At 47.9% G+C, this 54,676-nt stretch overlaps 1 protein-coding gene across 1 annotated transcript; it reads left to right on the top strand.

Annotated features, from left to right (window-relative positions):
- Positions 1-6,265: 6,265 nt before the first annotated feature.
- On the top strand, positions 6,266-49,783 carry LOC149433113 (arf-GAP with Rho-GAP domain, ANK repeat and PH domain-containing protein 1-like; the record flags this gene model as incomplete). Its single annotated transcript, XM_089664641.1, has 9 exons — positions 6,266-6,370; positions 17,645-17,803; positions 26,624-26,693; positions 27,475-27,595; positions 27,944-28,131; positions 39,969-40,075; positions 44,455-44,654; positions 44,741-44,826; positions 49,601-49,783. Coding segments are annotated over exons 1-9 (1,131 nt in total), but the record flags the coding sequence as incomplete, so codon positions are not given.
- Positions 49,784-54,676: the final 4,893 nt, after the last annotated feature.

Here is a 54,676-nt window from a genome sequence, read left to right as displayed (position 1 = left end):
AAAGCAAAAAAAAAAAAATATATATAAATAAATATCAAAGTCATAATATTAACTATAAAAATACATAAATTAACAATACATAATTAATAATTAAATAATATACAAATAATGATCAAACAATGCTACTTCTAAAATAAAATTAATAGACATAATAATATAATTAATAAATAAATACATTTACAAATAATAATAATAATAAAATGTTAACAATATAATAATAATTGAAATAATAATAAATATACAAATAATAAAAATGAAATCATGATAATCTAAAAATAGTAAAGAGAGGGAGAGAAAGAGAGGAGAGAGAGGGATAAAGAGAATGAGAGAGAAGGAGAGAGGGGAGGGAGAAAGAGAAGGAGAGAAAGGGTGGGAGAGAGAGAATGGAGAGGGAGGGAGAGAGAGATAATTGAGAGAGGGAGGGGGGGGGAGAATGGAGAGTGAGCGAAGGGGGGAATGGAGAGAGAGAGAATGGGGAGGGAGAGGGAGAAAGAGAGAGAAGGAGAGAGAGAGATGAGAGAGAAGGGGGGGAGAGAGAGAATAGAGAGAGAGGTGGGGTGGAGAGGGAGATAATGGAGAGGGGGTGAGAGAGAGAGAGGAGGGAGAGAGAGGGAAGGGGAGAGAGAAGGGGGGAGAGAGAGAGGGGGAGAAAGAGAGATGAGAGAGAAGGGGGTGGAGAGAGAGAGAAGGGGATAGAGAGAGACAAGGAGAGGGAGAGAGGGAAGGGGAAGAGAGAGAAGGAGAGGGAGAAAGAAAGATGAGAGAGAAGGGGGGGAGGTGGAGAGAGAGAGAGTATGGAGAGGGAGGGAGAGAGAGAATGGATGAGAGAAGGAGAGAGATGAGAGAGATTGAGAATTGAAAGAGGAGACAGAGGGAAGGGAGGGAGAGAATGAATACCAATGATACAACATAATAATAATACATTTTCACTCAGCTTTCACCCAAGATTCTCATCTTTTTCCCAAATAATATAAATAATAATAATGACAGTAATATAAAGATAATACAAATAGTAATGATATAGAATGTCAACAGAAATGTTTTCACACCGCTTTCACCCAGGATTCATACCTTTTTCCTCTTTGGATTGAAAGGTATGTGTTAATCCTGGGTGAAAGTTGTGTGAAAACATTTATAAATGGGCCCCTAGGGGTTAATGAGAGGGAAGCTCCCGCCCCTGGCCATAGGCTGCCAAGTTCTTGTGTATTAGAGCTCCGGGTACGATGAGGAAGTTCATGGTGAAGGGGAATGGAGATCGTGTTCTGTACATACACCTGCTCTGGATTCGGATGAGGATATTGCCAAGCTCCTCCCTGATCCAGTGTGTAGATTTCAGCGCTGTGGGCGGAGTTCTGCCGTGAAGGTGATTTCTGGAACGCTGTGCTGTGGCGGTCCTCCTTCGTCGTCTTACCGTTTTGTTGTATAATTCCAATATTGGTAACCCCGAGGGGGGGGGGCGCACTGAGCGGACCTTTGGAGGTCTTTCCTTCTCTGTATCTGCAGGACTTCTCCACCCTCATAGGTAACGTGCGCTTTTTCTCGAATATATTTGTTATGAAACAAAGAGATTAGTGGCTTGGCCAGTAGAGGGAGCTCTCAGTACTCAGGACGATCACTCAACCTTCCTTTGTAACAATAGTCAGGATGGGGTAGGGGCCACACCGGGTGAGCATTGCTTTCAGTAGGGTGGTTAACACATAGACTTGGCACCACAGCCAATCAGGAGAGGAGAGCATACCTAAGCTGTGCCCCCAGCTGCCGTGGCCCCTGTGCTCCTCATTCCTCCAGTGACCCCAGCATATTCCTGTGCTTCCAGTGACTCTGTGTTCGGGGGGGGGGGGGGGGGTGGCAGTCCAATGACCCTTTTGTCTTCTGTGACCCCAGTGCTCATGCGCCTTCACTTACTCTGTGTCCCCAGGGCACACCAATGACCCCATTGTCTTCTGTGACCCCAGTGCTCATGCTCCTTCACTCACTCTGTGTCCCCAGGGCACTCCAATGACCCCATTGTCTTCTGTGGCCCCAGTGCTCATGCACCTTCACTCACTCTGTGTCCCCAGGGCACTCCAATGACCCCATTGTCTTCTGTGACCCCAGTGCTCATGCGCCTTCAGCCACTCTGTGTCCCCAGGGCACTCCAATGACCCCATTGTCTTCTGTGACCCCAGTGCTCATGCACCTTCACTCACTCAGTGTCCCCAGGGCACTCCAATGACCCCATTGTCTTCTGTGACCCCAGTGCTCATGTGTCTTTACTCACTCTGTGACCCTAGGGTCCTCCAGTGACCCAATTGTCTTCTGTGACCCCAGTGCTCCTTGGTTTCAGTGACTCTGTGTCCTCAGGGCATTCCAATGACCTCATTGTCTTCTGTGACCCCAGTGCTCATGCGCCTTCAGCTACTCTGTGTCCCCAGGGCACTCTAGTGACCCCATTGTCTTCTGTGACCCCAGTGCTCATTTGTTTTCAGTAACTCTGTGCCCCTAGGACCCTCCAGTGACTCTAGGTCTTCCAGTGACTCCAGCACTCCGGTGCGTTAAGTGACTCTGTGTCCCCTGTGCACTCCAGTTACCCCAAGTCTCCTGTACCTTCAGTGACTCTGTGACCCTAGGGTCCTCCAGTGACCCCAGCACACGGGTGTCTTAGGTGACTCTGTATCTCCAGGGCCCGCCAATGTCCCCAGTGACACCAGTGCTCATGTGAATTCAATTATACTGTGTCTCCAGGGTACTTCAATGACCCCAGTGTCTCATTGATTCCAGTGCGCCTGTACCTTCAGTGACTCTGTGTCCCCTGGGCACTCCAATGACCTCGGTGTCTTCTGTGACCCCAGTGCTCCTTTTCTTTCACTGACTCTGTGCCCCTTGGGTCCTCCAATGACTCTAATTTCTCCACTGACTCCATTACTCCGGTGCCTTAAGTGACTCTGTGTCCCCAGGGCACTCTAATGACCCCAGTGTTTCATTGACCCCAGCCCTTTTGTGTTTTCAGTGATTCTGTGTCCCAGAGACACTCCAATGACCCCATGGTCTCAGTGACTCCAGTGCTCCGGTGCCTTAGGTGACTGTATCCCCAGGGCCCGCCAATGACCCCAGTGTCTACTTTGACTCCACTGCTTCTGTACCCTAAGTGACTCTGTGTCCCCATGATACTCCAATGATCCCAATGTCTCAAGTGACTGCAGCATTCTCCTGTGCTTTAAGTGACTCTGTGTCCCCTGGGGGACACAGGATATGTAGGGGGTTCAGATGACATAGGGGGAAGAAGGGCAGGAGATGTAGGAGGTGCAGAGGACATAGGGGGAAGAAGGACAGGAGATGTAGGAGGTGCAGGGGACATAGGGGGAAGAAGGGCAGGAGATGTAGGAGGTGCAGAGGACATAGGGGGAAGAAGGGCAGGAGATGTAGGAGGTGCAGAGGACATGGGGGAGGGCAGGAGATGTAGGAGGTGCAGAGGACATGGGGAGAAGAAGGACAGGAGATGTAGGAGGTGCAGAGGACATGGGGAGAAGAAGGACAGGAGATGTAGGAGGTGCAGAGGACATGGGGGAGGGCAGGAGATGTAGGAGGTGCAGAGGACATAGGAGGAAAAAGGACAGGAGATGTAGGAGGTGCAGAGGACATAGGGGGAAGAAGGACAGGAGATGTAGGGGGTTCAGAGGACATGGGGGAAGAAGGACAGGAGATGTAGGGGGTTCAGAGGACATGGGGGAAGAAGGACAGGAGATGTAGAAGGTGCAGAGGACATAGGGGGAAGAAGGACAGGGGATGTAGGAGGTGCAGAGGACATAGGGGGAAGAAGGACAGGAGATGTAGGAGGTGCAGAAGACATAGGGGGAAGAAGGACAGGAGATGTAGGAGGTGCAGAGGACATAGGGGGGGAGAAGGACTGGAGATATAGGGGGTGCAGAGGACATAGGGGAACGAAGGACAGGAGATATAGGGGGTGCAGAGGACATAGGGGGAAGAAGGACAGGAGATGTAGGAGGTGCAGAGGACATAGGGGGAAGAAGGACTGGAGATATAGGGGGTGCAGAGGACATAGGGGGAAGAAGGACAGGAGATATAGGGGGTGCAGAGGACATAGGGGAAAGAAGGACAGGAGATATAGGGGGTGCAGAGGACATAGGGGGAAGACGGACACTGGTACAGAAATCAATGTTGGGGGAAGGGGGTACAGGGGATTCAGGAGATGTAGGGGGAAGGGGGAGTAGGGAATCAATGTTGGGGGAAGGTGGTACAAGGGATGCAGGAGATGTAGGGGGATGGGGATGTAGGGAATCAATGTTGGGGGAAGGGGATGCAGGAGATGTAGGGGGATGGGGATGTAGGGAATCAATGTTGGGGGAAGGGGATGCTTGACATGTAGGGGGATGGGGGTGTAGGGAATCAATGTTGGGGGAAGGGGGTACAGGGGATGCATGAGATGTAGGGGGATGGGGATGTAGGGAATCAATGTTGGGGGAAGGGGATGCTTGACATGTAGGGGGATGGGGGTGTAGGGAATCAATGTTGGGGGAAGGGGGTACAGGGGATGCATGAGATGTAGGGGGACGGGGGTGTAGGGAATCAATGTTGGGGGAAGGGGGTACAAGGGATGCAGGAGATGTAGGGGGACGGGGGTGTAGGGAATCAATGTTGGGGGAAGGGGGTACAAGGGATGCAGGAGATGTAGGGGGATGGGGGAGTAGGGAATCAATGTTGGGGGAAAGGGGTACATGGGGTGCAGGTGATGTAGGGGGATGGGGGTGTAGGGAATCAATGTTGGGGGAAGGGGGTACAGGGGATGTAGGGGGACGGGGGAGTAGGGAATCAATGTTGGGGGAAAGGGGTACATGGGGTGCAGGAGATGTAGGGGATGGGGGTGTAGGGAATCAATGTTGGGGGAAGGGGGTACAGGAGATGTAGGGGGACTGGGGTGAAGGGAATCAATGTTGGGGGAAGGGGGTACATGGAATGCAGGAGATGTAGGGGAAGGGGGTGTAGGGAATCAGTGTTGGTGGAAGGGGGTACATGGGGTGCAGGAGATGTAGGGGGATGGGGGTGTAGGGAATCAATGTTGAGGGAAGGGGGTACAGGGGATGTAGGGGGACGGGGGAGTAGGGAATCAATGTTGGGGGAAAGGGGTACATGGGGTGCAGGAGATGTAGGGGGATGGGGGTGTAGGGAATCAATGTTGGGGGAAGGGAGTACAGGAGATGTAGGGGGACGGGGGTGAAGGGAATCAATGTTGGGGGAAGGGGGTACAGGGAATGCTGGAGATGTAGGGGAAGGGGGTGTAGGGAATCAGTGTTGGTGGAAGGGGGTACATGGGGTGCAGGAGATGTAGGGGAAGAGGGAGTAGGGAATCAATGTTGGGGGAAAGGGGTACATGGGGTGCAGGAGATGTAGGGGGATGGGGGTGTAGGGAATCAATGTAGGGGGAAGGGGGTGTAGGGAATCAGTGTTTGGGGAAGGGGGTACATGGGGTGCAGGTGATGTAGGGGAAGGGGGTGTAGGGAATCAATGTTGGGGAAAGGGAGTACAGGGGATGCAGGAGATGTAGGGGGAGTATGGAATCAATGTTGGGGGAAGGGGGTACAAGGGATGCAGGAGATGTGGGGGAAAGGGGGTGTAGGGAATTAATGTTGGGAGAAGGGGGTTCAGGAGATGTAGGGGGAAGGTGGTACAGGGGGTTCAGGAGATGTAGGGGGACGGGGGTGTAAGGAATCAATGTTGGGGGAAGGGGGTACAGGGGGTTCAGGAGATGTAGGGGGATGGGGGTGTAGGTAATCAATGTTGGGGGAAGGGGGTACAGGGGACGCAATGATGAAATAATGACATGGTGTAAGGGGCGGAGCTTGTACAGCCAGCTGTCATTGTCCATGTCCGCCCAGCACGGCGTGGTGTCCATGTACAGTCCTGACCTAGGCCCCATAGGACCGATATAACCCATATGGCTGGTGAATCTGAGGATTATCTGTAGGGATGGGTTGTGGAGGAGAGGAGGAACGGCCGGTTTCTGGTCTAGAAGAGGTGCACACGGGTCCTCGGACCATACCTGTAAATCCAGGACCGGAATACACACGTGCCTGTCCCTGACACCGGTGTCATCTGGCCATTGTGTACTTTATGTTTTATTAATCATTAGCCGGCCAGGTAAGAAGAGGAAGGAATGTTCTTCTCGGAACCTCGGGCCCTGTCTTGAGCCTGGAAGGGTTAATCATTCCTGGCTATGGTCTGGTGCAGACAGAAGATGCTGAGAAACTGGACAAACTGGTTTTTAGGACTTTATTTGTCTGTACAGGAAGTTGGGGATGAAATGTCGCTCTAGGGGAGCAATGTGAGGTCTCCGGAGCAGTAAGCTGCAGCTGTGGATGTCCCTATGTATCGGGTAGGTTGGCCGGCATGAAAGGGGGGCGTCTACACTGCTCAGTGCGTCTTCACCTCCTGATCGCACATAGGGCCTGAGCAACGGGGGGGGGGCTTAGTCGGAACATTACAGAGACTGGTGTTACTGGTACAGAGACTGATGTGACTGTGGGGGAGAGGACATTAGAGTGTAAGCTCCTCTGGTACAGAGACTGTTGTGACTGCGGGGGAGGGGGCATTAGAGTGTAAGCTCCTCTGGTACAGAGACTGATGGGACTGTGGGGGGAGGGAACATTAGAGTGTAAGCTCCTCTGGTGCAGAGACTGATGTGACTGTGGTGGGAGGGGACATTAGAGTGTAAGCTCCTCTGGTACAGAGATGATGTGACTGTGGGGGGAGGGGACATTAGAGCGTAAGTTCCTCTGTACAGAGACTGATGTGACTGTGGGGGAGGGGACATTAGAGTGTAAGCTCCTCTGGTACAGAGACTGATGTGACTGTGGGGGAGGGGACATTAGAGCGTAAGTTCCTCTGTACAGAGACTGATGTGACTGTGGGGGAGGGGACATTAGAGTGTAAGCTCCTCTGGTACAGAGACTGATGTGACTGCGGGGGAGGGGACATTAGAGCGTAAGCTCCTCTGGTACAGAGACTGATGTGACTGTGGGGGAGGGGACATTAGAGTGTAAGCTCCTCTGGTGCAGAGACTGATGTGACTGTGGAGGAGGGGACATTAGAGTGTAAGCTCCTCTGGTACAGAGACTGATGTGACTGTGGGGGGAGGGGACATTAGAGCGTAAGCTCCTCTGGTACAGAGACTGATGTGACTGTGGGGGAGGGGACATTAGAGCGTAAGCTCCTCTGGTACAGAGACTGATGTGACTGTGGAGGAGGTGACATTAGAGCGTAAGCTCCTCTGGTACAGAGACTGATGTGACTGTGGGGGAGGGGACATTAGAGCGTAAGCTCCTCTGGTACAGAGACTGATGTGACTGTGGGGGAGGGGACATTAGAGCGTAAGCTCCTCTGGTACAGAGACTGATGTGACTGTGGGGGAGGGGACATTAGAGTGTAAGCTCCTCTGGTACAGAGACTGATGTGACTGCGGGGGAGGGGACATTAGAGCGTAAGCTCCTCTGGTACAGAGACTGATGTGACTGTGGAGGAGGTGACATTAGAGTGTAAGCTCCTCTGGTACAGAGACTGATGTGACTGTGGGGGAGGGGACATTAGAGTGTAAGCTCCTCTGGTACAGAGACTGATGTGACTGGCTCAGTGTTCTCTGTACAGCGCTGCGGTATATGTCAGAGCTATATAAATGTATAATAATAGTGTGACTGGAGGGGGGTCCTCCAGACAGGAGGACTGATCATGATTGCTCATCTCCTCATTTTATAATGGGAGTTTAGATCTGACTGTGCGAGTTTCTTTAGATCGACCAATAGGAGGAGGGCCTGTCTGATCGAATACAATCCTAGAAGAAACCTTTACATCACTTTGGTTAAAAAAAGAAAGGGTGTGGATATATACGAGTCCTTTTAACCACTTGTCTACCGGGGCAATTTTGAACATTTTTTTGCACACAGTGAAACTTGCATTGTTTGCTGAAAATTACTGTAACAACAAAGCAAAGCAAAAAAAAAAAAAAAAAAATATATATATATATATATATATTTTTTTTTTTTTGTGTGTGTGTGTGTGTATATATATAGATATATAAATTTTATATATAAAAATATATTTTCTAAAATCCGGGGCCCTGGAGAATAAAATTGGTGGCAGTTGCAATTTTTTAAAGGATATTTGCGCAGCTATTTATCAGAAAATAAATGTTCAAATGAATATTATTGCACATTTCAGCACAAAAAGATAACCAATTTTTTTGGTAAAATATCAAATATGGGGGTTGTGTCGAGTAAATTGTAAAATAGTAAATAGTGAAATTGCGCACGCCCGTGAAAGCGCAAAAAAAAAAAATTCTCTATAGGTGGCGCTTTAAAAGCCTTTACAGGCCATCGGTGACCCTGAATGATGACCCCGGAATTATCGATCTCACTGCGAAACTGACAAAAAATGACAACTTCAAAAAACTCGCCGTGCCTCTTACTAGATGCCTCGGAATGTCCAAAAAGGGGTAATGTGGGGGGGATTTGTACCGTCCTGACATTTGGGGGGATATCTGTACTGTTCTGACATTTGGGGGATATCTGTACCGTCCTGACATTTGGGGGGATTTGTACCCTCCTGACATTTGGGGGGATTTGTACCGTCCTGACATTTGGGGGGATTTGTACCGTCCTGACATTTGGGGGGGATTTGTACCATCCTGACATTTGGGGGGGTTTGTACCGTCATGACATTTGGGGGGATTTGTGCCATCTTGACATTTGGGGGGATTTGTGCCGTCTTGACATTTGGGGGGATTTGTACCGTCCTGACATTTGGGGGGATTTGTACCGTCCTGACATTTGGGGGGATTTGTACCATCCTGACATTTGGGGGAGATTTGTACCGTCCTGACATTTGGGGGGATTTGTACCGTCCTGACATTTGGGGGGATATCTGTACTGTTCTGACATTTGGGGGATATCTGTACCGTCCTGACATTTGGGGGGATTTGTACCCTCCTGACATTTGGGGGGATTTGTACCGTCCTGACATTTGGGGGGATTTGTACCGTCCTGACATTTGGGGGGGATTTGTACCATCCTGACATTTGGGGGGGTTTGTACCGTCATGACATTTGGGGGGATTTGTGCCATCTTGACATTTGGGGGGATTTGTGCCGTCTTGACATTTGGGGGGATTTGTACCGTCCTGACATTTGGGGGGATTTGTACCGTCCTGACATTTGGGGGGATTTGTACCATCCTGACATTTGGGGGAGATTTGTACCGTCCTGACATTTGGGGGGATTTGTACCATCCTGACATTTGGGGGGATTTGTACCGTCCTGACATTTGGGGGGATTTGTACCATCCTGACATTTGGGGGAGATTTGTACCGTCCTGACATTTGGGGGGATTTGTACCGTCCTGACATTTGGGAGGATTTGTACCGTTCTGATATTTGGGGGGATTTGTACCGTCCTGACATTTGGGGGGGATTTGTACCATCCTGACATTTGGGGGGGTTTGTACCGTCATGACATTTGGGGGGATTTGTGCCGTCTTGACATTTGGGGGGATTTGTGCCGTCTTGACATTTGGGGGGGTTTGTACTGTCATGACATTTGGGGGGATTTGTACCGTCCTGACATTTGGGGGGATTTGTACCGTCCTGACATTTGGGGGGGATTTGTACCGTCCTGACATTTGGGGGGATTTGTACCGTCCTGACATTTGGGGGGATTTGTACCGTCCTGACATTTGGGGGGATTTGTACTGTCCTGACATTTGGGGGGATATCTGTACCGTCCTGACATTTGGGGGGATTTGTACTGTCCTGACATTTGGGGGGATTTGTACCGTCCTGACATTTGGGGGGGGGGGATTTGTACCGTCCTGACATTTGGGGGGATTTGTACCGCCCTGACATTTGGGGGGATTTGTACCGTCCTGACATTTGGGGGGATTTGTACCGTCCTGACATTTGGGGGGGATTTGTACCGTCCTGACATTTGGGGGGGATTTGTGCCGTCCTGACATTTGGGGGGGATTTGTACCGTCCTGACATTTGGGGGGGATTTGTGCCGTTCTGACATTTGGGGGGGATTTGTACCGTCCTGACATTTGGGGGTGATTTGTACCGTCCTGACATTTGGGGGGATTTGTACCGTCCTGACATTTGGGAGGATTTGTACCGTTCTGATATTTGGGGGGGATTTGTACCATCCTGACATTTGGGGGGGTTTGTACTGTCATGACATTTGGGGGGATTTGTGCCATCTTGACATTTGGGGGGATTTGTGCCGTCTTGACATTTGGGGGGGTTTGTACTGTCATGACATTTGGGGGGATTTGTACCGTCCTGACATTTGGGGGGATTTGTACCGTCCTGACATTTGGGGGGGATTTGTACCGTCCTGACATTTGGGGGGATTTGTACCGTCCTGACATTTGGGGGGATTTGTACTGTCCTGACATTTGGGGGGATTTGTACTGTCCTGACATTTGGGGGGATATCTGTAACGTCCTGACATTTGGGGGGATTTGTACTGTCCTGACATTTGGGGGGATTTGTACCGTCCTGACATTTGGGGGGGGGGGGGGATTTGTACCGTCCTGACATTTGGGGGGATTTGTACTGCCCTGACATTTGGGGGGATTTGTACCGTCCTGACATTTGGGGGGATTTGTACCGTCCTGACATTTGGGGGGGATTTGTGCCGTCCTGACATTTGGGGGGGATTTGTACCGTCCTGACATTTGGGGGGGATTTGTGCCGTCCTGACATTTGGGGGGGATTTGTGCCGTCCTGACATTTGGGGGGGATTTGTACCGTCCTGACATTTGGGGGGATTTGTACCGTCCTGACATTTGGGGGGATTTGTACTGTCCTGATATCTGGGGAGACTTGTAATGTCCTGATATTTGGGGGGGATTTGTACTGTCCTGATATTTGGGGGGATTTGTACCGTCCTGATATTTGGGGGGATTTGTACCGTCCTGATATTTGGGGGGATTTGTACCGTCCTGATAGCTGGGGAGACTTGTAATGTCCTGATATTTGGGGGGGATTTGTACTGTCCTGACATTTGGGGGGACTTGTAATGTCCTAATATTTGGGGGGGATTTGTACCATCCTGATATTTGGGGGGGATTTGTACTGTTTTGACATTTGGGGGGGATTTATACCATCCTGACATTTGGGGGGATTTGTAGCGTTTCGACATTTGGGGGGGATTTGTAACGTTTTGACATTTGGGGGGATTTGTACCATCCTGACATTTGGGGGGATTTGTACCGTTTTGACATTTGGGGGGGATTTGTACCGTTTTGACATTTGGGGGGGATTTGTACCGTTTTGACATTTGGGGGGATTTGTACCGTTTTGACATTTGGGGGGGATTTGTACCGTCCTGACATTTGGGGGGATTTGTACCGTTTTGACATTTGGGGGGGATTTGTACCGTCCTGACATTTGGGGGGGATTTGTACCGTCCTGACATTTGGGGGGATTTGTACCGTCCTGACATTTGGGGGGATTTGTACCGTCCTGACATTTGGGGGGGAGTTGTGGATGTGAAGGGCAGCAGATTGTAGTCGCTGACCGCTGCAGGGATGGAGCAATGGGCTCCCTATGGTGTCACCTACACACGCAGCCGTGACAGTTGGACGCGGATGGATCCTGTGCGGATATTCGCCGCCACTTTCCGGTCTCTCGGCTCCGTGACGCGCCACACGGGATAAACATGTTATTTACCGCATTCCAATCATTCCACCTACCTGACAGCTGGAACCCCATCACCTTCCTCTTTGTTTTCTCTAGCGAAGCTGAAGAATTTGTCCTCGATTTCCATAACGAGGAAGAAAAAAATCTTTGAGAATTGTAACAGATTCTGAAAAAAAAAAAAGTAAACAAAGATTTTAATGCATGGAATTGAGTGCTGCTTGATTCAGGACCCAGAGCTCCGGGGAGGAGCAGAGAGGCGGGGTGCTGCCGTGTTTTCAGGAAGCTATGTACAGCTGCCTGCTGGCTCCTCCCACCAGCCACGATCTGCCTGCATTTCATAGAGAAGCACAGAGACCCAGTGATGACATCGCCAGCGAGATGAAAATTCTCAGGCCGAAAGTGAAAATTCCGGATGCATTTGGCCAAAAACCAAAATGGACAGCTAAAAAAATATATATATATATAATTGTATTATATTCGACTTTTTAATTAGTATCAGGTGATTGTAGCCGTATTAGTGCATTTGCGACAGAAACAATTGAGTACTGTCCGTGATACTTTTTTTATTTGCACTAACATACAATTTTGAGGACAAGCTTTCGGGGTATGTCCCCTTCTTCAAGGTCTAAGCAGTACTATTAAAAATCACAAAGTTTAAGCAGGATGTTAGAATGGATTGAGAGAAAAAAAAAAAAAAAAAAAAAGGGCTACAGATAAGATACATCAAAAGTGAGGGGGGGAGGGGGGATACAACACTCACACAGAGGGGGTCAAGTTTTAGCTAATAGATAGTCATAAAGCTGTGGATAATGGTTGAGGAATCCCAGGTCCAAATTAAGACCGTTATCTTTAGTGTCAAATAGAATTATCATTCTTAGTTCAAATGTTTTTCTTTCTTGGATGGATTTAAATTTTCCTTTCAGAACTAAAATATTGAGATCTTCCATAGTGTGGTCTGGTTGTGAGAAATGGTGTCCTACAGGTGTGCAGAGGTCATCTTCTTTATGTTCCTTGATGGTATGTCTGTGTAAATTCATCCTTGTTTGCACCTTCTGTCCTGTTTCACCAACATAGGATCCTTTGCTGCATTTTCTGCACTGGATGAGGTACACAACATTACTGGAGGTGCAGCTGTATGATCCGGAGATATTGAAGATCCCTTTTGAGTGTCGGACACTTTTTGATGGATTGATTTGGTTGCACAGTTTGCAGTGTTTCTTATTGCAGGGTTTGCTTCCATTATTTGTGACATCAGAAGGAAGTTTCCTACTGATTAGTTTATTTCTGAGGTTGGGGGGTTGTCTGAAGGCCAGTATTGGGGGGTTGTCTGAAGGCCAGTATTGGGGGGTTGTCTGAAGGCCAGTATTGGGGGGTTGTCTGAAAGCCAGTATTGGGGGTTGTCTGAAGGCCAGTATTGGGGGGGGTTGTCTGAAAGCCAGTATTGGGGGTTGCTGGAATATTTCTTTCAGAGTTCCATCCTCTGTTATGATGGGTTGTAAATCTTTGATTATTTTTCTTATCCCTTCTAGTGCCGGGTTGTATGTGGTTACTAGAGGTACACGGTTGTTTGTTTTTTTCTCTTTGTACTGAAGCAGATTTTCCCTTCGGGTTCTCAAGGCTGTGTTTATGCCGGTGTTGATAGTTTTGTCCTTGTAACCTTTCTTATGGAAGGCGTCTGCTAGTGTCCCAAGATGTTTATCTCTGTCTCTTGGGTCAGAACATACTCGGTGGTATCTGATGTCCTGACTGTGTATGATGGCACGTTTCCTGTGTTGGGGGTGGAAGCTGGAACTGTGGAGGTAGTGGCATCTGTCGGTGGGTTTCCTGTATATTGAGGTGTGAAGCGTATCATCCCTGATGTATACTGTGGTGTCTAGGAAGTTGACCTGTGTGTTTGAGTATTCCATTTTTAGTTTGATTGATGGATGAAAAGTGTTCATCAATGAGTAAAATTGTTTTAGATTTTCTTCACCTTCCGTCCATATGATGAAAATATCATCAATATAGCGGTAGTATCTGTATGGTTTTTGTTCCATGCTGTTCAGGAATTGTTCCTCCATGTCAGCCATAAATAAATTTGCATATTGGGGGCCATTTCACTTCCCATCGCAGTGCCCATACATTGAAGATAGATGTCCTTATTGAAAGCAAAGTAGTTGTGTGTAAGTATGAATTCAATGAGCCGTGTAACATCCTCAGCCGTGTATTTGTTGTTTGGTGAGGATGATAAGGATCTGTGACATGCAGCTAATCCATCCTTGTGAGGGATATTACTATACAGGGATACTACATCCATATATTACTATACAGGGATACTACATCCATATATTACTATACAGGGATACTACATCCATAGTCACTAGAAGTGTATTAGATGGTAATTGCTGGATGTTGTTGATCTTGTTCAGAAAGTCAGTTGTGTCTTGCAGGAAACTAGCAGTATTCATGACTAACGGTTTTAAAAATTTTTCTACAAAGCCTGAGATTTGTTCGGTGAGTGTATTCATACCTGTTATGATGGGTCTGCCTGGATTTCCTGGCTTGTGGACTTTGGGCAGCATGTAGAAGTCCCCGATTTCTGGATGATCCGGAATCGCATTTATAAGTTCTGAATGTAGGTGGGCTGGAAGTGTTTTAATGAGACCTTTTAATTGCTTTGTAAAGTTCTGGGTTGGATCATGATCCAGTTTTTTATAGTAGATGGCATTTTCCAGCTGCCTCTGGCCTTCTTGTATGTATTTGTTTGTATCCATCACAACTGCTCCCCCTTTGTCCGCTGGTTTGATGGTGATGGCCTGATTGTTGCGCAAATTGTGTATAGCCCTTCGCTCTAGTGGTGAAAGATTGTACAGAATTTTCTTTTGCTGGGTGGATATCAGGGATGTAGCTCGCAATCTGAAGCTATCAATATAGGTGTCCAGTTTGGGGTTGGGTCCTTGTGGAGGTGTGAAGCAGCTGTTCTTTTTCTTTGTGTAGCACTCCATTGTCCTAGGATTCCTTTCATTATTGTGGAAATATTCTTTGAGCCTTAGTCTCCTGAAGAAATCCTCCATATCTGACAATACTTGTAAATGATCCAATTTGGTGGTTGGGCAGAATGTAAGGCCTTTGGAGAGGATAGTTAATTCTGGTTCAGAAAGTTTATGATTTGACAAGTTGATGATTCCAAGTTCCTCTGTAATATCCACATTTTCAGTCGGGTCAGCATTTACACAAGGGATACCTTGGGATTCCCGATTAGATTCCAGGTCACTGATGGTAAGAGGTATAGATGTTGGGTTGCTTTTATGTTTAGGTTGTATCCAAAAGGTCTGCAAATTTATTTATGGCTGACATGGAGGAACAATTCCTGAACAGCATGGAACAAAAACCATACAGATACTTTCGCTATATTGATGATATTTTCATCATATGGACGGAAGGTGAAGAAAATCTAAAACAATTTTACTCATTGATGAACACTTTTCATCCATCAATCAAACTAAAAATGGAATACTCAAACACACACGTCACCTTCCTAGACACCACAGTATACATCAGGGATGATACGCTTCACACCTCAATATACAGGAAACCCACTGACCAATGCAACTACCTCCACAGTTCCAGCTTCCACCCCCAACACACGAAACGTGCCATCATACACAGTCAGGCCATCAGATACCACCGAGTATGTTCTGACCCAAGAGACAGAGATAAACATCTTGGGACACTAGCAGACGCCTTCCATAAGAAAGGTTACAAGGACAGAACCATCAACACCGGCATAAACACAGCCTTGAGAACCCGAAGGGAAAATCTGCTTCAGTACAAAGAGAAAAAAACAAACAACCGTGTACCTCTAGTAACCACATACAACCCGGCACTAGAAGGGAGAAGAATAATAATCAAAGATTTACAATCCATCATAACAGAGGATGGAACTCTGAAAGAAATATTCCAGCAACCCCCAATACTGGCTTTCAGACAACCCCCCAACCTCAGAAATAAACTAATCAGTAGGAAACTTCCTTCTGATGTCACAAATAATGGAAGCAAACCCTGCAATAAGAAACGCTGCAAGCTGTGCAACCAAATCAATCCATCAAAAAGTGTCCGACACTCAAAAGGGATCTTCAATATCTCCGGATCATACAGCTGCACCTCCAGTAATGTTGTGTACCTCATCCAGTGCAGAAAATGCAGCAAAGGATCCTATGTTGGTGAAACAGGACAGAAGGTGCAAACAAGGATGAATTTACACAGACATACCATCAAGGAACATAAAGAAGATGACCTCTGCACACCTGTAGGACACCATTTCTCACAACCAGACCACACTATGGGAGACCTCAATATTTTAGTTCTGAAAGGAAAATTTAAATCCATCCAGGAAAGAAAAACATTTGAACTAAGAATGATAATTCTATTTGACACTAAAGATAACGGTCTTAATTTGGACCTGGGATTCCTCAACCATTATCCACAGCTTTATGACTATCTATTAGCTAAAACTTGACCCCCTCTGTGTGAGTGTTGTATCCCCCCTCCCCCCCTCACTTTTGATGTATCTTATCTGTAGCCCTTTTTTTTTTTTTTTTTTTTTTTCTCTCAATCCATTCTAACATTCTGCTTAAACTTTGTGATTTTTAATAGTACTGCTTAGACCTTGAAGAAGGGGACATACCCCGAAAGCTTGTCCTCAAAATTGTATGTTAGTGCAAATAAAAAAAGTATCACGGACAGGACTCAATTGTAATTAGTATCAGAAATTTAAACGAATATGAATTTCCAGCCAATAGGCTGCTTCCAAACCGAGCAATCTTTAAAGTGCTTTTGTGTAAAAAGAAATATATATATTTCTTTGAAAGTAGGTTGTATGTAATATTTCATTAGCATTTTTATCTGTGGGGGGGGGGGAACCAGGGAAGGCAAAATATGGCTCCGAGGGCCACAGGTTGCACACCCCTGGACTGAGGCTCACAGGTTGCGCACCCCTTGACTGAGGGCCACAGGTTGAGCACTCCTGGACCGAGGCTCACAGGTTGCGCACCCCTGGACCGAGGGCCACAGGTTGCGCACCCCTGGACCGAGGGCCATAGGTATAGTACTCTTGGACCGAGGGCCATAGGTATAGCACTCTTGGACCGAGGGCCACAGGTTGAGCACCCTTGGACCCAGGTGCACAGGTTGCGCACCCCTGGACCGAGGGCCCCAGGTTGAGCACTCTTGGACCGAGGGCCACAGGTTGAGCACCCCTGCACCGAGGCTCACAGGTTGCTCACCCCTGGACCGAGGGCCACAGGTTGCGCACCCCTGGACCGAGGGCCACAGGTTGCGCACCCCTGGACCGAGGCTCATAGGTTGCGCACCCCTGGACCGAGGCTCACAGGTTGCGCACCCCTGGACCGAGGTTCACAGGTTGCGCACCCCTGGACCGAGGCTCACAGGTTGCGCACCCCTGGACCGAGGCTCACAGGTTGCGCACCCCTGGACCGAGGCTCACAGGTTGCGCACCCCTGGACCGAGGCTCACAGGTTGCGCACCCCTGGACCGAGGCTCACAGGTTGCGCACCCCTGGACCGAGGCTCATAGGTTGCGCACCCCTGCACCGAGGCTTATAGGTTGCGCACCCCTGGACCGAGGCTCACAGGTTGCGCACCCCTGGACCGAGGCTCACAGGTTGCGCACCCCTGGACCGAGGCTCACAGGTTGCGCACCCCTGGACCGAGGCTCACAGGTTGGGCACCCCTGGACCGAGGGCCACAGGTTGCGCACCCCTGGACCGAGGCTCATAGGTTGCGCACCCCTGGACCGAGGCTCACAGGTTGCACACCCCTGGACCGAGGCTCACAGGTTGAGCACCCTTGGGCGGGCTGCCAGCAAATTGAATTTGACAGGATGTCTTCTCCCGCCCCCTGCCAGTTTAACGAGTCACTATTTTGGAATTCTCCTGCGCTGACCGCGTTGTCTTCTCTTCCAGCAGGCGCAGTGACAGTGACATCAGCATGCGGCGCTCCACCAGCTCCCTCTCCTCTGGGATCTCCAGCTCACACAGCGGCAACATGGAGGACGGCGATCCGTCCACGCAACATGCAGCCGTCATCAAGGCGGGATGGCTGGACAAGAACCCGCCGCAGGGGTGAGTGCCCTCCTGCTGACATTATCTCCATGACACTGGCCAACCTGTCATCAGGTATCTTCATGTGCTGAGCAATGTGTTCATGTGACACTCCTGTCAGCAGATCTGTGCGTATATACTAGGTAAGTCAGTGAGACACTCCTGTCAGCAGATCTGTGCGTATATACTAGGTAGGTCAGTGTGACACTCCTGTCAGCAGATCTGTGCGTATATACTAGGTAAGTCAGCGTGGCACTCCCGTCATCAGATCTGTGCGTATATACTAGGTAAGTCAGTGTGACACTCCTGTCATCAGATCGCTGCGTATATACTAGGTAAGTCAGTGTGACACTCCTGTCATCAGATCTGTGCATATATACTAGGTAAGTCAGTGTGACACTCCCGTCATCAGATCTGTGCGTATATACTAGGTAAGTCAGTGTGACACTCCCGTCATCAGATCTGTGCGTATATACTAGGCAAGTCAGTGTGACACTCCCATCAGCAGATCTGTGCGTATATACTAGATAAGTCAGTGTGGCACTCCTGTCATCAGATCTGTGCGTATATACTAGGTAAGTCAATGTGACACTCCTGTCAGCAGATCGCTGCGTATATACTAGGTAAGTCAGTGTGGCATTCCTGTCATCAGATCTGTGCGTATATACTAGGTAAGTCAGTGTGGCATTCCTGTCATCAGATCTGTGCGTATATACTAGGTAAGTCAGTGTGACACTCCTGTCAGCAGATCTGTGCATATATACTAGGTAAGTCAGTGTGACACTCCCGTCATCAGATCTGTGCGTATATACTAGGTAAGTCAGTGTGACACTCCCGTCATCAGATCTGTGCGTATATACTAGGCAAGTCAGTGTGACACTCCTGTCATCAGATCTGTGCGTATATACTAGGTAAGTCAATGTGACACTCCTGTCAGCAGATCGCTGCGTATATACTAGGTAAGTCAGTGTGACACTCCTGTCATCAGATCTGTGCGTATATACTAGGTAAGTCAGTGTGACACTCCCATCAGCAGATCTGTGCGTATATACTAGATAAGTCAGTGTGGCACTCCTGTCATCAGATCTGTGCGTATATACTAGGTAAGTCAATGTGACACTCCTGTCAGCAGATCGCTGCGTATATACTAGGTAAGTCAGTGTGGCATTCCTGTCATCAGATCTGTGCGTATATACTAGGTAAGTCAGTGTGACACTCCTGTCAGCAGATCGCTGCGTATATACTAGGCAAGTCAGTGTGACACTCCTGTCATCAGACACTCCCGGGTATTTATTACCTCTTGCAGGTCTCCCCTGACAACAAATGCAATAAAGGGCAAAAATATCATAACTAAAAACAAGGATCAATAACATAAAAACACTTCGATAAAATTAATAAATTCAGTGTCCATAAATAAATTAATTCAGTTTCTTTTATTAAATAAATAAATTCAGTTTCCACAAATAAATAAATTAAAGAGATAATTCAGTGTCCATTAGAAAGTAAATAAATTTCCACCAATAAATAAATACATTCAGTGCCCATAAGTAAATAAATTCAGTTTGTGTCGTTTAAATAAATAAATTCAGTTTCCACAAATAAATAAATTAGTTCAGTGTCCACAAATTAAATAAATTCAGTTTAAAAAAATAAATAAATGAGTTAATTCAGTGTCCATAGAAAGTAAATTAATTTCCATCAATCAATAAATAAATACATTCAGTGTCCATAAATAAATAAATTTAGTTTCTGTTAGTTAAATAAATAAATTCAGTTTTCACAAATAAATAAATTAGTTCTGTGTCCATTAGAAAGTAAATTAATTTCCATCCATAAATAAATAAATACATACATTCAGTGTTCATAAATAAAAAAAATTCAGTTTGTGTTGTTTAAATAAATAAATTCAGTTTCCACAACTAAATAATTGAGTTAATTCAGTGTCCATTAGAAAGTAAATTAATTTACATCAATCAATAAATTAATAAATACAGTGGGGATCGAAAGTTTGGGCACCCCAGCTAAAAATTTGTATTAATGTGCATAAAGAAGCCAAGGAAAGATGTAAAAATCTCCAAAAGGCATCAAATTACAGATTAAACATTCTTATAATATGTCAACAAAAGTTAGATTTTATTTCCATCATTTACACTTTCAAAATAACCGAAAACAAAAAAATGTCGTCTGCAAAAGTTTGGGCCCCCTGCAGAATTTATAGCATGCACTGCCCCCTTTGCCAAGCTGAGACCTGCCAGTGTCATGGATTGTTCTAAATCATCATCTGGGAAGACCAGGTGATGTCAATCTCAAAGGTTTTAAATGCCCAGACTCATCTGACCTTGCCCCAACAATCAGCACCATGGGTTCTTCTAAGCAGTTGTCTAGAAAACTGAAACTGAAAATAGTTGACGCTCACAAAGCTGGAGAAGGCTATAAGAAGATAGCAAAGCGTTTTCAGATGTCAATATCCTCTGTTCGGAATGTCATTAAGAAATGGCAGTCATCAGGAACAGTGGAAGTTAAAGCAAGATCTGGAAGACCAAGAAAAATATCAGACGGAACAGCTCGCAGGATTGTGAGAAAAACAATTCAAAACCCACGTTTGACTGCACGATCCCTCCAGAAAGATCTGGCAGACACTGGAGTTGTGGTCACTATTCCACTATAAAGAGATACTTGTACAAATATGGTCTTCATGGAAGAGTCATCAGAAGAAAACCTCTTCTACGTCCTCACCACAAAAATCATCGTTTGAACTTTGCAAATGAACATATAGACAAGCCTGATGCATTTTGGAAACAAGTTCTGTGGACCGATGAGGTTAAAATTGAACTTTTTGGCCGGAATGAGCAAAGGTACGTTTGGAGAAGAAGGGGCACAGAATTTAATGAAAAGAACCTTTGTCCACCTGTGAAGCATGGGGTTGGATCAATCATGCTTTGGGGTTGTGTTGCAGCCAGTGGCACAGGGAACATCTCACGAGTAGAAGGAAAAATGGATTCAATAAAATTTCAGCAAATTTTGGATGGTAACTTGATGCCATCTGTGAAAAAGCTGAAGTTAAAGAGAGGATGGCTTCTACAAATGGATAATGATCCTAAACACACCTCGAAATCCACGGGGGATTACATCAAGAGGCGTAAACTGAAGGTTTTGCCATGGCCTTCACAATCTCCTGACCTCAACATCATTGAAAATCTATGGATAGACCTTAAAAGAGCCGTGCGTGACAGACAGCCCAGAAATCTCAAAGAACTGGAAGACTTTTGTAAGGAAGAATGGGCAAAGATACCTCAAACAAGAATTGAAAGACTCTTGGCTGGCTACAAAAAGCGTTTACAAGCTGTGATACTTGCCAAAGGGGGCAGTACAAGATATTAACTCTGCAGGGGGCCCAAACTTTTGCAGACGCCATTTTTTTGTTTTCTGTTATTATGAAAGTGTAAATGATGGAAATAAAATCTAACTTTTGTTGACATATTATAAGAATGTCTAATCTGTAATTTGATGCCTTTTGGAGATTTTTCCATCTTTCCTTGGCTTTTTTATGCACATTAATACAAATTTTTAGCTGGGGTGCCCAAACTTTCGATCCCCACTGTACATTGTGTCCATAAATAAATACATTCAGTTTCTGTTGTTTAAATAAATAAATTCAGTTTCCACAAATAAATAAATGAGTTAATTCAGCGTCCATTAGAAAGTAAATTAATTTCCATCCATAAATAAATAAATACATACATTCAGTGTCCATAAATAAATAAATAAAATACATTCAGTGTGCATAAATAAATATATTCAGTTTCTGTTATTTAAATAAATAAATTCAGGTTCCACAAATAAATAAATGAGTTAATTCAGCGGACATTAGATAGTAAATTAATTTCCATCAATTAATCAATAAATAAATACATACATTCAGTGTCCATAAATAAATAAATAAAATACATTCAGTGTCCATAAATAAATAAATAAATAAATTATAGTTTATTCAGTGTCCATTAGAAAGTAAATTAATTTACATCAATCAATAAATAAATAAATACATTCAGTGTCCATAAATAAATAAATTCCGTTTCTGTTATCTAAATAAATAAATTCAGTTTCCACAAATAAATAAATTATAGTTAATTCAGTGTCCATTAGAAAGTAAATTAATTTGCAACTATAAATAAATAAATACAATACATTCCGTGTCCATAAATAAATAAATTCAGTGTCTATAAATAAATACAATTTCTTTCAGTGTCCATAAATAAATATATAAATTCAGTGTCCATAAATAAATACAATTTCTTTCAGTGTCCATAAATAAATAAATATATAAATTCAGTGTCCATAAATAAATACAATTTCTTTCAGTGTCTATAAATAAATAAATATATAAATTCAGTGCCTATAAATAAATATAATTTATTTCAGTGTCCATAATAAATAGATACATTCAGTGTAATCAAGAAATTGGGATTTATGAATTTTTTTATTAGTGAACACTAAATGCATTTATTAATTATCATTATCAATTTATAATATTATTTATTAATAAACACTGAATTTATTTTTTGATGAGTTGATATTTTTTTATGTTTTTTTCCCCTTGTTATTTATTTAATCCATTTTAGCTATTTATTGCATTTGTTATGAAGTCTCCGTACTTAGACAAGGTGGTAAATATCAGATGATATCTCAGGATCGGAGTTCCTCCTTATTCCTCTGGCGTTCCTCTCCATGGACATCTGCCGGAGGTTTTTCGGATCTCCGCACATCTGCTCGCTGGTCTCCTCCCACATCTACTTTGAGGCAGAGATTCTTCAATGCTCCGGGGACTTCTGTCTGACCACCACACCCAGCATCCTCCTCCGATGGTGAGACGGTGCAGCTGGGGTCCTGTCCTCCAGCCAGGCTTTCCTCCCGATATCTCCTCTGGAGATGGGAATATTCTGAGACGTTGGAAGATCTCTGTATGGAGAAGAGGCCGTGTTTACTGATAGCGGGTGCAAATTAAAAGAACACGGAGCAGAATGTTCGTCTTGTTGTTCGTCCTATGGCAGGGACACTCACACTTAGTCAAGACCAGAGCATGACGGGGTGACTGGCAACTTTTGGCCCAGGGGGGCAAGTGCAACCCAGAGGCCCATGGTGCTCTCCTCCCAACTCCTGTCCCAGGCTGAAGCCCTGCTCAGGGTGCTCATGGGCTGGACCACGCCTGCTGCACCGACTCTGGGTTCCTGAACTTGCCGTCAGGGTTGGCAGGGAGGAGCCAAAGCGGCTCGGTCTGGGCTGACCAGGGGAGGAGAGCCTCCAGTGGGTCAAGGAGACAATCTCTTCTCAGACATGGCCTACACCATCCATGCTTCAGCCGGTGCTCTATCCTAGGCTGAAGCTCTGCTCCAGGTACTCTCTACTCATAAGCTGGACAGCGCCTGCCGGGTCGACTCTGGGTTCCAGAACTTGCCGTCAGGACTGGCAGGGGGGAGCCGAGGGAGCTCGGTCTGGGCTGGCCAGGAGGAGAGTCTCCAGTGGGGCACGGAGCCGATCTTTTCTCGGACATGGCCTACACAATCCATGCTTTCACCATCCCGCACTCAGTAGGACACCGGCGGGGACTTTTTACTCCTCTTCACCAGGAAGCAGTATGGCCTTTTTATGGGGCATCAGAGTGGCCCGGGGATGGGGGGGGGCAGTTGTCCACTCCTGGACCATGACCACTACCAGAAATGCACTCAGTTCCTAATTTCCTGCTCTCCACCCAACTCCTGTCCCAGGTGGAAGCCCTGCTCCAGGTATTGTCTACGCATGCACTGGACAGTGCCTGCCGCACCGACTCTGGGTTCCTGAACTTGCCGTCAGGCTTGACGGGGGGAGCCAAAGCGGCTCGGTCTGGGCTAACCAGGGGAGGAGAGCCTCCAGTGTGGCACGGAGCCGATCTCTTCTCAGACATGGCCTACACCATCCATGCTTCAGCCTCTGCTCTGTCCTCATCCCGCACTCGGTAGGACACCGGAGGGGTCTTTTTACTACTCTTCACCAGGAAGCAGTATGGCCTTTTTATGGGGCATCAGAGTGGACCGGGGAGGGGGGGAGGGGGCAACTGTCCGCTCCTGGACCATGACCACTACCAGAAATGCATTCAGCTCCTAATCTTCTGTACAGGAAGCTCTCCTACTGGGCTACAGATCAATGCCCATCCTCGCCTCTCTCCGTCCCCATGCATACCTTAATAACATTCCCATCACATGAATGCTCCTGACCTGAACCTGGACTGACTACATGGTGCTTTTTCTGGCCTGAAATCACAAGAAATGGTGTCAGCCCTGCCTGGTTGTTTCTTGGTAAACTGCTAAATGCCTCACCACCACCATTCCTGATCTCCACAACATAGGAGGTGAGAACTGAGAAGACCTTGTCCCGGCACCGGCCATAACGGACCACAAAATGTTGAAGGGGGCTGGATTACATGACAGCAGATGGTTCTTGTTCATGGCTATTGTCTACTGGCAGTGGGGTAATCAAGAGCATTTCATACTGAAAAAAGTGGCAAATAATGTGATGTCAGCTCGTGGTGACCACGTGGATGGTGTTCCTCCAGATCCATCTTTTGGTCCTAAGTCTTCGCATCGGCATGCTCGTAATTTCCGTGACTGTATCCATCCACCTTATTACTGGTAATCCTCTTCTTCGCCCTTCGCTCTTTCCAAACACAATTGTCTTTCATGAGATGGTTCTTCTCATATCATGTCCAAAATAAACTAGTCCTCCGGACTTGGGTCACTTGGTTGGTTTGTTAAAAGATCGATCTGTATGTCCCTCTTGTGTAGGGACCATGCTTTTGGCTGGATCGTGCCTGTCCATAATGCCTCTGAAGCAGATTTCCTCTACCGTTTTACCCTTGAAAAACTCTTGAAATCATTTTCAGGTCTTCTGGGAACCCTTGCTAAAATCAATACATTGGGGGTCAGTGGAAACAATGGTCTCTTACATTGTTGGCCAGTGTGAAGAAGGCTCCTGGTGGTCAGAATGTCACCCTTACACAAAGCTAAAGTGATTATTGGTGTCATGCAACATGGATATGACATGTGGTGCCTAGAACTATGTAGGCACCATCAAATGGGAGACCACTCAAACATGGCTCAAGGAAGCCCTTGCAACCTCTGGAGGAACCCTGGTTGAGTGGCTGCCATGGCGTGTCCCTGTAGCAAGCCTTTTTTTCCCCTAAGCCCAGGTCAATAATTTCTTCTGGCTGCATTTGTTGAACGTTCTCCAATACCTAGAGTGAAAAGATACAATGTATGGGGTTATGGATATTTTTTTACTTCGACCAGTTACTTAGAGGTTTATTCCAGTGAGGTGGGCTGGAAGAGTGGATAAATATCTGGGGCGATCTTCTAGAAGGGTCCTTACATCTCAGTTTTTGCCTGGAGAGGAAATTATTGTCCTTGGCTCCTAGGTTAATGCCAGGAAGGAGGTAGTGCTGAGAGGTTCCTTGGCTCCAAGGCCCGTGCTTTGGAGAGGAAACCCGAACAAGGGTTTTTCTTCCTAGCTGCCCATCTGGGCCTACAGAATCTACACTGGTCTGTGGCAAAGGCCTAAGGAGTCCAACAGATGACCTGTGGCAAAGGCCTAAACAGTCCAATAGATGACCTGTGACAAAGGCCTAAATAGTCCAACAGATGACTTGTGGCAAAGGCCTAAAGAATCCACCAGATGACCTGTGGCAAAGGCTTAAAGAGTCCCACAGATGACCTGTAGCAAAGGCCTAAAGAGTCCTACAGATGACCTGTGGCGCAGGCCTAAAGAGTCCAACAGATGACCTGTGGCAAAGGCCTAAAGAGTCCAACAGATGACCTGTGGCAAAGGCCTAAAGAGTCCAACAGATGACCTGTGGCAAAGGCCTAAAGAGTCCAACAGATGACCTGTGGCAAAGGCCTAAAGAGTCCAACAGATGACCTGTGGCAAAGGCCTAAAGAGTCCAACAGATGACCTGTGGCAAAGGCCTAAAGAGTCCAACAGATGACCTGTGACAAAGGCCTAAGGAGTCAAACAGATGACCTGTGGCAAAGGCCTAAAGAGTCCAACAGATGACCTGTGGCAAAGGCCTAAAGAGTCCTGCAGATGACCTGTGGCGCAGGTCAAAAGATACGCAAATATAGTAGCCCATCTGGGTCTACAGAGTTTTGTAAGAAGTCTACTGGGTGGAAGGAATTTTTGACTAGGAGAGCCCATAAACATCCAGAAGCTCTTTCAGGGGTCATTCCTATTTGCTGTCCATGATATTTATAGAATCGTTTGCTAGGTCCAAAATTCAAAGCATCTAGTTACACCAGCTTTGGTGTCATAGGTATCATTTCCTAGGAGTCCCATGGCTGAAGGTGCGAAGATTTTTCAGATCTTCGGGGTAGAGACGTTATGATGTTTTTATATGTTGAAGGCCCTCCACCCCGTTCTGGGATGGTTGCTCCAGTTTGACGTAGATGGCCTTTTTCACACCTCTTTTGAACCAGTTCTCCTCTCAATCCAAAATGTGCTCCTCAGTGTCCTCAAAAGACGGTCCCTTTTCCTCAAGATGTAGGAAGACTGCTCTGTAGAAATTTGCTATGTTGGGCCATTGGTTTGTTGAGGTTATTTTTCCTCCACTGTGCATTCCCCACAACTCCAGCTGACTGTGACTAACTGCCACTTGCTAGGTAAACGAGGTTGTTATTACCGGAATTAGTTTCTAATCCAGGCCTCTCCCTAAGATTTAGGCCACGTTTGTTTCCTTTTATTCTTTGCATTGGATCTGAAATCATTTGTTGTGAAATATTTCCTTCTCTGTTTTCATTCTTTTTTTCTTCTCCCCAGCTCATACATATTCCAGAGACGATGGGTGAAGTTGGACACTGACTACCTCCGGTACTATGACAGCGACAAGGTACGTGGATGATAGTTTGCACTCTTTAGACATTCTGATATTCCACGGATATTTCATGGCTTTGACATGGTCAGCTGTTGTCTTGAGTTTCCTTACGTGATTCAACTGATCTACTGCCAGTAGATTCCCTGAGAGACAAAAGAAACGATCAGGGGGTTCAAATCTGACCTCCGGCCTTGCACATTTGTACAGGCCCATTTCCTGGACTGAAATGGCTTACTCTGATTTCACTGCATGGACATAGGGTCTTATGGGGCCCAACATCTCCTTACCATCAGTCCTTTAAGGTCCTTCCTGAGCTGTAGCTCAATGGGGTAAATCCCCAAAAATTAGAACTGAAATAAGGTGGTCAGCAGCAAACCAAAAGCCGTTATTTCATGGCTTTGACATTGTCAACTGTTGTCTTGAGTTTCCTTATGTGATTCAACTGATCTACTGCCAATAGAGTCCCTGAGAGACAGAAGAAACGATCGGGGGTTCAAATCTGACCTCCGCCCATGCACAGTTGTACGGGTCCATTTACTGGACTGAAATGGCTTGCTCTGATTTCACTGCACACTACGACACAGACATGGGGTCTTATGAGGCCCAACAACTCCGTACCATCAGTCCTTTTAAAGTCCTTCATGAGCTGTAGCTCAATGGGGTAAATCTCAAAAAAATTAGAACTAAAATAAGGTGGCCAGCAGCAAACCAAAAGCTGTTATTTTACATAGGCCCCGATAGAGGGCGAATTGTTGATCTCCCAGGTAGCCAATGGATGTGTTTGCCTCTTCTGCAGGACATGTACTCCAAGCGTATGATCAAGACAAGCGCCATAACCAGGGTGGCTTCCATGGGAGACCAGAAATTCGAGGTGGCAACGTCCAATAGGAACTTCATGTTCCGAGCCGAGAGTGACGGTAAGTCGGCTTCCATTGTTCCTCCACCCTCCGTGATGTTGCAGCTTTACGTTGTATCAGTTTCTTGGGTTGAAGGATTCTTCTGAGGAATCCACGGAAGGGGCTGAGTGTCAAAATAAGGCCTCATGATGGTATTTCAAGGGGCGCATTTTTTGAGAAAAGAAACATGGAGGGCGATCGCTCATTTTGAGGATGCTGGTTGCCTGGCTATTATGCTAGTCTCCTTGCTTTGATATTTTGCGTCACTGGGAACCCATAGGCCGATGAGGACTTCCGACCGTTTTGTTTTACTGACTGTTCCAGACCAACGTCACGTTGACCATCATTTTTCTTTTCTATTTGTTCCAGCGGAAAGGAACGACTGGGTGAAAGCCTTCCAGCAGATCCTGGATGAGCGAAAGACGAAGGTGCTCAGTGCCTCCACCTCGACCCAAGAGAACCCAGACAAATTCGGCCCCCTGGAGATGAAAGGGTGTAAGCCCAAGCTGTTTGTGGTGGTGGCGGCGGACAAGGTCTATCTGTACAAAAATGGAGAGGTCAGTACAGGGCGTTGGGTGCCGTCACGTGCACGTTCTTACATGTTTGTTTTCATTTTGGTAAAATTCATGAAATGTACAAACACTAATAATTTGATGATCAATGAGTTTTCCCCATCCAGAGCAGTGACTCCTCCCCATCCAGAGCAATAACTCCTCCCCGTCCAGAGCAATAATTCCTCCCCATCCAGAGCAGTATCTCCTCCCCAGCCATAAAGTTAGCTCCTCCCTTTCCAGAACAGAAACACCTCCTTGCCCAGAGCAGTGGCATCTCCCTGTTCAGAGCAGTAACTCCTCTCCGTCCAGAGCATTAACTCCTCCCCATCCAGAGCATGAATTCCTACCTGTCCAGAGTAGTAATTCCTCCCTGTCCATAGCAGTGACTCCTCCCTCTCCAGAGTAGTAACTCCACATCCATAGCAGTGACTCCTCCCTGTTGTGTGCAGTGTCTCTTCCCCATCCAGAAAATTAGCTCCTCCCTGTACAGAGAAGAAAATCCTCTGTCGACAGTATAATATTTTGGGGTTCTAAGACATTTTCTAGCAAAAACTACTCCTGTGTAGAAGAATGAATCCATGCAGAGAAGACAAGGTTTGTGCCCCATAGACAGTCTATAGACCACATCCATTGGGCTACCCAACTCTGTTCTTTAGCACAAAAAGGCAATTGGAAACCATCATCCTTCAAACGTTTTTGACTCTTTGTTGTGACCCAGCCTCTTCCAAAACCTTCAACATTGGGGCTTCTGAGATCCATTCTCATTTTGGATTCAAGCCCTTTATGACAAACCAACAGCATGCCTAAAATACAGCGGCTTTATTAGCGGCTGCTCTGGCCTTAGCACACACTTCCATACATGGTGGGGTTGCCCTGTAGCCCAATCTTTCTGGACCGAAGTCTTCCAAATCCTCTCTACCATGTTTTCCTGGCCCCTGACCTGGCCACAGCCCTCCTACACAAACAACCACCAGACCAGTCCCGCCGTCACTTCAAACTTCTCTTGCAGGTTACGACTGCACCAAACCGTAGCCAAGGCCTGGAAATCAACTTATCTTATTGTCCTAGAAATGAAAAACAGAATTACCAGAGACATGATCCACGCCAAGGTCAAAGCAGTCCTTCTAGGCAGGGTGTGTAAATATGAATTACTGTGGAAGTCCTGGGTAGAGCACTACCTCCTGGCCGATTTTGACGAATCCTCCCTGCTTCTGCCATGCTAGTGCCTGTACAAGCCTTTGGGCTCATCTCGGCACCTAGGTTGTTTCTCCACCCCCTCAGGATCCCCCCTACCATACTCCCTATGACCCCCGTTTCCTCTCCTCACTATGGCCTGATATGGCTCTTCTATACTCTTTCTCTTCTCTCCCTCCCTCCCTCTTTTCTTGTTCGGCCTACGTGCTCTGTTGGTTACTGGTAGGCCACCCCTACGGGTGACTCCCGAGGTGGGGGATGGAGTGGTAGGAAGAGTGGAGGAGATTGGCAATTAGCTGAGGGCGGGGTAGGCTTCCTTGAAGAGATGGGTTTTCAGGGTGCGCCTAAAGGAGAGGAGAGTAGGTGATAGTCTGATGTATTGGGGTAGGGAGTTCCAGAGGATGGGGAAAGCTCTGGAGAAGTCCTGAAGACGGGCATGGGGGGAGTTGACCAGGGAACTAGAGAGTAGGAGGTCTTGTGAGGAGCGGAGAGTACGTTTTGGGTGGTATTTGGAGACAAGGTCGGTGATGTAGTTCGGGGCAGTATTATGGACAGCTGTGTACGTCAGTGTTAGCATTTTGAATTTGATCCGTTGGGCAATCGGAAGCCAGTGGAGGGATTGGCAGAGGGGGGAGGCGGATACGGAGCGCTTAGTAAGGTGGATGAGTCTGGCCGCAGTATTCAGGATAGACTGAAGCGGGGATAGCCTGCGGTGAGGTAGGCCGGTGAGGAGGGAGTTACAGTAGTCAAGTCGTGATATAATAAGGGAGTGAATGAGTTGCTTAGTGGTTTCCGGGGTTAGGAACGGATGTATTTTGGAGATGTTGCGGAGGTGAAGTCTACATGAGTTTGTCAGTGATTGGACTTGGGGCTGGAAGGACAGATTGGAGTCTAGGATGACACCTAGTACTCTGGCTTGCGGGATGGGATTATATATTTCTACACATCAAGCCCGGAATTGCGCCGGCAATTACTAGCCTCCTAGCCAGGGAGGACGCCCTGAGAAATCATGGTTTAATGTCTTGATGCACTTCTTATATCATTTAGTACTTCAACATTGTTCTATGGCACCTTATCTCTGTAGGGACTGCGTCCCCATAGCTTAGAAATGCTTACCAGGCACCCACTAAGCCATTGTTGATGTTATTTCCTGCAAAGTTTGTCTACCATTGTTACTTCACAATCAAAATATTTGAACGAGAAAATACAGTGGCTTTGAATTGGGGTAATACTGCAACAAAAGAGGAGCAAGGCAGGGGTGTCCGTCACCACCCATTTAGACTGTTCCAACATCCAGATATCCAAGGTAGAGAAATAGCTGGGGTTAACCAAATATCAATGCTATTTGCCAGTAGCTTACTGTTCTGAGTCACATATGCCTTTACCCAACCTCTCCCAGTTTCTGCAACAATTGGGTAGGCTATTAGGTCTACAGGTAAATAAATCAAAGTCTGGTTCCTTGAAAATTTTGTCAAACCCTAGCTAAAGCCCAATTTTACCTTCCAATTGGTCGCCAACCTCCCATACCCTGGTATATACTCCTCACCTCTGCATACGACTCTCTTTAACAGGCCAACTTTACCTTCCAATTGGTCACCAACCTTCCATACCCTGGTATACGCCTCTCCCCTATATACTACGCTCTTTAACAGGCCAACTTTACCTTCCAATTGGTCACCAACCTCCCATGCTCTGGTATACACCTCACCCCTACATACGACTCTATAACAGGCGAACTTTACCTTCCAATTGGCCACCAACCACCCATGCACTGGTATACGCCTCACCCCTACATACGACTCTCTTTAACAGGCCAACTTTACCTTCCAATTGGTCACCAACCTCCCATGCTCTGGTATACACCTCACCCCTACATATGACTCTCTTTAGCAGGCCAACTTTACCTTCCAATTGGTCACCAACCTTCCATACCCTGGTATACGCCTTACCCCTACATACGACTCTCTTTAACAGGCCAACTTTACCTTCCAGTTGGTCACCAACCTTCCATACCCTGGTATACGCCTTACCCCTACATACGACCCTCTTTAACAGGCCAACTTTACCTTCCAGTTGGTCACCAACCTTCCATACCCTGGTATACGCCTTACCCCTACATACGACCCTCTTTAACAGGCCAACTTTACCTTCTGATTGGTCACCAAACTCTTATACCCTGGTACACCTCACCTCTACATGCCACTCCCCTTATCAGGCCTACCCACCTCCATCACATCACATCACATCACAAAGTGTATCTGGAGCTTGGTTAGAGCCGTATTAACAAACAAACTGTTAGGTGCACACCCCAAGGAGACCTGGAGGTTCCACACCTTGATACATACTCCTTTGTGGACTCTAATGGATATGTCGGTCTGTCACCCAACGCCTTTAGTCTCTTCACTATAGATGCCTCCCTCTGGTCCAAAAACCTGAATCCTATACATTCATTCCGCATTTGGGACTCAGTGAGATACTTCGGTACTCTCAAGTCCCCTTATCCTCCATTTTGCAGGAATTGTTGGCTGCCCACTTTTTCCACCCAGGATGGAGGAGCTGTCCCCATTTTATTGGTGGCTACACAAAGGATACAGTATTGTCAATTTCCTGCTCAACTTCAGTTGTATTATTACTTTCTTCTGACAACAAGATGCGCACCCCAAGGAGACCTGGGGGTTCAACACCGTGATACATACTCCTTTGTGGACTCTGATGCATATTCTGGTCTGTCACCCAATGCCTTTAGTCTCTTCACTATGGATGCCTCCCTCTGGTCCAAGAACCTGAATCCTATACTAAACATTCATTCCACATTTTGGACTCGCTGAGATACTTCGGTAAATCTCAAGTTCTCTCATCCTCCATTTTGTAGGAATTGTTGGCTGCCCACTTTTTCCACCCAGGAAGGAGAAGCCCTCCCCATTCTCTTGGTGGCTACACAAAGGATACAGTATTGTCCATTTCCTGCTCAACCTCAATTGTATTATTACTTTCTAATGACAGCAGGAGAAAAAACTGAACAAAGAACTTTCTGCAATATCCCACGTCTGCAAATTTGACATAATGCTGAATCGTGAACACATGGGAAGACCTCTCTTCTAACCGTTACAGGCTTTGAATGTTGTTGCCAGGATCACCCATTTATCCCAGGGATAGTTTTTTTTCCTCGATGTATCACTCCTCCCTCATATTTCCATGACAGAATTGTCCTAAAGTCGAGCCTGGGAGAGAAAAGTTGGATCTTTTTGTCCAAAATACAAAATGAAGAATGGTGGCCTATTGCTGTAAAAAGCTCAATCAATAAAACCTCTTTAGAAAACTCATATAAAGTATTGCTTCAATGATATGTAACCCCCTGCTAGAAGATCTAAATACTGTACATACCATTCTATTCCCATTGTACTTTAGAGGGGGCCAACCATATTCCTTACGTATATGGTGGACTTGCCCAAGAGTCCAATGCCTATGGCTAAGATTATATCACTACATCAGCTCCATCTTGCACCTCAATATTCTGAAAAACCCCCTGGGAATCGCTCTACTTCAAAACTCCAACTAAAGTCCCTAAAAAAACACAAATATATATTTAAAGTGACCAAACTATTGCCAGAGCTTGGGAGTCTCCTACTGTTACAGTGCTTGCAGGATCCATGATGGGTCTTCTGGGATTCCTCACAGGATTCCAACTTGGACCTTCACTTCCTCTAGGCCAAAAACGATCCTGGGCATGTCTTCTGACCAGAAGGGTCGTTTGTGCTTCAGCCTTCAAAGGGTCTTATTGCCAGATATCAGTGAGCTAAAGGCACTATAATACTTACCTGTCAGCTTGTTGCATGCACATATTGACCTGACTACTCTCTTTTGCTTGTTGTCTGCCTCAACCCATACCTGGACCTGACTATTCTCTCGCTTCTGCCATCCTTGACCCCTTCTTGGACCTGAATGCTCTCTCCCCTATCACCTGCCTTGACCATGACTGGACCAGACCACTTTCTCACCTGCTGCCTGCCTCAACCTCAGTCTGGAGTTGATTGCTCCCTCCCCTGCCACCTTCCGCAAACCCTGCCTGGACCTGACAACTTTCTCTCCTCTCGCCTGCCTCAACCCCTGTCTGGACCTAACTACTTTCTACCATGTCCTCTGCCACAACCCCTGCCTGGACTTGATTACTTTCTCCCCTCTCGCCTGCCACAACCCCTGCCTGGAACTGACCACTCTCTCCCCTGCCGCCTTCCACAACCCCTGCCTGGATCAGACTACTGTATCGCTACTCGCCTGCCTCAACCCCTGTCAGGACCTAACTACTTTCTATCCTGTTGCCTGCCACAACCCCTGCCTGGACTTGATTACTTTCTCTCCTCTCACCTGCCTCAATCCCTGCCTGGACCTGACTACTGTCTCCCCTCTCGCTTGTCTCAACCCCTGCCTGGACCTGACTACTGTCTCCCCTCTCGCCTGCGCTAACCCCTGCCTGGATCTGACTACTGTCTCCCCTCCCGCCTGCCTCAACCCCTGCCTGGATCTGACTACTGTCTTCCCTCTCGCCTGCCCTAACCCCTGCCTGGACCTGACTACAGTCTTCCCTCTCGCCTGCCCTAACCCCTGCCTGGACCTGACTACAGTCTTCCCTCTCGCCTGCCCTAACCTCTGCCTGGATCTGACTACTGTCTTCCCTCTCGCCTGCCCTAACCCCTGCCTGGAACTGACCACTCTCTCCCCTGCCGCCTTCCACAACCCCTGCCTGGACCTGACCACTCTCTCCCCTGCCACCTTCCACAACCCCTGCCTGGATCTGACTACTGTCTCGCTTCTCGCCTGCCCTAACCCCTGCCTGGACCTGACTACTGTCTCCCCTCTTGCTTGCGTTAACCCCTGCCTGGATCTGACTACTGTCTCCCCTCTCGCCTGCCCTAACCCCTGCCTGGACCTGACCACTCTCTCCCCTGCCGCCTTCCACAACCCCTGCCTGGACCTGACTACTGTCTCCCCTCTCGCCTGCCTCAACCCCTGCCTAGACCTGACCATTCTCTCCCCTGCCACCTTTCACAACCCCTGCCTGGACCTGACCACTCTTTCCCCTGCCACCTTTCACAACCCCTGCCTGGACCTGACCACTCTTTCCCCTGCCACCTTTCACAACCCCTGCCTGGACCTGACCACTCTTTCCCCTGCCACCTTTCACAACCCCTGCCTGGACCTGACCACTCTCTCCCCTACCGCCTTCCACAACCCCTGCCTGGACCTGACCACTCTCTCCCCTGCTGCCTTCCACAGCCCCTGCCTGGACCTGACCACTCTCTCCCCTGCCACCTTTCACAACCCCTGCCTGGACCTGACCACTGTCTCCCCTCTCGCCTGCCCTAACCCCTGCCTGGACCTGACTACTCTCTCCCCTGCCACCTTTCACAACCCCTGCCTGGACCTGACCACTCTCTCCCCTGCCGCCTTCCACAACCCCTGCCTGGACCTAACCACTCTCTCCCCTGCCGCCTTCCACGCCTTCCACAACCCCTGCCTGGACCTGACCAGTCTCTCCCCTGCTGCCTTCCACAACCACTGCCTGGACCTGACTACTGTCTCGCCTCTCGCCTGCCTCAACCCCTGCCTGGACCTGACCACTCTCTCCCCTTCCACCTTCCACAACCCCTGCCTGGACCTGACCACTCTCTCCCCTGCCACCTTTCACAACCCTTGCCTGGACCTGACTACTGTCTCCCCTCTCGCCTGCCCTAACCCCTGCCTGGACCTGACCACTCTCTCCCCTGCCGCCTTCCACAACCCCTGCCTGGACCTGACTACTGCCTCCCCTCTCGCCTGCCTCAACCCCTGCCTAGACCTGACCATCCTCTCCCCTGCCACCTTTCACAACCCCTGCCTGGACCTGACCACTCTTTCCCCTGCCACCTTTCACAACCCCTGCCTGGACCTGACCACTCTTTCCCCTGCCACCTTTCACAACCCCTGCCTGGACCTGACCACTCTCTCCCCTACCGCCTTCCATAACCCCTGCCTGGACCTGACCACTCTCTCCCCTGCTGCCTTCCACAACCCCTGCCTGGACCTGACCACTCTCTCCCCTGCCACCTTTCACAACCCCTGCCTGGACCTGACTACTGTCTCCCCTCTCGCCTGCCCTAACCCCTGCCTGGACCTGACCACTCTCTCCCCTTCCACCTTCCACAACCCCTGCCTGGACCTGACCACTCTCTCCCCTGCCACCTTCCACAACCCGTGCCTGGACCTGACCACTCTCTCCCCTTCCACCTTCCACAACCCCTGCCTGGACCTGACCACTCTCTCCCCTGCCACCTTCCACAACCCGTGCCTGGACCTGACCACTCTCTCCCCTGCCGCCTTCCACATACCCTGAATGGACCTGATGACTGATGATATGACGGGGAGCTGAGGACATGATTGTGAAGAAGGAGGGCCTTACGAAGGGGCCGGGGGGTTGATGTGCAGGGGGGGAATGAGAACACTGATGTATTAATGGGACTGTGAAGGATCAGAGTCTACGTTTACATCATTGCAACCTGCATTTTGCGTGTAAGCAGCCCATTTATTTCAATGGGCTGCTTTACATGCAGAAACGCAGAAAAAGAAGGCCCTGACCCTATATAAAGTGCGCAGTGCCAAGCCCATGCAGTTTGGCGTTCCAAAACAAACTGCTGCATTTGCCGCGAAGGTGCCATTAGGAATCAAACATGCGATTCGGACCTGTGCAGGAAAAAAAAAATTTACTGACTGGACCTCCATGGATTTTAATGCAATACCCCTAGACAGGTGTGAGAATTTCCTGTCTGTATGATGACAATGGATTGGTCTTTCTGCCCATCAGACCTAGATAACCCCCTCCCATACCCATACTTACCCCCACGTCCCGCCACCATCTAAGCTTCTGGTTGTCCTGGTCTCCACAAAGGGGAATGGCCTGCTTCCTCTTCTACTCCCTGTTCCCCAAACGTTCTACAAGACTTTCATTTCATATTGTACATCCTCCTCCACTCACCCTTTTTTCTTTCTTCTTCTCTATCTACATAGTACCGGGATTGGGTCGTCCAGCACCTAGAGCAAGGTTCCAGAATTGCACCCCCTTCCCCGACTTTTAACATATGCCATACCATCCTGTCTATTATTTGCTTTCTTATACCTGGGGCAGCTGCCCCTCCTGCCCACCCCTTGTCCCGGTCCTGCTTCTTTTCCCTTCACCATCCCCAGCCAACACCACCCTTCTCCTTACTACCCTTCCTAATCTTCACTCCAGGTTCATCCCCTGACAGATGCTTCCACCCTTACTCATCCCCTCCCCCATTTCCTTTTCCACCTTTTCCCACCCACCGCCCTCCAGTCCCATGCTTGTATGTATGCAGCCAATTCTTTGGAGGCACCATCATTTTTGCCCCCCCCTCTCTTCCATTCGACTACATTCTACACACCCTTATGGCACCCAGAGGAATAGCTACATAGACTTTCAATGTTTGCCCAACCCTGTACTCTGTGCGACCCGCAAATCTGGGCTCTGCTTATTTTACCATTTACTTTCTCTGTTGTAACAATCGTTATCCAATGTCACATCTGCCTTTGTATTGTTTACATTTCACTGTTTATAAAGCCAATAAAACTTCTTGTAAAAGCAGAACAAACAGCTCACCTATTACAGGTCAGAATCTTCAACGAGATCTGCGTGTATTACATTGTGGCTTCATGCAGCTGGCTGTATGCCTGTGACTGGAGATACATGTAGGGATAGGTAGGTACACAGCATGGGAAGTACCCTCCCAGTGACCCTGTAAGGTGCTCTCAGGATTCTGGACGTAGTAGATAAGAAGGTACACAGCACAGTACGCATGTACGCCTGTGACTGGAGATACATGTAGAGATAGGAAGGTACGCAGCATAGTAAGAACACTCTCAGTAACCCTCTGAGGTGCTCTCAGGATTCTGGTCGTAGTGGATAGGAAGGTGCACAGCAGAGGAAGTACCCTCCCAGTAACCATGTAAGTTGTTCTCAGGATTCTGGTCGTAGTGGATAGGAAGGTGCACAGCACAGTACGCCTGTGACTGGAGATACATGTAGGGATTGGTAGGTACACAGCTTGGGAAGTACACTCCTAGTAATCAAGTAAGTTGTTCTCAGGATTCTGGTCGCAGTAGATGGGAAGGTACACAGCATAATAAGTACCCTCCCAGTAACCCTCTGAGGTGCTCTCAGGATTCTGGACCAGTAGATAGAAAGGTACACAGCAGGGGAAGTACACTCCCGGTGACCATGTAAGGTGCTCTCAGGATTCTGGTTGCAGTAAATAGGAAGGTACACAGCAGGGGAAGTACACTCCCAGTGACCCTCTGAGGTGCTCTCAGGATTCTGGTTGCAGTAAATAGAAAGGTACACAGCAGGGGAAGTACACTCCCAGTGACCATGTAAGGTGCTCTCAGGATTCTGGTCGCAGTAGATAGGAAGGTGCATGACATGGGAAGTACACTCCCAGTAACCCTCTGAGGTGCTCTCAGAATCCTGGTTGCAGTAGATAGGAAGGTACACAGTACAATAAGTACCCTCCCAATAACCCTCTGAGGTGCTCTCAGGATTCTGGTTGCAGTAAATAGGAAGGTACACAGCATGGGAACTACACTCCCAGTAACCCTGTGAGGTGCTCTTAGGATTCTGGTTGCAGTAGATAGGAAGGTGTACAGCACAGGAAGTTCACTCCCAGTAACCCTGTAGAGTGCTCTCAGGCAGGGGCGGACTGACAACTCATGGGGCCCCCGGGCAATAGGGGACCATGGGGCCCCTGTGTCCTTGCCCACACTCAAAGCACACCCAAAAAAGCCTATAAAAAAGGTACCAGGGTCATTTCATGGGGCCCCCTACTGACCCCGGGCCCTCGAACAGTGCCCGAGTGCTTGAATGGTCAGTCCGCCCCTGCTCTCAGGATCCTGGTTGCAGTAGATAGGAAGGTACACAACACAGGAAGTACACTCCCAGTAACCCTATGAGATGCTCTCAGGATTCTGGTTGCAGTGGATAGGAAGGTACACAACACAGGAAGTACCCTCCCAGTAACCCTCTGAGGTGCTCTCAGGATTCTGGTTGCAGTAGATAGGAAGGTGCACAGCACAGGAAGTACATTCCCAGTAACCCTCTGAGGTGCTCTCAGGATTCTGTTTGCAGTGGATAGGAAGGTACACAACACAGGAAATACCCTCCCAGTAACCCTCTGAGGTGCTCTCAGGATCCTGGTTGCAGTAGATAGGAAGGTACACAACACAGGAAGTACACTCCCAGTAACCCTATGAGATGCTCTCAGGATCCTGGTTGCAGTAGATAGGAAGGTACACAACACAGGAAGTACACTCCCAGTAACCCTATGAGATGCTCTCAGGATTCTGGTTGCAGTGGATAGGAAGGTACACAACACAGGAAGTACCCTCCCAGTAACCCTCTGAGGTGCTCTCAGGATTCTGGTTGCAGTGGATAGGTAGGTGCACAGCACAGGAAGTACCCTCCCAGTAACCCTCTGAGGTGCTCTCAGGATTCTGGCTACACACACATTTTGCGGGCAGGCCCTTGAAAGTTGAGGCTGCAGTTGTTTTACTTGGAAGGAAATCCCTGTATGTATGTGTAGGGGAACCCCCCTGTGCCTGATATCTCCGACATTGCAGAGGACAAAGGCTGAGAGCTACACCAGACCAGTGGTCCTTGCGTGGGGTCTGCAACTGAACCAGCCGGTGCAGCTCTGCATGGAAACCAATCAGCTTTTATCGTCAAGGCCTAATTGAAGAAGCTGATGTTAGTAGCTGATTGGCTACCATGCCCATCCAAGAGATATTGACTTGCGGTTGGTCTCCTGACCTGTGGTTGATCTCCTGACCTGTGGTTGTTCTCCTGACCTGTGGTTGTTCTCCTGACCTGCGGTTGGTCTCTTGACCTGCGGTTGGTCTCTTGACCTGCGGTTGGTCTCTTGACCTGCGGTTTGTCTCCTGACCTGCGGTTTGTCTCCTGACCTGCGGTTGGTCTCCTGACCTGCGGTTGGTTTCCTGACCTGCGGTTGGTCTCTTGACCTGCGGTTGGTCTCTTGACCTGCGGTTGGTCTCTTGACCTTCGGTTGGTCTCTTGACCTTCGGTTGGTCTCCTGACCTGTCAGTAGCTGATTGGCTACCATGCCCAGCCGCACCAGAATTTTGCAATGTCCAGTTTTAGTCCATCAAACCCATAGTGTTGCCCCCTCAAAGAAGAAGTTGGAGCCTCCTGGAATTCTAATGGATAAACAGGGACTTGTTGCATGTTTAGTGGGATAAAACACTTGCAAAGTGCATGTATTGTAGCATGTTCTGCATATGTTTCATGCTTTTTATTGCCCTGACATATATGTCTGCAAGAAGGTGGGTGCCGGTCGACCATCAGGCTGAAGATACATCTGCAGGCAAAGGCTTTCTGACCTACTTAATGTTCATAATCCATGGCACGCCCCGCCAGGTTCTGTGCACCCTTCATGCAGGCATCTCTGCCAAGCACCTTCCTTCCCCCGGGCATGGGGTTGGCCTCGCCGTCATTTTGCAATATCCTATAAAACTTCTTATGAGACACGTAGCAGGGAGAGCTTTGTGTCCTGAAAAAAGATGACAGCTGCTTTGTGTCCTTGCAGGATTTTTTCTCCGGGGTCGGAATTACCTCCATTGACATGAATGTCGGCAACGTGAAGGAAGTGGACAAGAAGTGCTTCGATCTGACCACACCGTACAAGACCTTCAGGTGAGGAGAAGAGGTTTGGGCCTGTAGCAGGTTCTGCCTGGGTGCGAATATGCCTTACTTTTAGTGCTCAAGGACATTAGGTCTTGAGGAGGTCCTCAGTTCCTCCAGGGAACAGTAGGCTATGGGCTAAAGGCTATGGGCAACCCAGCAGAATTTCCTTCCTCTAATGCCTACATCCAGCACATGTTCGTTGACTTTGGGCTTGTTTTTGACATCAGTTTGAGACACTTCTGAGATCATACCAAATTCATTGATGGGTGCATTTGACCTGCAGTTGGTCTCCTGACCTGCGGTTGATCTCCTGACCTGCAGTTGGTGTCCTGACCTGCGGTTGATCTCATGACCTGCGGTTGGTCTCCTGACATGCGGTTTGTCTCCTGACCTGCAGTTGATCTCTTGACCTGCGGTTGATCTCTTGACCTGCGGTTGGTCTTCTGACCTGCGGTTTGTCTCCTTACCTGAAGTTGGTCTCCTGACCTGCGGTTTGTCTCCTGACCTGCGGTTGATCTCCTGACCTGCGGTTGATCTCCTGACCCGAAGTTGGTCTCCTGACCTGTGGTTGGTCTCCCGACCTGCAGTTGACCTACTTCTGACCTGCTTCAAGCTGCTTCTGCATTCCTATTGACTTGCATGGGGTGAAAAGCAGCTCTGCCAATAACAAAAGCCCGTCAACACTGCAACTAATTCTGCCAGTTTTAGTGGTCCAACACAACACTCATCTAGCATCAAAATCTCGTTGTTGTCACCCTAAGAAAGGGATACCCAAAATAGGGCGACCAATAAATGGTATGATCACTAAACAGAAACTTAAATAACTCCCCATCCACACCGGGCCTGTGTGTGCACCTGAACTGAGGGCCAACCATCTACATTTTTTTTTAACAACTTTTTTCTGAAGAACAATCAGATGAGAACTTCCCTGTGCGTTTTGTGAACCAAAGTCCTGTTCTTCAGGAAGAAATGGGTCATCTGTGTCACAGTTTCAATAGGAGTTACAGCTGGTGCAAACCTCGCTGCCCTTCGCAGTCTTTACAGAGAGGTCATATGGACCAGTAAGGACCCTGAAGGGCTTCAAGGTTTAAAGACCAAGAAGGAGACTATCCCCTATGGGATTTGGGTCCAGTGATATCCCAAAGTATAGACCAGCAGTAATTCCTATTAAAGCTGTGACAAGGAGGGCTTGATGACGATCCATTTCCTCCTGAACTTTGGTTCACAGTTCGAGTTGAGAGGGCTTATGGTGACCATCTTGGACTTGGCTTTGAAATGTGCTGATTCACCCAATATCCTGAAACACAAAGTTGAGACGCCCACAGGCCCTCAAGGCAATTGGATATGAAATTTCTCTCACTATCCCCTCCACAGCTCCCAGGTCAGACGCTTGGCAACACACAGTCGTGGTTGTTGTTGGTTTTATTGACTGTGGCTGACTTGAAAGAGCTAGCTGATAGACGTATCTGGACCGCTCCGCAAATTTTCTCCTGAAGAAGTGGGTTTTGGTTCACGAAACGCCTTGAGAAGTACCCATCTGATTGGTGGACTTCAGCAAACGGTTCAAAAATCTATGCATGAGTTATGAATAAGTCTTGTTAATGATCTTTGCATTTGACGTGAATCGGTGGAGTGGTCAGGCTTCGTAGAATTTTATTGGTCTGATGTTTTTTTTTTTGGGGGGGGTTCAGCCAATCATATCAATGCCCGGAAGGGACCCCATCTTCTGAAAGAACCTGAACGTCTAATAAAACTAGTCATCAGTAGAAATTTGTTCAAACATTCGTATGAATAAGCATTCTGTAGCACCACTGTGGACTCCATTATTGAACAAATTTCATAAGAAAACCTTTTTTATTAGATGTTTATAATTCTACCTTCCATTTTGGGGTACACATTACAGTATGTTCGTTTGGAATTCTCATTTGATTCTCTAATGATACTATGGTCACAGATTTTCCATCGGATTCAGGCCTGGGCTCTGGCTGGGCCATTCCAAAACTTTCAGTGAAGCCATTCCTTTGTTGATTTGGATGGATGCTTTGGGTGGTTGTCATGGTGAAAGATGGAGTTCCTCTTCATGTTCAGCTTTCTAGCAGAAGCCTGAAGGATTTGTGCCGATATTGACCAGAATTTGGAACTGTTCAGATCCCAGTTCCAGCTGAAGAAAAACAGCCCCAAAACATGAGGCTGCCACCACCATGCTTCACGGTGGGTATGGTGTTCTTTTGGTGATGGGCAGTGTTGTTTTTGCGCCAAACATATCTTTTGGAATTATGGCCAAAAAGTCCATCCTTGGTTCCATCAGACCAGAATACGTTTTCCCACATGCAGCTGGGAGACTTCAGTTGTGTTTTTGCAAAATTTAGCCGGGCTTGGAGGTCTTTCTTTGTCTTGCCCCTCTACCCCATAGCCCAGACATATGAAGAACACGGGAGATTGGTGTCACATGGACCACACAGCCAGGACTTGCCAGATATTCCTGCAGCTCCTTTCATGTTGCTGTAGGCCTCTTGGCTGCCTCCCAGATCAGTTTTATTCTCGTCTTTTCATCAATTTCGAAGGGACGTCCAGTTCTTGGTGATGTCACTGTTGGTGGTGTCACTGTTGGGGATGTCACTGTTGGGGATGTCACGGTTGGTGATGTCACTGTTGGTGGTATCACTGTTGGGGATGTCACTGTTGGGGATGTCACGGTTGGTGATGTCACTGTTGGGGATGTCACGGTTGGTGATGTCACTGTTGGTAGTATCGTTGTTGGGGATGTCACGGTTGGTGATGTCACTGTTGGTGATGTCTCTGTTGGTGACGTCACTGTTGGTGACGTCACTGTTGGTGATGTCTCTGTTGGTGATGTCTCTGTTGGTGATGTCTCTGTTGGTGATGTCACTGTTGGTGATGTCACTGTTGGTGTCACTGTTGGTGATGTCACTGTTGCGCCATATTTTCTCCACTTGATGATGACGGTCTTCACTGTGTTCCATGGTATATCTAATGCCTTGGAAATTCTTTTGTCCCCTTCTCCTGACTGATACCTTTTAACAATCAGATCCCTCTGATGCTTTGGAAGTTCTGCGGACCATGGCTTTTGCTGTAGGATGCGACTAAGAAAATGTCAGAAAAAACCCACTAGAACAGCTGAACTTTATTTGGGGTTCATCAGAGGCACTTTCAATGATGGTGGGTGTGTACTGACTCCTATATAATTTGAATGTGATTGCTTAATTCTGAACACAGCTACATCCCCAGTTATAAGAGGGCGTGCACACTTATGCAACTGCATTATTCTAGTTTGTTATGTTTACTTCTCCCCCCCTAAAAGATTTCAGTTTGTTTTTCAATTGAGTTGTAAAATTTATAGATCACATTATACGTGGAAAACGTGTGAAGACTTTTTATATCCACTGTACACACTGCAATTATATGTACACAATATATGGAAATCAACCGCGATGTAACAATACACCGATATGTGCAAATGTAACAGCGTCCTGTAACACAGTGGGGGCCACATACAGTATACCCTGTGGGTTGTATATACTAGGGACCAGATATACCCTGGGGGCCATATACAGTGGGGCTACATTTACGCTGTGGGACATATACAATAGGTGCTAATTATACCCTGGGGGGCATATACTTTAAAGGGCTAAATATACCCTTGGGGTCATTCAACCTATACAGTGGGGGCCAAATATACCCTGTGAGCCATTTTACAATGGGGAATTGAATATATCCTGATTGTCATATACAGTGGGGGGCCAGATGTGCCCTGGGGGACTGAATATACCCTGGGGGTCATAAACAAAGGGTGCCAAATATACCCTGAGGACCACTTAACATGGTGGGATCAAATATACCCTTGGGGACTTATACAGTGGGTACCAAATATTCCCTGGGGGCCGTATACAATGGAGGCCAAATATACTGACCGCATCACATGTGAGCGGTACCTAGGGTGGTCGTCACGCCTAGGAAAGCCCACTACTCCAGACTAACATTCCACCCATCAAGACATTGAACCCCTCTCTCAAGAGCCAGCCCACTGCTTTCAGCAGGGCCATTGAGAGGAGTATCGGGGCAGCCCCCTGGCTGAGGACCCATAGACATCCAACCTCTTGGTGGTGGTGCCCCCCTAGTAGGCATCTTCCCGGTGATATGGTGACAGAACTTCTTTGTAGAAGTCCGACGAGGACCATGTGAAGTCTTGTGTTATGGGAAGCTGATTCAGTCATGTGGTGACCCTTGGACCCGCACATAGTCTTCGGGAGTTTGTTGACTTCCTTGATGGCCCTCCTAACAGCTGACTATTGCACTCTCAGACGGGAGGGAAGTGTTCTTCCTGGATTGTGCGTTCTCATTGCCGGGACCTTCTCTTCTCTCTCCAGTTTCATCGCGGACAGCGAGCAGGAGCGGGCGGAGTGGGTGGAAGCCATGATGCAGTCTGTAGCGGGCGCGCTGTCCAACCCTGAAGTAGCCAAGAAGATCTGGGCGGTGGAAGCCAACAGGCATTGCGCGGACTGCGAGGCGCTGAATCCCGAATGGGCCTCCATCAACCTTTGCGTGGTGATCTGTAAGAAGTGCGCAGGTGAGGGGCCACCCCCAGCCCTAGAATACGATGTTCCTCCGCCTTGGTGGAAGTTCTCCTTCTTATATATCCAGTTCTGTTCTCAGGGGAACACCGCAGCCTGGGGCCCAACATCAGCAAGGTCCGGAGCCTCAAGATGGACAACAAGATCTGGACGGATGAATTAATACAGGTAAGGCAGACATGCATTGTGCTGGCGTGTATGGATGGACTTAACTATGCTATCAGAGCATGCTGATAGGAAGAGAGAGTGGAGTGACTTAGAGATGAGCCCATAACTGTGCCGCTTCTCCATTCAATGTCCAGTCATTGGCGAGGGTGGGCCCAAGGAAGTGAAAGAGGGAGAATCATTTCAAGGAGTGGGTTAGCTGAGAAGTACGGTGCTGAAAGGAGGAGCCAGCAGAGTGTCCTAGAGATGAGCAGATCATTGTGCTGCTTCTCCTTTCACTGTCCAGTCATTGGCGAGGGTGGGCCCAAGGAAGTGAAAGAGGGAGAATCAGATCAAGGAGCTGATTAGCTGAGAAGTGTGTTGCTGAAAGGAGGAGACAGCAGAGTGTCCTAGAGATGAGCAGATCATTGTGCTGCTTCTCCTTTCACTGTCCAGTCATTGGCGAGGGTGGGTCCAAGGAAATGAAAGAGGGAGAATCAGATCAAGGAGCTGATTAGCTGAGAAGTGTGTTGCTGAAAGGAGGAGACAGCAGAGTGTCCTAGAGATGAACTGACCGCTGTGCTGCTTCTCCTTTCACTGTCCAGATTTAGGTTGGCGGCTGGTCCGGGATGACTTGAGCTCAGAAGTAGTGGATTGAATCAGTTCATGTTATGTGCAAAAAAGCCTGCTGATAGAAGGTGAGGGCAGAGTGACAGAGAGATGAGCTGATCACTGTGCTGCTTCTCCTTTCACTGTCCAGATCTAGGTTGGGGGTTGGTCTGGGATGACTGGAGCTCAGAGGTAGTAGGTTTGAAAATCAGTTCATGTTATGTGCAAATAGCATGCTGATAGGGGAGAGAACAGAGTGACTTAGAGATGTGCCTATCACTGTGCCGCTTCTCCATTCAATGTCCAGTCATTGGCTAGGGAAAGGTGGGGGTGGGCCCAAGAAAGTGAAAGAGAATCAGCTCAAGGAGCTGATTAGCTGAGAAGTATGATGCTGAAAGGAGGAGCCAGCAAAGTGTCCTAGAGATGAGCAGATCGCTGTGCTGCTTCTCCTTTCCCTGTGCTGCTTCTCCTTTCACTGTCCAGATCTAGGTTGGAGGCTGATCCGGGATACCTTGAGCTCAGAAGCAGTAGATTGAATCAGTTCATTTTATGTGCAAAGAGCATGCTGATAGGAGGAGAGAGCAGAGTGACCTAGAGATGAGCCCATCACTGTGGCGCTTCTCCTTTAATGTCCAGCCATTGGCTAGGAAAAGGTCCAAGGAAGTGGGTTGAATGATGCTGTTGTCATTCATCCTAGAACAATGAGGACCTCTAGTGACAGGGAAGAGATATTGCGAGGGACAGCTCCAGATCCACACATACTAGGCAGCAGCCAATGGACCTACCAGCATGTCTCGGAGGATGTGGGGTGTACCCAGGGGGCAGCCACACGAACACCAGGAGAGCATGCAAACTCCATGCAGATAGTGAACGAAAGCCCAGAAGTTGAATGGATCGGGTCTCTCAGACTTCCAGTGGATGAGGGGAGACCATGGACATGCTGGGGGGAGGTTTCTGATGCCATCAGGATTCCCAACAGAGCTCCAGCAGAACCTGACCAGGAGGACACCCGGCTCCACCTACAGCTCCACCTCTACTCATTGGGTGACAACTGATGTCCATGACACCTCTACTCATGGGGTGACAACTGATGTCCATGACACCTCTACTCATGGGGTGACAACTGATGTCCATGACACCTCTACTCATTGGGTGACAACTGATGTCCATGACACCTCTGCTCATTGGGTGACAACTGATGTCCATGACACCTCTACTCATTGGGTGACAACTGATGTCCATGACACCTCTACTCATTGGGTGACAACTGATGTCCATGACACCTCTGCTCATTGGGTGACAAACTGATGTCCATGACACCTCTACTCATGGGGTGACAACTGATGTCCATGACACCTCTACTCATTGGGTGACAACTGATGTCCATGACACCTCTACTCATTGGGTGACAACTGATGTCCATGACACCTCTGCTCATTGGGTGACAAACTGATGTCCATGACACCTCTACTCATTGGGTGACAACTGATGTCCATGACACCTCTGCTCATTGGGTGAAAACTGATGTACATGACAACTCTACTCATTGGGTGACAACAGATGTCCATGACACCTCTGCTCATTGGGTGACAATTGATGTCCATGACACCTCTACTCATTGGGTGAAAACTGATGTCCATGACACCTCTGCTCATTGGGTGAAAACTGATGTACATGACAACTCTACTCATTGGGTGACAACATATGTCCATGACACCTCTGCTCATTGGGTGACAATTGATGTCCATGACACCTCTACTCATGGGGTGACAACTGATGTCCATGACGCCTCTACTCATTGGGTGACAACTGATGTCCATGACACCTCTACTCATTGGGTGACAACTGATGTCCATGACACCTCTACTCATTGGGTGACAACTGATGTCCATGACACCTCTACTCATTGGGTGACAACTGATGTCCATGACACCTCTGCTCATTGGGTGAAAACTGATGTACATGACACCTCTACTCATTGGGTGACAACTGATGTCCATGACACCTCTAGCCCTCAGAGGAGACAATCGATTGGAAGGTTCTGAAAACATTGTCCTCTCTGGAGCCTCTGACTACCTATGTGTTGTAGATTCTCCAGCAGTGATCTCCCCACCATATACATGGACACCATAATGGGCACAGCGGATGTACAGACCCAGGAACTCAGCACAGGGATGGTGGGAACCCCTCATAATGGGTACAGCGGGCGTACAGACCCGGGAACTCAGCACAGGGATGGTGGGAACCCCTCATAATGGGCCCAGCGGGCGTACAGACCCGGGAACTCAGCACAGGGATGGTGGGAACCCCTGATCAACCCCTCGATCACTTGTGTCAATGTATCATTCTTCATGCCCATAGATACACAATGAGGGATTGTGGGTAGGGGAGGTGCGGGGGTTAATGACTCCGGATCACGTCCATACATCGGAATGTTCTTTGTGCCGGGTCCGGCCCTCCTCTGGTCAGCTGACATTTGTGCTGGATCAGTCTGTCTCTGTGTCTGGGCGATCGGCGGGGGAGGGGGGACTGCGCAGTGCGCTCAGGAATTCATTGTGACAGTCTGAGGGATTATGGGGAACAGTGACTGGGGGTGGGGAAGGGGGTTTGGGGAGACAAGAGTGGGTGGGGGGGATGGAAGAGACCAGGATGGGGGGGGATGGAAGAGACCAGGATGGGGGGGGACAAGTGGTAACAAGTGTGTGTCACACCCAGCAGCCCCACCTAGACTGACACCAGCAACAGTCAGGGTAGCACCACAAGTCCCAGCAGTTCCAGTATCCAGGTAGCAACAAAGAGCCAATATAGAACTACAAGCACCAGCAGGTTTTTTTTTGTCAAGCCAGTCCTGTGATTTGCACAGCTCTGCCACACTGTACAGTCCTGTCTGATGGGGAAGAAAACCTGTTTTGTTTCTTCTGCCTTTTCATTTTCAGTGACAGGTCTCCTCCCTACCCCCCAACCTATGACTGGACAGTGGGGGAGAAGCAGCAGACTGATGAGCTCATCTCTCTGTCACTGTGATCTCTCCTCCTATCAGCACATTCCTTGCACTGCAACAGGACAGAATGGATTCTTCTGCTGCTTTTCCCTCTCCCAGTGTAAGCTCTGCTGCACAACTACTGCAAGACGCTTATGCTGGGGGAGATTCTCACAATGTGTATTAGAAGCAAGCCTGACAGAGGCCACCTCATTTCCTGACCGGAATACATCCAGCATCATCTAGCTCTTTCTTCCCCAGCCTGACCCGCCCTTTACATTCATTGGATTTCAGTTCTTTCAATCATGGAGGCTTATCATCACATGTGGGTGTTGCCTGTATGCAAATATGGGCTGCCTAGGAACGCCCACTCCTCCAGACTGACACCCACCCATCCATGAGCCCACAGTGTCTGTACCAGGAGCTTACACTCTAATGCCCCCTCCCCCCACAGTCCCATCAGTCTCTGTACCAGAGGAGCTTACACTCTAATGTCCCCTCCCCCACAGTCCCATCAGTCTCTGTACCAGAGGAGCTTACACTCTAATGTCCCCTCCCCCACAGTCCCATCAGTCTCTGTACCAGAGGAGCTTACACTCTAATGTCCCCTCCCCCACAGTCCCATCAGTCTCTGTACCAGAGGAGCTTACACTCTAATGTCCCCTCCCCCACAGTCCCATCAGTCTCTGTACCAGAGGAGCTTACACTCTAATGTCCCCTCCCCCACAGTCACATCAGTCTCTGTACCAGAGGAGCTTACACTCTAATGTCCCCCCCCCACAGTCCCATCAGTCTCTGTACCAGAGGAGCTTACACTCTAATGTCCCCTCCCCCCCAGTCCCATCAGTCTCTGCACCAGAGGAGCTTACGCTCTAATGTCCCCTCCCCCACAGTCACATCATCTCTGTACCAGAGGAGCTTACACTCTAATGTCCCCTCCCCCATAGTCACATCAGTCTCTGTACAGAGGAGCTTACACTCTAATGTCCCCTCCCCCACAGTCCCATCAGTCTCTGTACCAGAGGAGCTTACACTCTAATGTCCCCCCCCCCCCCACAGTTGCACACTATTATTATGTCCCGGGCCCCCGACATCTGATGTCCTCCTGTGATTGGACGGCGGTTCCTGCCTCCAATTATCTATTTATCACCTCCATCTGCTGGGGATTAGTCTCCTCCCTCACGGGTTTCTCTCCTCTAATCCTTCCAGCTCTTCCTGGAGCTCGGCAATGAAGTCAGCAACAAGTTTTGGGCAGCCAACGTCCCCCCGAGTGAGGCCATCAACGCCTGGAGCGGGGTGCAGGAGAGGAAGGTCTTCATCACCGCCAAGTACCGCGAGGGCAAGTACCGCCGCTACCACCAGCTCTTCGGGAACCAGGCCGAGCTCAACAAGGTGAGGACCCAGAATTCATAGATGAGGGACCCCTTCATTCCCCAGAATTCATAGATGAGGGGCCCCTTCATTCCACAGAATTCATAGATGAGGGAAGCCTTCATTCCACAGAATTCATAGATGAGGGACCCCTTCATTCCCCAGAATTCATAGATGAGGGAAGCCTTCATTCCACAGAATTCATAGATGAGGGACCCCTTCATTCCACAGAATTCATAGATGAGGGACCCCTTCATTCCACAGAATTCATAGATGAGGGACCCCTTCATTCCCCAGAATTCATAGATGAGGGAAGCCTTCATTCCACAGAATTCATAAATGAGGGAAGCCTTCATTCCACAGAATTCAAAGATGAGGGAAGCCTTCATTCCACAAAATTCGTAGATGAGGGACCCCTTCATTCCACAGAATTCATAGATGAGGGACCCCTTCATTCCACAGAATTCATAGATGAGGGACCCCTTCATTCCACAGAATTCATAGATGAGGGACCCCTTCATTCCACAGAATTCATAGATGAGGGACCCCTTCATTCCACAAAATTCATAGATGAGGGACCCCTTCATTCCACAGAATTCATAGATGAGGGACCCCTTCATTCCACAGAATTCATAGATGAGGGAAGCCTTCATTCCACAGAATTCATAGATGAGGGACCCCTTCATTCCACAGAATTCGTAGATGAGGGAAGCCTTCATTCCACAGAATTCATAGATGAGGGACCCCTTCATTCCACAGAATTCATAGATGAGGGACCCCTTCATTCCACAGAATTCATAGATGAGGGACCCCCTCATTCCCCAGAATTCATAGATGAGGGACCCCTTCATTCCACAGAATTCATAGATGAGGGACCCCTTCATTCCACAGAATTCATAGATGAGGGACCCCTTCATTCCACAGAATTCATAGATGAGGGAAGCCTTCATTCCCCAGAATTCATAGGTGAGGGACCCCTTCATTACACAGAATTCATAGATGAGGGAAGCCTTCATTCCACAGAATTCATAGATGAGGGACCCCTTCATTCCACAGAATTCATAGATGAGGGACCCCTTCATTCCACAGAATTCAGAGATGAGGGACCCCTTCATTCCACAGAATTCATAGATGAGGGACCCCTTCATTCCACAGAATTCATAGATGAGGGACCCCTTCATTCCACAGAATTCATAGACGAGGGACCCCTTCATTCCACAGAATTCGTAGATGAGGGTAGCCTTCATTCCACATTATTCGTAGATGAGGGAAGCCTTCATTCCACTGAATTCATAGATGAGGGACCCCTTCATTCCACTGAATTCATAGATGAGGGAAGCCTTCATTCCACAGAATTCATAGATGAGGGACCCCTTCATTCCACAGAATTCATAGATGAGGGACCCCTTCATTCCACAGAATTCATAGATGAGGGACCCCTTCATTCCACAGAATTCATAGATGAGGGACCCTTCATTCCACAGAATTCGTAGATGAGGGAAGCCTTCATTCCACAGAATTCATAGATGAGGGACCCCTTCATTCCACAGAATTCATAGATGAGGGACCCCTTCATTCCACAGGAATTCATAGATGAGGGACCCCTCCATTCCCCAGAATTCATAGATGAGGGACCCCTTCATTCCACAGAATTCATAGATGAGGGACCCCTTCATTCCACAGAATTCATAGATGAGGACCCCTTCATTCCACAGAATTCATAGATGAGGGAAGCCTTCATTCCCCAGAATTCATAGGTGAGGGACCCCTTCATTACACAGAATTCATAGATGAGGGAAGCCTTCATTCCACAGAATTCATAGATGAGGGACCCCTTCATTCCACAGAATTCATAGATGAGGGACCCCTTCATTCCACAGAATTCAGAGATGAGGGACCCCTTCATTCCACAGAATTCATAGATGAGGGACCCCTTCATTCCACAGAATTCATAGATGAGGGACCCCTTCATTCCACAGAATTCATAGACGAGGGACCCCTTCATTCCACAGAATTCGTAGATGAGGGTAGCCTTCATTCCACATTATTCGTAGATGAGGGAAGCCTTCATTCCACTGAATTCATAGATGAGGGACCCCTTCATTCCACTGAATTCATAGATGAGGGAAGCCTTCATTCCACAGAATTCATAGATGAGGGACCCCTTCATTCCACAGAATTCATAGATGAGGGACCCCTTCATTCCACAGAATTCATAGATGAGGGACCCCTTCATTCCACAGAATTCATAGATGAGGGAAGCCTTCATTCACAGAATTCATAGATGAGGGACCCCTTCATTCCACAGAATTCATAGATGAGGGACTCCTTCATTCCCCAGAATTCATAGATGAGGGAAGCCTTCATTCCACAGAATTCATAGATGAGGGACCCCTTCATTCCACAGAATTCATAGATGAGGGACCCCTTCATTCCCCAGAATTCATAGATGAGGGAAGCCTTCATTCACAGAATTCATAGATGAGGGACCCCTTCATTCTACAGAATTCATAGATGAGGGACCCCTTCATTCCACAGAATTCATAGATGAGGGAAGCCTTCATTCCACAGAATTCATAGGTGAGGGACCCCTTCATTCCACAGAATTCATAGATGAGGGAAGCCTTCATTCCACAGAATTCATAGATGAGGGACCCCTTCATTCCACAGAATTCATAGATGAGGGACCCCTTCATTCCACAGAATTCATAGATGAGGGACCCCTTCATTCCACAGAATTCATAGATGAGGGAAGCCTTCATTCCCCAGAATTCATAGGTGAGGGACCCCTTCATTACACAGAATTCATAGATGAGGGAAGCCTTCATTCCACAGAATTCATAGATGAGGGACCCCTTCATTCCACAGAATTCATAGATGAGGGACCCCTTCATTCCACAGAATTCAGAGATGAGGGACCCCTTCATTCCACAGAATTCATAGATGAGGGACCCCTTCATTCCACAGAATTCATAGATGAGGGACCCCTTCATTCCACAGAATTCATAGACGAGGGACCCCTTCATTCCACAGAATTCGTAGATGAGGGTAGCCTTCATTCCACATTATTCGTAGATGAGGGAAGCCTTCATTCCACTGAATTCATAGATGAGGGACCCCTTCATTCCACTGAATTCATAGATGAGGGAAGCCTTCATTCCACAGAATTCATAGATGAGGGACCCCTTCATTCCACAGAATTCATAGATGAGGGACCCCTTCATTCCACAGAATTCATAGATGAGGGACCCCTTCATTCCACAGAATTCATAGATGAGGGAAGCCTTCATTCCACAGAATTCATAGATGAGGGACCCCTTCATTCCACAGAATTCATAGATGAGGGACTCCTTCATTCCCCAGAATTCATAGATGAGGAAGCCTTCATTCCACAGAATTCATAGATGAGGGACCCCTTCATTCCCCAGAATTCATAGATGAGGGAAGCCTTCATTCCACAGAATTCATAGATGAGGGACCCCTTCATTCTACAGAATTCATAGATGAGGGACCCCTTCATTCCACAGAATTCATAGATGAGGGAAGCCTTCATTCCACAGAATTCATAGATGAGGGACCCCTTCATTCCACAGAATTCATAGATGAGGGAAGCCTTCATTCCACAGAATTCATAGATGAGGGACCCCTTCATTCCACAGAATTCATAGATGAGGGACCCCTTCATTCCACAGAATTCATAGATGAGGGACCCCTTCATTCCACAGAATTCATAGATGAGGGACCCCCTCATTCCCCAGAATTCATAGATGAGGGACCCCTTCATTCCACAGAATTCATAGATGAGGGACCCCTTCATTCCACAGAATTCATAGATGAGGGACCCCTTCATTCCACAGAATTCATAGATGAGGGAAGCCTTCATTCCCCAGAATTCATAGATGAGGGAAGCCTTCATTCCCCAGAATTCATAGGTGAGGGAAGCCTTCATTCCACAGAATTCATAAATGAGGGACCCCTTCATTCCACAGAATTCATAGATGAGGGAAGCCTTCATTCCACAGAATTCATAGATGAGGGACCCCTTCATTCCACAGAATTCATAAATGAGGGAAGCCTTCATTCCACAGAATTCATAGATGAGGGACCCCTTCATTCCACAGAATTCAGAGATGAGGGACCCCTTCATTCCACAGAATTCATAGATGAGGGACCCCTTCATTCCACAGAATTCATAGATGAGGGACCCCTTCATTCCACAGAATTCATAGATGAGGGACCCCCTCATTCCCCAGAATTCATAGATGAGGGACCCCTTCATTCCACAGAATTCATAGATGAGGGACCCCTTCATTCCACAGAATTCATAGATGAGGGACCCCTTCATTCCACAGAATTCATAGATGAGGGAAGCCTTCATTCCCCAGAATTCATAGATGAGGGACCCCTTCATTCCCCAGAATTCATAGGTGAGGGAAGCCTTCATTCCACAGAATTCATAAATGAGGGAAGCCTTCATTCCACAGAATTCATAAATGAGGGACCCCTTCATTCCACTGAATTCATAAATGAGGGAAGCCTTCATTCCACAGAATTCATAGATGAGGGAAGCCTTCATTCCACAGAATTCATAGATGAGGGACCCCTTCATTCCACAGAATTCAGAGATGAGGGACCCCTTCATTCCACAGAATTCATAGATGAGGGAAGCCTTCATTCCACAGAATTCATAGATGAGGGACCCCTTCATTCCCCAGAATTCATAGATGAGGGAAGCCTTCATTCCACAGAATTCATAGATGAGGGAAGCCTTCATTCCACAGAATTCATAGGTGAGGGAAGCCTTCATTCCACAGAATTCATAAATGAGGGAAGCCTTCATTCCACAGAATTCTTAGATGAGGGACCCCTTCATTCCACAGAATTCAGAGATGAGGGACCCCTTCATTCCACAGA

This window comes from Staurois parvus, unplaced genomic scaffold (assembly GCF_062004578.1).
Source record: "Staurois parvus isolate SC_StPar_1 unplaced genomic scaffold, SC_StPar_1.0 ptg001977l, whole genome shotgun sequence".
Classification (NCBI taxonomy): Eukaryota; Metazoa; Chordata; class Amphibia; order Anura; family Ranidae; genus Staurois; species Staurois parvus.
This window is presented reverse-complemented; position numbering and strand designations above follow the sequence as displayed.